General features: G+C 44.7%; 2 protein-coding genes, 1 long non-coding RNA gene and 1 pseudogene across 3 annotated transcripts; 2 read left to right on the forward strand and 2 right to left on the reverse strand.

Moving 5' to 3' along the window:
• Positions 1–968: 968 nt before the first annotated feature.
• On the forward strand, positions 969–31,213 carry LOC129173193 (uncharacterized). The gene is made up of 2 exons (XM_054763885.1): positions 969–4,756; positions 28,943–31,213. Exons 1-2 carry the CDS (start codon positions 4,730–4,732, stop codon positions 30,530–30,532), a joined length of 1,617 nt encoding a protein of 538 aa, XP_054619860.1. The 5' UTR covers positions 969–4,729; the 3' UTR covers positions 30,533–31,213.
• LOC129173198 (uncharacterized) lies at positions 15,157–28,893 on the forward strand. The gene is made up of 2 exons (XR_008567191.1): positions 15,157–25,232; positions 25,455–28,893. It is a non-coding gene; the product is annotated as an uncharacterized LOC129173198 (long non-coding RNA).
• Positions 31,214–51,144: 19,931 nt separating the features above from the next.
• On the reverse strand, positions 51,145–53,388 carry LOC129173603 (uncharacterized; annotated as a pseudogene).
• A 7,387-nt stretch (positions 53,389–60,775) lies between these two features.
• LOC129173195 (uncharacterized) lies at positions 60,776–66,587 on the reverse strand. The gene is made up of 9 exons (XM_054763887.1): positions 66,494–66,587; positions 65,906–65,986; positions 62,943–63,088; positions 62,802–62,864; positions 62,670–62,723; positions 62,546–62,587; positions 62,425–62,464; positions 62,239–62,352; positions 60,776–62,127 (listed from the first exon to the last, which is right to left on the reverse strand). Exons 1-9 carry the CDS (start codon positions 66,537–66,539, stop codon positions 61,841–61,843), a joined length of 873 nt encoding a protein of 290 aa, XP_054619862.1. The 5' UTR covers positions 66,540–66,587; the 3' UTR covers positions 60,776–61,840.
• Positions 66,588–72,089: the final 5,502 nt, after the last annotated feature.

The raw sequence follows: 72,089 nt of genomic DNA on the forward strand, positions 1-72,089 counted from the left end.
TCAACTGAAAGAGGCTGTTTATCATAGGGAATCCCGTAGAGAACATTTGGGATGGATGCAAGGGAAGGTTCTAAAAATGGCCATCAGTTCCAGACAGTTGATGCCCTTGGTGAAGCCATCTTCACCACTTGGAGCAATGTTCCCACTAGCCTCCTGGAAACACTGGCATCAAGCATGCCCAAAGCCATTTGGGAAGTGATGAACAAGAACGGTGGAGCTCCTCATTACTGAGTCCTACTGAGAACATGTTTGGTTCTGCTTTGGAGACTTTGTGCTTCTTTTGTCAGCCATGGTCTTAAACTTTTGATCAGCTGATAAACAGCCTCTACCCACCCAGACAAAGAGTCTCTACGGCTGACAAAAGGGCTCACTCCATTCATGCTGTTGTTCTTTGGAACAAAGGTGCTGATGCCCAGAGTGAACTCTCTTCTTGCCAGACACACATGCGCATGGCAACATATTGATCATTGTGTGATGATCTCTCTATGTTGTTTTAGGAGTACTTCCTGACTTTATTTTCATTGGCTGGTGGGGCAGGTTTGGTGGAGCCCTTGGAAGTCTGCCTAGCAACATGCTGGAGTGAAAACTGTGCATCATTGATGGCTTGTGTGTCATTTCACTCAATTAAACTCAATTTCTCCCTCTCATGACCCCCTTTCCCGGCCCTCCCCCTGCTCTTCCTCCTCCTTTCCCCTGCTCTTCCTCACCGCTGCCCGGGAAGGCCAGACCTTCCATGGAGTCGTCGGATGACGACACCCTCAGCGAGCGCTCGTGCGTCAGCGAGCCGTCCTTCTGCAGCAACCGCTCGTCGGGCTCGCTTTCGCCCTGCCCCTCGGTGCAAGTGGGCCCGCCCGGGGACACGCTGCCGTGGAACCTGTCCAAGCACGAGAGGCGCAAGAGGCGGAGCCAGGACTCGGTGCTGGACCCTGCGGAGAGGGCGGTGGTCCGGGTTGCAGGTAAGGGACGCCTGCTGGCACTGATTGGATGTTAGATTATCAACTCACATTAGGAGTACATCTTCTTACTCCCATTCTAGTGTGTAGTAGTACACGTAGAAGTACTGTACATGATGTGTGTTGATGATGTTAGTAGTACACCTTCTTACTCCCATTCTAGTGTGTAGTAGTACACGTAGAAGTACTGTACATGATGTGTGTTGATGATGTTAGTAGTACACCTTCTTACTCCCATTCTAGTGTGTAGTAGTACACGTAGAAGTACTGTACATGATGTGTGTTGATGATGTTAGTAGTACACCTTCTTACTCCCATTCTAGTATGTAGTAGTACACGTAGTAGTACTGTACATGATGTGTGTTGATGATGTTAGTAGTACACCTTCTTACTCCCATTCTAGTATGTAGTAGTACACGTAGTAGTACTGTACATGATGTGTGTTGATGATGTTAGTAGTACATCTTCTTACTCCCATTCTAGTGTGTAGTAGTACACGTAGTAGTACTGTACATGATGTGTGTTGATGGAGGAGAAAAGTAGGTTGGTTACTCCTCTGAGGTCAGTGTTGTGTTGGACTGCTCCTCATCCTCGTCCTCGTCCTCATCCTCGTCCTCATCCTCGTCCTCGTCCTCGTCCTGTGGTGGAATCGTGAGATGATGTGAAGGGAGGTTGTGGTGGTGCACACATTGATAGAACATCATTGTGTCCTCTCATGTGTGAAATATTAGGACACATGACAACTACAGAATGGGGAGGCTCTTATACGTTTCGTACATTAAAAATGGTACCGTGGTACCCTCCGGGCGTGACCCGCGCTCGCTGAGGCGTGAAGGCTATTGTGACGCCTCTCTCAGACGAGACGTATCACGGGCCGCCGCTTGGACGTGTTTGCGCTGTGAGGACAAAGGCTGGAATGTGGACAAGGAATACATTAGCGGTGACGCCGCTGCTTACACTGCAAGAAAGGCTGGCGTGTCATTTAGCTGTCCTCTCTCCCGCCTGCAGCATTGCTCCACAGGCAGCAGACAGCCCCTCTGTTATTCTATCCATTCCCCTGTTGCCATGGTGACATGGTGACTTTCCACACACCTCCTGTTGCCATGGTTATGCAGGATGAAGAAAAGCAATGGCAGAGGGTGACAGCGGGCATAAAAGTGGGCACAGCCAACTTTGTTTGATAAAAGTAAACCGGGGTGGGGGGGGAAGAACAGTCAAAGGTTCAAAGACCTTTTGAAGGAAAAAGAGGAGCAAAGAAAGATTGGGAGAAATAATTGCTGGGAGCTTGTTGAACCTGCATGGAAAAGAAGTCACATGACACGTCCTTGTCATTGTTAGTCATCATTAGTCATACTGATAGTCCAAGTCAGTGTCGCCTTTTTTGAGCTTTATGGTGCAGCTCTGAGCATACTGATGATGTGTGGAGGACTCTACGCCCTTTTTGGCACGTTCATTGTGCAGCTGGCCTCCCCATTACCACACACACACACTCAGCACAATAGAAGAAGAAGACAACTCTGGATGGAATTAACACAAGAGTGAGACAAAGACAGTATTTGACATCATTAATGTAGGACTCGAGACTGAATAGACCAATAGAATGTTGATTAGTTATTGAACTGTGGGCCGCACGGTGGCCAAGTGGCTAGCATGTTGGCCACACAGTCAGGAGATGTGGAAGACCTGGGTTCAAATCTCCGCTTGGGGTTTGCATGTTCTCCTGGTGCGTGTGTCCCACATTCCAAAAACATGCATGTTAGGTTCATTGGCTAGTCTAAGTTGTCCATAGGTATGAGTGTGAATGGTTATTTGTCTGTATGTGGCTGGCCACAAGTCCAGGGTGGGATAGGCTCCAGCATGCCCCCGCAACCCTAATGAGGACAAGCGGCATAGAAGAAATATGGATGGATTACACTGGAGTGTAATTTCCATTTCTACCGCTAGGGGGAGATATTACTCTCCTACGTAATGTGTGCATGTGTTTTGTGTTTATGGCTTCCAAACCTTTGCTTTGACGGGTAGTTTTAATGAGTGTGTGTACTGTTTGTAAACTAGCATTTAAGGAGTGTTTTTGTGTATATTTCACAATACAAGACACACATGTCAGTGCATAGTGATGACAATGTGCACTATGTTACAGGTTATCTTTATGTTTATCCCTATGGGATTAGTAACATAATCCCTGCGTGGTTGCCTCCAGGCTGCTTTATGGGTTTTGACCCCCACATGATGATGCAGAGATTATCCACTGATGGTGTTTCAATCAGGAAGACAAGGCGGACTCCTATATCATCATGCAGGATGCAGAGGTCAAAGAAAGCATGTGGTCCAGACATTATACACTGTAAAGCAGTCATTTTCAACCTTTTTTCAACATATCCGCTGTAGAATATTTGTTTCAGCCAAGCACCCCCAATTACAGATAAAAACACAGCACTGTAACATCACTATCTGCTTTATTACAAGTACAAATAAATAAATAATAAATAAATAAATGACCCTGCAAATCAGCACTGATCTTGTTTGCAACATTTAGAAATAAAATAACTCAACAAAGAAACAATTATGAAAAAGAAGCTTTGTGCACATGAAATAATCATCAACTCAAAGTGTCCCACTTTGGTATTATAATAAAGATAAATACATTTATGAACTTTATTTCAAGTCATTTGATTTACATTGTGTCTTTCAGTTACAATAAACATATACACTAATAATTTATGTACTGTTACAGCTTACAAAATGTCCCCCACTGTATTTGTATTACTTTTTCAAGTACACCCTGGAGTACCTTCAAGTACTCCATTTGACAGCCCATTTGACAACACATTGACATTGTATACTGTGTACTATACAGTACACAGTATGTACTGTGTACAATACAGTACATTACATCATATTATAGTATATCATCATCAGTTACAGCAGCTAGCCGTTAGATGGCAGTATGTACTTTATCCGGCGAGCTGGCGTCAGCACATGATGATGTAATGCCAGCATCCAGCAAAAGGGGGCGCTACAGCTCCGTTTTCCACGGGTCCTTGTTAGCTCGCCGGCTATCTTAGCGGGCTAGCAAACGTTTGGCCACCGGGTTTGAGATTCCTGCGGTAGCATAGCTTCCTGACGTGGCCGTCAGAGAGGGATGGAAGACAGCCACTGGAGGCTGGAGGAGGAGGGACAAAGCGGCAAAGAAAGACACCTATTCAAACGGTGGACGGCGTAGGATCGGTCATTGCGGCTGGGAAGCACCGGGAAGTTCTCGGATCCACGCTGACGTACGCAGCCGGGGAGAGGAAGCGCGGGTCCGGATACAATTTGGCTTGAACCCCTGCTCAGGGTGGGACGGAAACGTTCCCTACTTGGCGGTGTCTCATCTGGGGCGTGTGGGCCGAGCTCCGTCCCCCCAGCTCATGAAACAGCTGTCGCCGGTGGATGGTGGTATATTTAAGGAGGGAGACGCCGAGCTAAGTGACCGTGTGTCGGGGAGCACACGCACAGCCCGCCGCTTATGAATAGATAATATTTATATAACCCTCATCGTACATTTTCACCTCCGAAGGCGACTGTTGTGCGTTTAAGCTCCAATTTTGCCACGAGCTACTGGCCCTTACCGGGCCAATGCAGCGAACCCATCCGTGAATTGGACGCCGTGGAGGGAGAAAGACAGCCGGGCCACTGCGATAGTCCCACACGCCGTCTCCCAAACACCATGGCTGGATTCGTACCTGGTCTGCTGCCCACCAACCATTCCCAGGAGAAGCAGTTCGCACGAGCCTATGAGAATGTACTGGAAAGATATAAAGGTATGTTATGCACTTTATTAGGCACACCTGCCCAATGCCAAGCATCACAAGAGATGGAAAGATAATAATGATCGACGATGGCGAAGGCTGCACTTCTCTAATATTTAGCAAACACCGTTATTATCTTTTCATACAGATACATGTACAAGTGTACCTAATGTAGTGTCCATAGATCTGGGTTATTCAACTTGTGCCCTGCGGGCCAAATCCGACCCATGAATAACATCAGAGTGAGTCACGAGTTCACTTCAAAACTTGCAAGCGACTCATGTTTGTTTGTGCAGTCCAGTGCTTCAGTCAAATAGATGATCTTGGAGTCGGATGTTTGCAATTGGTCCCTAAAACCAGCAGTGTTGCTGTCATATAGTGGATCTTTGAGTGGTGTTTTGGCAGTAGATCCTTTTAAATGCATCAGATTGCTTCTGTCATGTAGTGTTATTTTTTTTTAAAACAGCAGATCACTTCTGCTATTTGAGGAGCTTTGGTATTTTTTTATATGTCCTTTTTAAACAGCGACATAGAGGATCTTTGATTGTTGTTAGAATTTCTGGTGTATTGATTTGCTGAGGTAAAAATGTTGCATGATGTGATATGTGGAGCGTTTGTGGTACATGGAGCGTGTCATGTGACGTGTGGTAGATGAAGTAGACAGGATAGGCTGACATGAAAGGTTGGGGATGTTTCTTCCCCCCTTTGGTGGGGGGCCGGTTGCCTTTAGTGCAATGACTTGTGTACTTTTGGACACGCCGGAGGAAATAGTTTTATGGAGTCTCCCCCGCCGGCCCTCGTCGGGGAATTTCCCCCCTGCCCAGCAGGCCTCATGCTTGGCCTAGTGTTTGTGCTGTCAACATCCAAGCTGCCGCTGTGAAGGCCGGGGCAAATGTCGGGCTTTCGGAAACATGTGGGGATGACAATTCAGCGCTGAGGACTTTGGTCTTTCCTTGTTTGTGCTGCGCTGCAGTGGTGTTTAAAAATGAATGCCTCCTCTCACATTGACTGTGTGTGTGTGTGTGGGGGGGTGGGTGCTGACAGCCAGTAGGCTCAGGTGACATGTGCGAGGATGCTGATGAAAAGGAGTTGGGGCTTTTTAATTATTGATCGTGCTAATGAAACCAAGCTTCTCTGGGTTTACGCGCGTGTGTGCATGTGTGTGTGCTCGTCTGACCTTTAGCTTGTGTACAGCTTCTTTGGCGATGCCATGGCAACACTTTCCTGACGTTTCCTGTCCAAGAAGCCTTCAGACTTGCAGGACGTTTGTGGCGAGAGTACAGGAATGTCAAATGAATGCATTAGTGATGCTTTGTGGCACCGGGCCACAGATGCATGGCCCAAGTCCTTCCTTTTGATGTGGAAAAGCACTTCATTGTAGTGATGAAGGCCTTCATGTTCCTCAGGAGGCAATCAGCAGGTCACTAGGGATGGAAATCCATACGCTTCAGAAAGCATCAAGAGTGAGTAGACTTGAATCGTACGCGTTAAAATGAAGAAGCCAATTGTATATTTTCAAATGTGTAAAAGATATATCCCCAAGCATGCTGGAAGGCTGTTCAGGCGTAATGATAAAAAAAAAACACACTTTAAAAACTCTCATGATTTGTGAATAACTACATCATCATAACTACATGAATCATTTTGGAAATACGGGCCATTTTCATTCAAAAAATAAATCCCACATTTTTTGCATGTCTACTGCCAACAGCGACTTGTCCCACTTTATCGGGTTGTCATTGAACGCACCATCTAACTTTGTGCCACGCTGCACACGACATGTAATTGATCGTGGCGGCCCACCACTACAAAATAAAAGCCGCCACACCTTTTAAAAATGATTTATTAAAACTTGAAAGCAATGTTACGGAATATGTCATGTGAATGGTTGTACTGCATTTGCTATAGAGATACATACGGCTTCATATGTATGCACATATTGACCACAGTTAGTTTGACAACAATGGAACGTGTTTCACTGCATGCATGGGAATCACCTGCCTGCCGTGTCAGCCCTTGCTCATGTGTTGACGTTCACTTTGTTCCTTATTATCGTGTAAAATTGACGGCAGTTTGTTACATGTAAAGCCTGTCTAGCACGTTTCAACCTCATTGCACTTTCTGGCGTCTTTTACCCATTTTACACTGCCTCCCTGGCGGCAGCTAGCTGGAGTGATTCCTGTTGAAAAACGTTCAAGAAAGAAGTTCATAAACAAATGAAAAAGTCATAAAAATTGTTGTTTGTCATAATTAAAAAAAAATGTACAATCCTTATGTGAGTGTATTTTTAGCCTTTTTCTTTCACCTCATATTTGCTCCCAAATGCTGATACTGTGTGGGAATGCATGGAGGTAAGATTGGATGGGCCTGTTGCGTACTAATGTGTACTGCTTATTGCCAGGCTGGTACTGGTGGATGATGGATACTGTAGTACAGTGGTCCCCAACTGTACCGGGCCATGGGCCATTTGGTACCGGGCCGCGGTACTTTTTGCACAGAAAGAAAACATAATTTCCATTATTTCTTTTTTTTTTTTTGTTTTATTTATAAAAGTGGCCGGATTCTCTCTGTTACATCCGCCTCACTTGACGCATGTCCATTGTGCGTGTGCGACCTTTCTCTCTACTGCTGCTGTATTCTTACCATTGTTCTTTCACCTCATATGTGGTATAAATGTGTATACTATGTGGGAATGCATGAAGGTAAGATGACTTATTGACCACACGTCAAACAGCCATGTAATCATCTCTCTGGAAACACTTGGCTGGAATTTGTGATGTTACTCATGTCTTTGTTTTACACAATACATAATAAATAAGATTAATTAGATCGCTATAATATACGACACCCCCCCCCCCCCCCCCCCACTCCTCCTACTGTGGCGCTTCCTCTTCCTCTTGGCTCTTTGGACATGAACTAGAGGTTGTGTGTGTGTGTGTGTGTGTGTGTGTGTCATGGCAGTTGTCAGGAAGAATAGTCTTGAGAAATGTGAACTTGGTGTCGTTCTCTCTTGTGGAATCACTTGACTGAAACAGTAGGAGGGACATGCGATACGTCTTAAATCATTCACAGGCGGGGGAAGGGGTGTTTGTGTGTTTGTGTGTGTGTGTGTGTGTGTGTGTGTGTGTGTGTTTTGTGTTGACGTGCATTGCTGACACACAACAATGACAGGATGTCTACAGTCATGGCGGCGGGGTGAATTGTGGAAAAGCAGCAGGTAGGACGTGAGGCAAGCACATACTGACTTAGTGGAAAAGCAGATTTACCCCAGTAGGACCCCCTCTCCTCTTTTTGTTTTTAAATTCTGCTGTGTAAAAGTGCAGATTTGTGCTGTGTGTGTCGTTTTTCCTTAAAGATCAAGCCCATGCACGAAAGCTGCTGCGTCAGCCTGCAGAAATCCACAGAGAACCAAAGGAAGTTTGGCAGGAAAGCCAACAATCAGAGACTAATATGACAAATAAATCCGCTGCAGTAGCTGTGCCCTTAACCAATATAGATTCCACAAGCGTGCATGTGTGTGTGTGTGTGTGTGTGTGTGCAATAGTGTCAGTTTGACTCTGAACTGCTAAATTGTTACCTTTTAAAAAGTGCTAACAAGGTAGTTGATGACATGTTAGGTTGCATGTACGCTGCACGTGGCTCAGTACAAGGTTTTGTATTTTCAAATGATCCATATACAATATGACTGTTTACATCCACTCAACACTTGAAAGAACCTCAACATGCCATGTGCCATGTGAACAATACAACAATGACCAGCGACAACATGGAAGTAAAGAAGAATCATGATGCCCTGGATAAATTGACATGTGCATGCGCGCATGTCTCTGTGGCAGGGCTTCCAGCTACTAACTAGCTACTAACTACTACCCTACTACCCTGACAGCAGTTAGCTGCGTGAGCCAGCATACGCTAGTTTTTAAGGCGAATTTTCTCAACTGGAAAAAAATACAGATGGAGGTGCTCGGACAGCGGAGCCTTCGTCCCGACATTCAACGCTTGCTGAGGCGTTTGGTCGGCAAATATCACAGACAGTGTTGCTCACTACATTGCATCGTCATCACATACACAAGAATGCAGAGGTGAAGAGTGCGCAGGGATGCAGCGGCAGACAAATATAACGCCCAGCGTTTTGTGAGGTGTCATTTTTTCGAAGGAGGGATTTTTGTGACGCAAATGTATGACTCTTTTGAACACATATTGTTTTGAGAAGCCAAACTCCTTACTTAAATGACCCAGCAATTAAGCGGAACTACGTTCTTCATCACGGATCTCCAACCAGAACTGTACTCGCGGGACCACGTGGGGGGTACGCCACTATCGATGGGGGTGTCATGCTGTTTAATGCAGCGCATTTCCATCCCATTTGATGCCAGATGCTTTTGCTGTAGTTTTCATTTATGGTGTTGTTTTGGTTGTGTGTGTGTGTGTGTGTGTGTGTGTGTGTGTGTGTGTGTGTGTGTGTGTAGTTTTACCATGACACATAATAGTGCCGCTTACAAGCCAAAAAAAGTATTAGTGTCATTTGGAGAATGCAAGTGAGAATCTATGAAGTGTAGAATGTCGGGTCTGATTTGCCGTTGGGCTCAACTTGTAAGGCGGGAAAGTGGGATGTGTCAGTCCTGCTTTGCTTCTTCTGTGTTTGGCTTGCAAATGTTTGCCCCAAGATGACATATTCACCATTCACGTCCACGCAACATTCCCTTTTTTGTTCATTTGTGGAACACCCAACCATTTGTGCTTTTTCTCTGTGAAAATAGGCAGAAAACACATCTCATGCATCCTAAATTGTCATCATGAAGCATACAAATGTACAGCATAATAGTCCAGTGTGTGCTGTATGTGTGAAAGTCAAAAGGAACCATCCTCAGTGGACTTTTTTCTGACCATATGTGCTGCATGCAACTGTTGATATCAGTTGGGTGATGTTCTCACACACACACACACACACACACACACACACACACACACACCAGTGCTGATGAGAAAGCGAGAGAGAGAGAGAGCGAGAGAGAGAATGAGAGCATTTCCTGGTTGATTGCTGATGAAAGATGGCGGCCAAAGAAAAGACGCCTGGCCACGGGAGGGAATGATGGCAGAAGAGATGTGAGTTGGAGGCGCTGGGATTTCTCCACGTGGCCTAGTTTTCGCCCCACCCATCCCTCACCGCCGCTCACGTCTCGCTGCGTCCGCATCTCAACCGCCCCACCTCCTCCTCCACCATCTCTCCATCAGTCACCCTCCATGTTGTGCCTCTCCCACCACCAAGGAGGTTATGTTTGTTTGTTTACAGGATTACATGACTTAAAAATTATGCAAAAAAACCCCAGAGGTGTGGAGTTGGTGAGGCAGGAAGAAGACTTGATTGAATGTTGATGCTGAGTCTTGAGGGTCCATGAAAGCGCTGATCTAAATTAGGTTTATGTTGGGCCTCGAATGAATTTGTAGTTCATTTTCATTATTTTTTGTACTGTATTATTTTATTATTATTGTTAAATACAATTATTATTGTATTTATTCTTTTCTTAAGAATTTATTTTAATTTAAATTAAATTAAAGATTAGATTTCATTTTGACATTTTTTTTTTTTTACAATTAAATGTTGTGATTTTATTTATTATTATAGCAAAAAAAATTGTATTATGCTAAATCAAATGCAAAACACTTAGTGATCTCTGCACCAATCACAGAGGAGGGAGTGGGTGGAGCCACCGTAGAACTAAATCCTGGGGTGCTCTTCCACCCTGCTGTGATTAATGGTGTGAAAATGAGGGTGCTCATGGTTTAAAAGACGTGGTGGGTGCTTTAAAGCCTAAACATGCCCCCCCACCCAGGCTTCTGACATAACCAGCACCCAGCTGATTTCTTTGGAACATAATCAATGAGGCTCATTGTGCGTGTCACACAGTTGAATGGTCGCGAGGGCCCCAGCCGGCCACTGACAAATATTTTCCCCAGCGTGCCAACGTGTGCGTTGGCTGGCCATTGTGTGTTACGGTGCGGCCCACATTGCGATGCATTCATCACGGACGTCCGCCCCGCCACCTCACCATGTCTCCACCCAGAGTTAGCACCAGGATGCCATGTTTTGTCCCGTCCCGGTCTGGGCTTGTGGATGTAGAACACATTCAACTGAAGGCTCTTTGGGTGCCAGCGCACACAAGAAGAAGGGCGGAAAGTAGGTCAAGTACATGTCAGGACCATCGACGTGTGTGTGTGTGTGATGAAGTGATGACCTTTATAAATGGCAGAAAAGTGCAAAACACACACGTATATTAGATAGTCTTACACTCATGCCTCTTTGAAAAGCATTCATATTTGATAAGTACTTTGTTAGTATGTCATTAGATTGCACAGACACAGTAAATACAGTACAATATGTTTGATCCTTCTGTAGTACTGTATATGGAGAAAAGACAATGCAGAGTCATTCTATTCTATTCTATTAGGACTGTCATGATAGCACATTTGGCTGGATGATCATTGTCCCACAAATGATTGCAGATAAATGATGATACTGTATTATTTTCATGAATGTAAAGATAATACAGTACATGGTATTAATGTGAGTACACCGTATCAAAAGCAATGAACTTGAATTTCTCAGCTATTTAACATTGGAATTGGAATGCCAAGAGCTTTTGAACAACAACAAAAACATAATTAAACAAACAAAAAACTCCAATGAAAATGAAATGGAAAAAAATAAAAAACTAAAAATCACAAGCAGTCACTATTTGTGATTTTGAATCAGTGTCACTTTGGTTATTGTGTGAATATTGTGTCCGTGCAGACGTCAGCTCGTTTGCACATACACTTCCTTGACTGACTTTTACGTGTTTGCCTTGAATGAAGTGTACAGTGTTCCCTCGTTTATTAGCCAACTGGTTCCAATGATTGTGTATCTTTGAAGGCTGTGAAAGCCCTCACCTTACACTTTTCAGACAGACATGAACATTTTCTCACATTTCTCTCGTTTAAACACTCTCCAATAAGCTCAAACCTTCCTTTGAATTGTAATAAACAACCTACGAGGTTGGACACAAGAAACGATGAAGTGACTTGCGTGTTTCACTCCTGTGATGGTGCCTGTTTGCCCAGCTGTAGCGTTTTTGTATCCTTGTTAAAACATATTGCTCCTGTTGTCGTATTTTCATTGAACCGAGGATTCATTTATTCCATAATGATGCCCTACAGCCACGTAACTTCTACCTCCCTTCAACATGTCCAGAATTCCCAACCTTTTGTGCGACCGTTGGCTTCTTCTGCCTGTGGCTGCAGTGGTGGCACAGCAGGAGACACGGCAGGGCAGCACAAAGGAGATTGATTGACAGTGGTCAACACCCAATCAGGACGCAGAAGACAATTGGCAGTGCAAACCTAAAAGAAAGAGATGCCACCTCGTGCGGAGCCTTCGCATTTCAGGCTACCTAGTTAGCTCACTAACTTGCGAGATACTGAAGCAGTTGCAATGTTATGCAAACAATGACTAATAGTGTGAAGGTGACCATAGGAGTGTTATTTCATGCCAACAAGGCTTTATTTAGAAAGTCAGAAATGGGTTTTCTGTGCTCTAACTACCAAAATATTCCATTTATAAATAAGGAATCCAGCAGGGCTACAATCACCCCAGATCTACCTCCTGCTGGATAGTATTTATGTACATTTTACACGTACTGTATATCAGCGTGCACACACTTTTTCAGTGTGCAAGCTGCAAGCCAACATGATCTATCTCTGACTGTGAAACATATAACATACAGTGTATATCAAATCTAACCGCCATACTAAATTCTAATGATTAGTATTTCACCTTCACACTTTGATATCATTCATAAATAATTGACAATTCCATTCCATATGGCAGTAAGATAATGACACATAATTCCTCAATAGTTGTGTACGCAAACTGACTAGTATGTCAGTGAAAATAGCTAGGTAACATTCATTAGCATTTGCTATCAAACATGACACACATACAAGAAATGGAAATGTGATACAAAAGACAATGCAGCCGAAGTCAAGGCAACATAAAACGCTTTCAGCAGCGGGCACATTTTCTAGTTCATCATGAAATAATAGTTTAACAGACGGAAGTGTAGAAAACATGACTTTCTATAGCGGAGTTCATCACACGATGCAAAGCCATCAAACAATTGACTTTTTTTCTGCATAACTAGCCTCCACAAGTCCACACTTATAGATACGTATCTGTGTGTCGTTTTAGACGCGATGTTCACCATTGCCGCAGGGGAGCAGAAGCGAATCAGAAGGGGAGCTTAATGTCAGCTGACTGATGTCATATGACTTCTATGAAGTGACGTTTACGCGATCGACCCAAAATACCTTAGTAGTAACTCGCAATTGACGTAATGGGCCCCCCTGCTCTAGAGGGCACAGGTGTCGATATGGTATGCCGTGGCGTATAGTCGTCCTGCAGCCAAGTTTGATGACACCGTATGTCAGTTTTTACGTTATGACGTGACGGCGGGGCCGCACGGTAGCTGAGTGGTTAGCACACTGTCACACAGTCTGGAGATGGGAAGACCTGGGTTGGATTCTCCCTTGGGCATTTCTGTGTGGAGTTTGCATGTTCTCCCCGTGCGTGTGTGGGTTTCCTTCCATGTTAGCTTCATTGGAGACTCTAAATTGTCCATAGGTATGAATGTGAGTGGTTGTCTATATGTGCCCTGCCATTGGCTGGACACCGATCCAGGGTGTACCCCGCCTATCGCCCAAAGTCAGCTGGGATAGGCTCCAGCATACCCCTGGCCCCCTAATTAGGATAAGCGGCATAGATGGATGGATGTGACGGCGATGGGACAAAAAGTGGAGATGAGCGGCCATGTTTGCTGGAGGCCGGGAGTCACGCTGAGTGCCGTGAGAGTGGCTCACTGACTTTTAATCTGCTCCAATTCCTTCGTGCTGACACTCGTACATGAATGAACACTCATGGCCAGGCAGACCAGACCAGACCAGACCAGACCAGACTGCCAGGTGTTCTTGTAGAAACATTTAATCACAGACTCTTTCAAATCTTGTTAGATCAAGCTATGACTATTTGGACTCACTTTAATTGTCTTCCAAGTGCACATCTTATCCTCACATCCTTCCTTTTCCACCCCGCTGCATTTCTTCATCCCCTCGCAGGTCTTTCCCCGCTCGGCTCCGTCTTTACTGGGTCGCTCCTTGTTAATCTTCTCCATCTCCAGCTACTTCTCGTAACAGGCTTTGCTGCTAATAGAGATGCACTATAATTACCCTGCTGTAGGCAGTGTGTGTGTGTGTGTGTGTTCCAGTTGGAGTGCAGTTATCTTACTGATGATGAAGCATACATGCTTGTCTGTCATGGGCGTGCAGTACAGGCTGATCTATTGATCTATTAGATATGTGATCATCGGGGATGGGGCCAATCAGGTCATTCCTGTGTCCTAAACTGCTGATAAATGTGTGTGCGGCGCTGCACGTGCGTAATTTGCTGATATTGTTCTAGCTGCACTACTATCAGAATAAAAACTTTATTCACAATTCACACACGTCTCTCTTTATGATCAGTCAAGGCTTCAACAGACAAACATCACCTCAAACCATCAAAGCATCCATATTTTGATTGGAGAATGGACTTGGGAAGTCCTTCTAGAGGCTTTGCTGCATACCATGTGACCACCTTATGATGGTCACATGACCACCGCCCCTCTCAAGTACGAAGGAGTAAATGTTCTGTAGTCACGGGACACAACGTTAGTCATGTACGACCTGCAAAACATCATCACAGTTTCTAATTCTTGATGTTCTTTCCAGCCAAGCTTCCTCTGTGGCTGACTGCTCATTGATGCTAATCAATGACAGCGGCGCCCCTAGTGGATGACGTGTGCGTGTGTGTGTGTGTGTGTGTGTGTGTGTGAGAGACAGATGAATGGTGGTCATGGACAACACACCTCCCCCTTGCTAACTAATCACCCCACCCTCTTGGCTTCTTTATTTCCATCTTCTAATGCCTTCCTCTCATCGTTATGTGCGTGTGTGTGTGGCTGCCCCCATCTGTCACCCTTTATCAGCACCGGCAGCTTCATGTGCTCCTTGATGAATGAGTATGTCATGTCTCATTAGCTGAAGATGCTTTCATGTTTTCTCATTCACGTGGACAAACATGACAGCATCCCGTATAGGAAGGGTTATTTCAAAAAAAGAAAGATTTGGGTGGGGTGGGGGGTGCTGGCCACATACTAGCAGGTCTCCCTTCTGTCCAACACCCCTCCTCCCCTTTTCCCGCTAATCCTGGTCCTTCCTCTGTCTCACTCTGACATTCCCGTACTTTTTTAAATTTGAGCAGGTAATCTCACAATAACGTTCCTGCAGGGTTGTCGGGGGGGGGGTCTTAAATGTGTAAAGTACACTTAATGAAGGGGAGGGTCAGGAAAAAGAGGAATGATTGCATTATGGGGGGGGGGGTCACATAATACCATGCAGTGATGGTTGCATATGAACTTTAAAGTTAGGAAAAAAAACAACAACAAGGACATGAAAGCACTCGCTTAATAAAACATTTGGAATGAAGTGCTGATTTTTGACACGCCCCCCAATTAGCTTTCTGAAGCAAGGCCATCTTGGCTGTGACGTCACTGCCAGACTATGTTCCGGTCCAGGAACCACATTTATTCCGTGTTGGTGTCGTTTATACAGGGAAAAAAGGTGGGAAAATGCCGGCATAAGTCAGCAGTGTGAAAGGGGCGGGAGTATGACATTGGTGTGTGTGTGTGTGTGTGTGTGTGTGTGTGTGTGTGTGTGTGTGTGTGTGTGTGTGTGTGTGTGTGTGTGTGTGTGTGTGTGCGCAGAACATTCCTGAAACAACAAAATGCTGGAGGGAGGAGTGTGGGCAGGACTCTGGTTGTGTTTGGTCTGCACTTCTTGAAGTCCTAGCTCTCACAAGGTCACGCCGCTTGAAAGCCATCAAGTGTCATTTGTGACCCAAACGTTAGTCCGGGTGGTCCTTAAGACCCAGGCTCTTGTCTCTAGATGTACAGTGAATAATTCAGCAGGACAACATTTAGGCCTTGAAAAAATGTGGGGATGTGCTCAGGCATAGCTGGTCTCTCCAGAGTTCTGGTTCTGCCTCTTATTGAGGCCCAGAGGTGTTAGAATGTAGCAGAACCTTCATTCCAGAACCTTCTGACGGCCATGATGTGTTAAATGGTGGCTGTCTTGGTGTGGAGAAAGTCCAGACTGGTTATTAGTTTTCATGATTGTTCTTTGCTGTATTTAGTCTTCAGCAACACATCCTTTGACCCACTTTCTGGACTTCCTGTGGGATGGTGCTTGTCCTCAGAAGGCCTGCACTTTTTGCACACAAGTGTTGGGACACGGCTCTTCATCAATCAGTGATTGAATGAAACTTACAACTCAGCGTCATTATTAGTTGTTGGTAAATCTTCATTCTTCATCTTAGCAAGACATTTTGGACAATTCAAGAAGGTTTTCTGTTCCCCCGAGTGCACAAAGCCAGCTCCATAAAGACATACTTGCTTTGTCCGCTGCCAAGTCTTCTCCATAAAAATCCATACATCCTTCTTCCTGTGTTGTGGACCCTGCAGCAAGGTCACAGGTCACGCGCTGCTCCACAACAGCTGCTAGTGATTCAGCTGATTCCTCGCCTGAGGAAGGATTGGCGGTCTTCTACAAGACGTACACGTTTCATATTTTCTGAACATTTCCACAGCTTGGAGCTTTTTATTTATTCAAAGTTATGCTATGCTAGATGTTAGCAAAACAGTATGAGGACACAGTCGGCACTGTTGCTTGAGAAATAAAAAAAAAAAGTCAAATATGAAATGATGGACGGATAAACACTGATGTTATTGCTGTGTCATACTGGTGGTGTTTCAAAGGGCAGCCAGAAGCCAATCAGACGGAGAAGTCTGGCTTCATTGCTGCTCTGAATGTGGAAGTGGCAGCGTACGTGAAGTCCAACCTACCTTGGTGGTCCCAGCGTCAGTGAGTGATGTGTGGATGTTTTATCCGTGGGAGTTAAGCAGGTGCTTGCTACTTGCTGATGTCCAAGCAGAAGCTGTGCTAATTCTACTTTTCACCAACTTTACCTAAAGATTGGTCAGATCAACCCACGTAGAGGTTGGGACTTCTATTGCATTTGGATCAGTACCGGCGATCACGGGTTCCGTTTCATAACACACCTCAGGTTAACATGGTTGATATGTTTAGCGAATAAGGGTGCGCATTTCAGTGTCGTGCATTCATTCAGTCATCAACAAAGGTGAAGAATCTGCCAAGCAGGTGAATAGGAGAGAGCTCCACATCGTACAATGCACATGTGAAAGCTGTAAAACCCCTCCACAATACAACCCAGCCCCTGACCAACAGAGCCAAGAAAGCAGAGCTTGGACGCCTCCCTGCATGGGTGTCCAAAGTGTGCCATGGGGCCATCTGTGGAACGTGGCTCATTGCAGAAATGAAATAAATAAAAATCCAGCAAAAGTGGAAAAATAGGCATTATGTAAGGAGAAAAAGCTAAAATGTTGATCCTAATAAACACAAAGATTTGTCTCTAATGTATGTACTTGTATATGTACTTGTTGTTGTCATGATGAGCCGGATTCTTCTTCTTCTTCTTCTACAGAATGTTATCACAACAGTGGTTTATTTGGTCTGAGGAACTTCCAATGTTCTTCTTTGTGGGAGGTCCTGGAAGGACAGGTGACAGGGGACTTTGTAAGATCAGAAAGGCTGAAAATAATCCATCCAGTCAAAAAATGTGGCAAGCTCACTCATTGGCCGGTACTTCATGCACGTAATGAAGACAAGAAAAGGAAATGAATGAATGAATGATAGCCAGCCAAGTAGAGGGTAGAACCAGGGCAGTGGCTGATGGGGAGAGGGAGGAGCAACAGGTCGTGAAGTAAAATGAAAAATATGATGGAAATGAGACGCACAGGATGTGATGTCATCCACATGCTGCTCACAGTCCCCTGGGGGCACGTTTACATGCTTTACATGGCATGTGCTGTGATGTTCTAGTCTTCCGTCAGCAGATGTTTGTGCTTTGAGGACATTTCTATTTTGGGAAAAGCTCCAAAAAAAAAGTCATGTTTAATTTTTTGATAATTTTTTTGCAAGCAGGTTCAGGAGGGTGGTCCCCACATGGGGCCATTTTTCTTGCACTTTGTCCTCATCAATAGGAAAGTGACCAAGGAGGGGGGCAGCAACAAAGGCCCCAGATGGGAGAATGGAGGAGGGCACCGAGTGGTGGTGTTTATCCGAGGCCAATGAAAGAAATCTTTACGCGACGTGGAGGAGACGGCACCGCATGCTCCAACTTGGTCACCTTTTTATCCTGTGTAACCCCGCTCTTGCTTTTTGCCTTGATTTGTCTCCATTTCTGCTGAATGAGTGGATGAGTGTGCCTTGCATTGCCTCCCTCCTCCCTTGTCATCCTGGGGGAACTCAGCCCCCTGGTGGAGGCCGCTAGATGCCTGCATTACATCTGTCTGACGTTGACTCCACGTTTCCACCACTTTCACACCAGCATGTGTCATTGTGGTGCATATGCAGGAGTATTTACTTCGTATTTAGAGATGGGGGATGTGCAGGAGGGGTGTGTGTCTGTTAGGGTGTCACAAGATCTCACCAGGTGAAAAAAAACCTCTTTATCTTGCCCCAGTTGGGTTCCTTTTTTGTGACTGAACAGTCATTTATCACTTTGATGCAGTGTATGAACACATTGGGTCTAAAATCACACCAAAAGCAGTAAAAATGTCTAACGTGTAATGAACCCTTGTTATAAGGTAGGATGCAAACACAACATGTCCCTCGTTTATCACGGTCAATTGGTTCCAGACCCCACCTTGATGAGTGAATTTCCACAAAGTCACATGGTAGTTAGCCCACATAAAACCTTCTAAATACACTTTTTTAACATGATTAGAGCCCTCTAGACATGAAATAACACCCCTATCGTCACCTTTACACCCCTATTACCCAATATAGTAGACATAATAAGAGAAAATAAGACATAGAAAACCTAATTACCAACTTCTAGATACGCTTTTTAACATGATTAGAGCCCTCTAGACATGAAATAACACCCCTATAGTCACCTTTACACCCCTATTACCCAATATAGTAGACATAATAAGAGAAAATAAGACATAGAAAACCTAATTACCAACTTCTAAATACGCTTTTTAACATGATTAGAGCCCTCTAGACACGAAATAACACCCCTATAGTCACCTTTACACCCCTATTGCCCAATATAGTAGACATAAGAGAAAACAATACATAGAAGACATAGAACACCTGTTTACCACCTTCTGAATACACTTTTTAACATGATTAGAGCCCTCTAGACATGAAATAACACCCCTATCGTCACCTTTACACCCCTATTACCCAATATAGTAGACATAATAAGAGAAAATAAGACAGACAACCTAATTACCAACTTCTAAATACGCTTTTTAACATGATTAGAGCCCTCTAGACATGAAATAACACCCCTATAGTCACCTTTACACTCCTAGTACCCAATATAGTAGACATAAGAGAAAACAATACATAGAAGACATAGAACACCTGTTTACCACCTTCTGAATACACTTTTTAGCATGGTTAGAGCCCTCTAGACATCATAAGAGAAAATAAGACAAACAAGATGTGACAAGATTAAAACGTGAGCTAGAGCTGGGACAGATAGATACGTTATTCGTCTGCAAGAGAATTAATGAATTCATCTCACAGTAAATGAAAATGACTGACTGCTTTCAGATGGGGGAGGGGCCTGTTGAGAAGAGCGATATGTGTTTTCATGTCAGACGCTCCAAAAGTGTCCACACCAGATTTGTCATGAGTTGTTTTTTTAAGAAGAGCATCTACAGCGGTCTGATGACTTGCTACCCAGTTGCTAAGTTGGCAACACCCATCCCTCCCTCCTACTACATGTTCTTCCTCTCTGGCAGAGCAGATGCTTTCTATGAAGTGTTTATCAGCATGAAGATGTCCTACCTCTTTAAGAAGTAGTCATTAATAAGTGCAAAGCAGCTTTGGGGGTGATTGGGAGTGTCCAAACAGGTGTGGACACATGCCGTGCCCCACCCTGTAGGGAAAAGTATTCATGGGACGTCCTGTAGGAGAGCCAACAAGAGATGGCTTCCAGCTGTTGGCGTCCTGGTAGCGCACCTGTCCGTCTCTGCGTGCCGTTCCCCAAATGACTGTGCTTCCAGGCATACTGAACGTACCTCAAGTGGACCCCCGTCCCGTCCAGCACTGGTATGTACGTACATGTCATGTGTCACGGGGGTTGACGGCGGGGCCTGTCGCAGGGTGTGGACGCATGTCTGTCATTGTGTCCTGTCATGTGATTGATTGGGAAGGAGACACGCATCAGCTGAAGAGAAGCCAAGGTGTGCACGCGGCTGCTGCTCATTCAGGCTGCTTTCTTCTGTTCTCCCGAACGGGACATCCCAAAACCTCTTGCCACGTTTGACAGGCGGCTTCCACAGGCGTCCCCTCCTGCATGAAGCACCGCTCCCGCCCCGTCCATGTCAAAATAGCAGCAAGCGGGTGCAGGTTCAATTGCCATTCTCAACACACACAACACATTTAGGCTCTCAAAGCTCTCAGAGCGCTCTTTGTCACATTTGTCTGATGGTGTAAAGAGAATAAAAATGTCTTACGTGAATCAGGTGATTGGAATGACACCTACATGGCCACATGTTCCTTCCTGTTGAAGATGTAGGAGCACTGCAGCCCGTTAGAAGAGTGAGCTACTTCTCAATGACGGGACTAAATGGGCCAATGATGGATTGCAGCAAGAAGCATTTTTAGTCAAATAAGTGGAAAAGGCACAAAAACGCAATTTGGGAAAAAATCAAAGGGACTTCATAGGGCCCTACGAGAGCTTAAAAGAAAAGTCTTATTGTAAATCACACCACAAATGGATCTATAACCATGTCACATGATTAGTCCTACCCGAAAAGTATTTGGAACACCCAGTTTTTTTCCAATTTGATCTCTTTGGGTTTTTTCCAAAAGCCCAACAGTATTGTTGGTCATGCTTCGGAACACTAAAGTACACTCAGCAACACTTGGCTTGCTTGGAAGAGCTGCTGTATTTCCATAACCTCATTCAATTCACAGATTCATGTTTGTAACAAAGATGATGATTATTATTATCAAAACAAATAAACAAACAAAACGATCGCTACCGGATCAGATTGGCAAGACTATGAAAAAATGGGATCAGATCGGAAGCCAAGAAGTGTGGATGGCGACATCTCTAGTAGAAAACACGACAAGCAAAAGGAATATGTTGACCTGCAAATGACCTTTCTTCTCTTGCTCCTTTTTCACATTTTCAAGAATGTCATAAACAAGACTGAGCCACCTGTGAGTGCTTTTAGAGGATGCAGCAGCTATTTTAGTCTCCAAAAATCCCGCAGAAAATAACGCAGAAAGAAACGAGATTAGCTTTGTCGCTAGTTGCTGTTTTGAAGGAGGCGCCTTCGAGGGCTCTGAATGCTCGCTAACAGGAAAAACGTGTGTGGTGGGCAGTGGGCCCGGCATGATCATAAATAAATAAAGATAATGAATCCACAGTACATGGAAATGAAGTGGATCATCACTATATTGGCATGTCTGGCAGGGAGGGTTCATGCTGGGCATTGCTTTCGTTTGTTCTGTAGAATGACGTGAACGGAGTGAGTCTTTGTCTCGGTGGGTGGCGGCGGGGCTTCTAGCATACACACAGAGTGCAGCAGAGCGTGATGATCGTATTTCATTGTTAAAATATGTTCAAATAGAAGACCTGGCCTCGTGTCTTGTCTTGCTAAGCATGGAGCTAAAGCTGCTAGCTTGGCAACACGGATCCCTGCTGTTCCTTGGATGATGCACGTATGACGTGCATGAAGAGTTATGATGCCATCTACTGGAGGAGGTTGTGATGACGACTCAAGGCACACACGGTCCCATTAGGATGCGTTTAGGAGTCAGCTGAACCCCACGCAATTGAACGCTGTCACATGAGCTTACTGTGACTTGGTAGCCAACATTTCCAGTCCTGTACGTGACCCCAAGCTAAGGTTGTTGGTCACATGACTGCACGTAGCGCAGGTAGCACGCATGAAGGAGGCCTTCCGTTCATCTGTGATGAATGTTCTTTCATGTTCGTGCTGAGTTACCACCTCAGGGTCAGTCAGCAGGCCGTGACGACATTGTACTTTAGAATCCTGAGCTGCTGTGTTGTTGTCATGGCGACCGGGCACGCCACCGGCCCGAGGAAAGGTTTGTGTGGTCTCGTTTTGTTTTTTGTTTTAGCTTTGATGGGTGGTGGGTGCGTGTGAACGAGGAGAGAGAGGGACGCTGTCAGGGGCACGTTCAGCATCAGCGAGCTGTTTGGTAGCTGTTGACTTGAACGCAGCGTGTTGCCTTCATGCATCTACGTCATCATCTGGTCTGCCGTGTGTTCCCAGCACAGTAATACTACAGTAGTACTTGTACTCACTGCACACTTCCTACACTGTACGTGCTTCGTGTTTGTTCAGTGAAAACCAAACACACATGATTGGAACGTGTGTGTGTATGAATCATACCGTGTGTACAACTTTGTGTCCATGAGATTGTCGCCTTTTTGCCATGGTGAGAAAAAAACACTTTTCATTTTGACGTATACTTTGGATTATTATTATTGTATTCTAATGTTCATACTCTTATTTTCCATAAGCAGTACTTTGGCAAGGTGGTAACCTCCACGAATACCTCATCATGTTCATAATACTCTACTTATTTACACAATAACTTCATATTACAATATTTACACTTGTTGCTGAACAAGAATAAGAAATGTTCCAAGTGCAATCATTGTTCACAATCATTCATAGGAAAGGTCAGCAAGAATGACCTTTATGAAGGCTGTCATCACGTCGTGTACCCATGAAGTGGCCAGCGTGTGCATGGGACGGGCGGGCAGGCTGCTCGTCAGTTATTGACACCATGGATCATATGTCCTATCATATGTATAAGGAGTGGAAGAGAGTGGTTGGGGGTGTCCCACACGGACATGGTGTGATTACGCTACGCTAGAGGACACATCACCCTGCTGGTCAAAGTCCAGGTGCTCTATCCGGCTTAGAGCTGCTAACACGCACGCACGCACGCACGCACGCACGCACGCACGCACGCACGCACGCACGCACGCACGCACACGCGTGGGGCTGAGACGTAAGAAAAGCCACGATGGATTATTCCTCTTTTCTTTGACAACGTGGATCTTCAGCGTCTGTCCTCTTCCTCGCTCACCTTGCCGCCTACGTACCTGCCACCGCCGCCGCCCCTCACCCCCCCACCACCACCCACACCACCCCCACGGTCACCTGGAGCGGCCTAAGCGTCTGGCCCCCGGCCGGCTGCTGACTGGGCTGTGAGGGGGAGGGATGAGCTCGGCGGCGTACAGACAGTTCCTCCAGGACTTGGAGGAGAAACGAGGTTGGTTCAAATCCCAGCTAAGGAGGGCAGGCGTGTTTGAAGCGTATGTTGTGAAATGAGGAAGTGTGTGCACGTTGTGTCAGCTTGAGGCTTGGCCGTGTGAAAAGACGTCATACCTGCTATTCAGGACTCTTCTTTGATGTCGGCGCACTGTTATTAGCCGCTGATGCTAACTCTTCATGTTTGTGTTTCTACACACACACACACACACACACACACACACTTACTTGTCTGATTGAGGTAGCGTTGGAGAACATTGCTAAGTTGTTTGTGTTTCTCAACAGGGAATAGAAATGGTCTGTTCCAGGGTCAACCTGTGGTCATCGTAAAACTTAAGAGTGCAAGCATCACATGTCGGGGTTTCCCACAGGGCTGCAATCTACTTGTGGTGTGGGGGTGGGCGTACTTGTGGAATGTGCATAACTGGCCAATGGCACGCTAGCAACAAGCGAGTAAAGCAGGTAGATATGTTCTTCATCTCCAAGGGAATGGTAACAAATGGGAACCTTGAGTGTGACGGCGAGTGGTCTCACGTGTCGTACTGTCATTGGACATGTGCTCCACTGATCCTTGAGGGCATGATGTCTGGGTGGAAAGACAAGGTGACAGTAGTTTGGTGCTTTGTGTGGTGGTTGACGCGGCATCCTGAGTATTCTAGCAGCGCATCTCCTCTCCTCAGTCACCTTTTTCTTCTTCTTCTTCGTGTGTGGAGTGCAAACACTTGATAGCAGTAGCGCAGCTGTTGGCTGCACATGCTAACAGCTGCGCTACTCACTCTTCTCATCACGGTGGTCTTCACCAAGTGCTTTTTGGGAGGCAAGTGAGAGCTTGACCTGCTGTACAACACAACAACTCATTCATAAGCTCTTCTTGGCTTTTTTGTGTGGGGAACAACTGCTACATTACCTTTTTTCTTTTGCTCCTTCTTCTTTCTTCTTCTTGTCCCTCTCCTCCTTCTACACCTTCTTCTCCTTCTGTCTTTTTTCTTCATCTTCTTTTCCTTCTCCTCCTCTTTTTTTCTTCTTCTTCTTTTTCTTCTCCTTCTTTGTCACCATGTGAGAGCATGACTGTGGTGTGTTTGTGTCCACGAGTGGCGTCTGTGCTCATGTTTGTCTTTTGGGTTCATGCACGGAAGGATTATGGAAAGGTTAAAAAAGCACAGGACTACAGTACACCGCATACACGATAGAAGGCTTACAATCAAGTTGTGTGGCTTTCAAAAGATGTCTTGACAGTGAGTCATCTCCATATTTACTTTGAGCTTTTTATTGTTGAAATTGCGTGGTTTCCTGTGGACATCAGCGTTTCCCTTTGTACCCTTGCCAAAACTGTGGTCCATGTAGCATGTTAGCATAAGGTACCTGTGTAGATGTGCGTAACATTCATGTTAGCATAGGTGTTTGCCATGTAGCATGTTAGCATAAGCTACCTGTGTAGGTGTGCGTGACATTCATGTTAGCATAGGTGTTTGCCGTGTGGTCCATGTGGCATGTTAGCATAAGGTACCTGTGTCGGTGTGCGTAACATTCATGTTAGCATCGGTGTTTGCCGTGTGGTCCATGTGGCATGTTAGCATAAGGTACCTGTGTCGGTGTGCGTAACATTCATGTTAGCATAGGTGTTTGCCATGTTGCATGTTAGCATAAGGTACCTGTGTAGGTGTGCGTAACATTCATGTTAGCATAGGTGTTTGCCGTGTGGTCCATGTGGCATGTTAGCATAAGGTACCTGTGTAGGTGTGCATAACATTCATGTTAGCATAGGTGTTTGCCATGTAGCATGTTAGCATAAGGTACCTGTGTAGGTGTGCATAACAGTCATGTTAGCATAGGTGTTTGCCGTGTTGCATGTTAGCATAAGGTACCTGTGTAGGTGTGCATAACAGTCATGTTAGCATTGGTGTTTGCCATGTTGCATGTTAGCATAAGGTACCTGTGTAGGTGTGCATAACAGTCATGTTAGCATAGGTGTTTGCCATGTTGCATGTTAGCATAAGGTACATGTGTAGGTGTGCGTAACATTCATGTTAGCATAGGTGTTTGCCGTGTGGTCCATGTGGCATGTTAGCATAAGGTACCTGTGTCGGTGTGCGTAACATTCATGTTAGCATAGGTGTTTGCCATGTAGCATGTTAGCATAAGGTACCTGTGTAAGTGTGTGTAACATTCATGTTAGCATAGGTGTTTGCCGTGTAGTCCATGTGGCATGTTAGCATAAGGTACCTGTGTAGGTGTGCATAACAGTCATGTTAGCATAGGTGTTTGCTATGTTGCATGTTAGCATAAGGTACATGTGTAGGTGTGCGTAACATTCATGTTAGCATAGGTGTTTGCTGTGTGGTCCATGTGGCATGTTAGCATAAGGTACCTGTGTCGGTGTGCGTAACATTCATGTTAGCATAGGTGTTTGCCATGTTGCATGTTAGCATAAGGTACCTGTGTAAGTGTGTGCAACATTCATGTTAGCATAGGTGTTTGCCGTGTAGTCCATGTGGCATGTTAGCATAAGGTACCTGTGTAGGTGTGCATAACAGTCATGTTAGCATAGGTGTTTGCCATGTTGCATGTTAGCATAAGGTACATGTGTAGGTGTGCGTAACATTCATATTAGCATAGGTGTTTGCTGTGTGGTCCATGTGGCATGTTAGCATAAGGTACCTGTGTATATGTGTGTGTAACATTCATGTTAGCATAGGTATTTGCCATGTAGCATGTTAGCATAAGCTACCTGTATAGGTGTGCGTAACATTCATGTTAGCATAGGTGTTTGCCATGTAGCATGTTAGCATAAGCTACCTGTGTAGGTGTGCGTAACATTCATGTTAGCATAGGTGTTTGCCGTGTGGTCCATGTGGCATGTTAGCATAAGGTACCTGTGTCGGTGTGCGTAACAGTCATCAGGTAACATTGATGAAGTTTTGCTGCATGTTAGTGCCGATGTGTGCCAAACAAATGAATGTATGGAAACGTGTGTGTAAGGATATCAGCGCGGGTGAGTCGTGTTGTTTGAGGTCCGAGTGGACCGCAGTGTCAGCCTGACACAAGAAGTCGGTGGCGTTGAGCGGCTCAAGCAAGTCATATGAGGGCTTTTTGGACTTTGTGGTTAAGCTAACATTAGCGCCATTGTCGCCTCCGCGTCATTAAGTTTGTTTTTTTTGGCAAAAGGCAGTCATGGGTTGAATGTTGCTGGATTAAGTCGGATTGTGGGGATAAAAGTAGAAGGCCGTGAACAGCGTGCATTGTGTTTGCTAGACGTCCGACGTGATTACGCCAACGGTGTCTGAGTGTACCCGTGGTGGGCGTGCGTGGCTCTGCTGCTCATCGTGATGGTTCCAGTGAGGTTGCAGGATGAAACGCGCTGACGGCCGTGCTGCATTGTTTGTTGTCACCTGGACTTTCCAAGCTGGCTGACCAGGTGACATAAACGTCTGCAGGTCACCCCGGATTACACTTCAGAAACCATCACTTTTCTTTTCTGCTTGCATCTTCAACTCAGCTTCATTCAAACACAAACCAAACGTCTCCCTAAAATAACCGCTGACACGGTCAGGAGTCATTCTGATCGCGCTTGAGGCTGCTTTTCCATCACATGCCCTCAAGTAAATCACTCATTCACAGGATGGTCTGTTTCCTGTAAACATCTTTTACTTTGCATAGCAACGCTGCACAAACACAATCTAGACGCCTGTGAAAGGGTGATGGGTTTGTGTTGTTCTGAACATTCATTTCCCAGGATACGAATGTGAGAAAGGGTTTGTGTTGTTCTGAATATTCACTTCCCACTGTATATCTGCTGACCTTGCCTACCAGGTGCTTGTTAAAAAATAGTAACTCTGCGTGCGAATGCCTGAGTTTCGGGGCCGGCCACCCCGTTCTCACGCTCGCACGAACAGACTGGCATAAAGAGGGGAGAGCGAAAACACCTAGACGGAGTCTGCTGCGGGTTGTGATCGAACGCCCAGCCGATTGACGCGAACTCTTCCACGGGTGTTGGCTCTCCACCCTGTTGGCGTAGGTAAGAGGCTTTTTCGCTGCAATCATATATCTTGTGTGTTGATGCTTAAATAAATACGCCCTTGTTTAGGCTAAAATACCTTGATGTGTCTGTGTCATTCTGTGTGCCGACTGAACACGATCCTCTAAAAAATATTCTAAAACATTTTTGGCGTTGTCGGCAGGATCACGTTCAGCTGCATGCAGAATGGCTTTGTGCTGTATAAGAAAAGTGAAGAATACAGATGTCCTCACCATGGAGGAAGTGTCGTCAGGGTGGGTAGCCCCTGACGAGGTGAAAGGGATAGGCGCCGTCTTACGACAACGCGGGGGACGCCCTGGGCCGTGGGCTGGCGATATCCCTGTAGCAAGCGCGGAGGCGCTGTTACGAATGTTGAACAAGGTTGAATATAACGAGGAGGCACCCTTGAGGGGAACACAGGAGAGTTTGTGGATCTGTGCAGAGGCATGGAAGGAGCATAATCTAGCGGTGGCGAAGGCCAACGCTCAGACGGCGCAACAGACCAAGCAGCTGCAGGATAAGGAAAAAGAGTTAAGGCGAATGCAGTGCATATTGGATAAGACCGTTATGTGCCTGTCGCAATTGATTCGTGCCGCCCGAAATTGTTCATCCCGTAAAGTTGATGCGAAGCAAGTTCGCTCCTTTGTGGCCGGGATGAGTGAAGATTGGGATCCCGGGGGTTGGGATGGGGACATATGGGGAGATGACCCAGACGAGAGGCTGGGACCTCTCCCCGATCCGCCCCCGGTTCGAAGTATTTATCCATCATTAAAGCAATTTAAGAAAATGCAACCTGTTACACGACGACATCAGGTGCAAGGCATAGCAGATATGAGGCAGATGGTGGACGCACAGGGGCAGCCTGTGATAGGAGAACACGGGCGGCCTGTGATGGAGCCTGTGCTTGAGGTGCAGGAACAGCGGTTGATTAAGGAGGACTTTACACAAGATGAGGTGACTCTGATTTTGTCGAGATATAAACAAAGGGAAGAAGAGGCGAGTTAAGTTTGAGGAGGAGGATGAATAGGATGAAGGCCAAGCCCAAGTCCTTAAGACTACCTGGTCCGCCACGGATATACGGCCTCATGTAGAATTAGAAATTTATTGGAAGAAATCTGTACAAAAGGTAACAGCGTTGGTGGACACGGGCTGAGGCCTCGTTGATTAGTGGAAATCCGGACAAAATTAAAGGAAAAATCGTGCCCCTAACGGGAATTGGGGGACAAGTAGTGTAAAAGTATAACACTACCACCAAAAATCGGACAAACGCCCATTAAAAAGTATACCGTTGTAGTCACTCCCATAAAGGAGTGGATAGTGGGAATGGACATTTTGACAGGAATGACTTTGCATTTAAGACACGGGAAGTTTATGTTTGGAGATCTTAGGAAAATAAAGTCTGTTTTGGTGGGAAAAGTGCACATGGCACCATTCCCCATACCTGAAGCGACAACGTTAATCTCCATGAAACAATATAGAATCCGTGGGGGTCAGGAGGAGATTACTAAAACAATAAAAGATAAGGAGAAATTGGGGTAATTTGTAGATTATGGGGGGAACAACCCGTGGTTGTACAAAAGGATGACAAAATTGCACAGTTAATAATTAAACCATGCAATATGACCCCAGTACAGGAGATTACTCCACCTGAGGTTGTTACTTTTAGAAGTACTAAAGGTTTTGGTTCAACAGATAAGGTGGCACTTTACTGGAGTGCCAAGGAGGGCTCGACATCGACAAGATGGCTGGGGACCGCGGACCTGGTGGTGCCGGCTCTTTGGTCAAGCGCCTCCTTGCTCTTGGTGTCATGGTGGCCCACTATTGGGGAACAACCCAAGAAACGACCTGGAACGAGTGCAGGACCACGTGAGCTGTCCGGCAGGTCAAGCATGTCTGATGGCCAACATCACCAGTGACTGTAACATCTACGTCTGTTACACATGCCTGGCACAAACTCTTCACGTCCGAATGGCCCAAGCTACTCAGAGGACTGTGGTGTCATGGACAATCAAGTTTCCAAATCTCCCAACATGTCATCGACGACGTCGAGAGTGGTATGACACGCTGCTTGGAGGGACTGGAACGGTGTTGGGGGTGTCCAACACCATCGACGGGGAGGTCACGCGTACAGTGCTGTCGACCACTGGACAGTATACATCACGGGCGTTACACCAAGTTGGGGAGTGGTTACCTAACGGGATAGGTACACAATTGAGTAATGTCAATTTATGGATGCATCAGTACAATTGGCAATTGACTATGTTTAACGAAACTTATCGCTCCTTAATGAATCTGACCCAAATTGCCAATTGGACTGCTTGTAATATGCAAATGTTACATGCACACATTCAGAAGGAAAGGTTTATAACTGGAGTTTATACAGGGAATTATCATCAGTGGAGAAATACTTGGAATATTAGTCAAAAACTATGGCTCCAACTATTTCCGGAACAAACTGTTTGCAATAGCACCCAATGCAAAGGTTATTGGTATCAATACAATGTAACTCAAGTGAAAACTGTATGCCGATATGAAGTACTTCCGGTAATATCAATACATGGATATCATTATCTGCATGTGAGTGGAGAGTGGTTTGAAGCCGCAACAAATACGACTTATGACACTGATTTATGTGATAAAACTGATCAAGGGATGGTATGTACTTTACAGATGGGTCACGCTAATCCATGTTTGAGTGATAGTCAGGTAACACTATGTGATTGGAGTGTTGAGACACCACGAGACATGCTATGGCAGGTAGGGCCACATTACCTATGCGTAGCTACCATGAGACAACACCCACAGTTACCTTCAGCTCCATTCGTTGGCTGTCTTAATGATGTACACCTGTGGCATTGGAATAATCAAACGTACTATCTCACCAATTACTCCCAGGAGTCCAGATTGTCAGCGGTGCAGTGGGAGGTTTTGCGCCACCCCTGGACTGTGTCTCTGGACTGGTTCAAATGCGCATTGGACCGGTCCACAGAATTGAAGGATCTGATACAAAGACATAGGTACAATGTCACGCGGTTGTGGGTGTCCACATTAATAGCCGGGGATGAAGTGAAACATGTAGCGAGGCTAGTGCAGCAGAGTTCCGCCCATCATTGGTGGGATATTTTATCTGGAATGTCTGTAACTGCCAGGAAAACCATACTGCCACCCTTGTTTATTTTGGCAGGATGCTTAATTATATTAACCTTATGTAACGTATTCACTTGCTTGTATGTTAGACGAGCTGAAAGACAGCTTGAGAGAATAATTTTTAATCAGTGGTAGTAGTATGCGAATTGCTGTGTGTGAAAGCGATGCCCCTTTTGGGCTTACCAAAATTGAGGTAATTGTGGAAAGCGGGGGACCGGATATTTATGTTTGGAATTTTCATGTTGCGGGGAATATGATGTGGGGTGAATTTGTCTGTGACACACGGGCGGATTTACTTGAGAGGGTGCAACACAATCTGGTAAATTGGAATAATTGGGAGGGGAACATGATGAATAATGAAGATTTTATGAATTGAGGAAAATGATGTTCAGAACATCAAGAGTGGAATGTGAAAGGGTGATGGGTTTGTGTTGTTCTGAACATTCATTTCCCAGGATACGAATGTGAGAAAGGGTTTGTGTTGTTCTGAATATTCACTTCCCACTGTATATCTGCTGACCTTGCCTACCAGGTGCTTGTTAAAAAATAGTAACTCTGCATGCGAATGCCTGAGTTTCGGGGCCGGCCACCCCGTTCTCACGCTCGCACGAACAGACTGGTATAAAGAGGGGAGAGCGAAAACACCTAGACGGAGTCTGCTGCGGGTTGTGATCGAACGCCCAGCCGATTGACGCGAACTCTTCCACGGGTGTTGGCTCTCCACCCTGTTGGCGTAGGTAAGAGGCTTTTTCGCTGCAATCATATATCTTGTGTGTTGATGCTTAAATAAATACGCCCTTGTTTAGGCTAAAATACCTTGATGTGTCTGTGTCATTCTGTGTGCCGACTGAACACGATCCTCTAAAAAATATTCTAAAACAACGCCATTCCCTACCATTTCCCACTAATCATCTGACTGGGAACTTGCTTCATTTTCACTTAAAAATATGCAAGTGATGGATGGATGAAGGATGGTTGGACGGGTGGATGGACGGACGGATAGACGGGTGGGTGGATGGACGGACGGACAAACGGATAGATGGATGGACGGGTGGATGGATGGGTGGATGGATGGACAAATGGATGGACGGACGGGTGGACAGACGGGTGGACGGACGGATGGATAGACAGACAGATAGATAGACGGATGGAAGGACGGACAGATGGATAGACAGATGGATGGACAGATAGATGGACGGACGAATGGACGGGTGGATGGACGGACGAATGGAAGGACGGATGGACGGACAGATAGATGGGTGGACGGATAGATGGATGGATAGACAGATAGATAGCCGTGCATTTGCTGCTACATTAAGTACATTCTAATGATTACAGTTCTATCCTATGTAGGCCTGTCACCATAACACATTTTGCTGGTTGATAATTGTGCTACATATTACCATTGATAATCGATATCATTTACAGCATTTTTTGAGACCATTTTGTCATGAACTGTGTTGCATAAAATGTTTGCCATATTGAATGGTTGCTTTCCTTTTACAATGTAGTGAGCGACACTGTCTGTGAGCACGCACAATTTTGTGCCATTTTGTTTATATTTCCATCAAACGCCTCAGTAAGCGTTGGCTGTCGGGACGAAGGCTCTGCTGCACCTCCAGCCATAGTTTTTATTTCCCAGTTGGGATGTTTGTGTTTCATGTGCCATTCACTACGCTCCAACAAATGTGATATCGGATCATCGGTGTTCATGCGTTCACCTTGTTCATTCCCACACTGGGGTGTCGGCTGTGGCATTCGCCTCACAAATCCTCGCTTCTGTGCCTTCATTCACGTTAGCCTATGCTGGCTCCCGAGGCTAACTGCTAGCACTCCCTAGTAGCCCCGCCTCCACAAAGAAACATGCACATGTCAATTTATCCAGGGCATCAGATCCATTGAACTGCTTTGGTGTCATTTTCATGCTTGAAAATGCTTCATTTAGGCAAAAAATGTACAATTCAGTTCAACATTTCTGTTTTTGGACGAATAATAGGCCGCAGGTCAGCACCAAATAGCGTGATTCATTCTTTCATACACGTTCCGTAACCGTGACACAGTGTGATTGTACACACGAACACGCCTCCGTTCATGTTGGTTTACTTGAACGTGCCGCCACGCACTCCAGGCTCCTGTAGCGGCGGGTGTGTGCACTTTGATAAGCGTGTTTTGCTGCTTATCAGCGCCACGCCACTTGGGGCGTTAGCTGCTAGCGCTCATCCTGTCACATTGGCCGCCAGCACTCACCGTGACTTCCTCATCGCACGCCGTTGTTTGATTTTGTTAACACACCTCCTTCTCCACATGCACACACACACTCTAATCACACACCACCAGGGTGCACGTGACGTGCACAGACGACACTTACCAGATGATAATGATTTAACAGATGCCCATCATCCACAGTCCTCATGTGAGACATGAACACTCGTGTCTTTGTCTTTTCGGTAAAAAGAGGCAGCTAATGAATGCAGGTAATGGGACACACCTATCCCGCCTATGAAAACAGGTCCAAAAAGCTCCAAGGAGGTTTAGTGGTTTTCTATCCATGCTGTGAGCGTGTAGTAACAGGTACATTCATGATAACATGTCATACTTGGACTATTCTGGCAGCTTTGATTTCACATAGCAACATAGAAAGGAACGCTACACCTAGCGTCAAAAACAACAACACAGCTCCAATATGTAGCGTTACCTTTGGCTAGCGTGTGCTGAAGCTAGCGGCTAGCCGGCTAGTAGCTAGCCGCTGTGGTGTGGTGAGGTGTCACTACGCCAGTAAGGTAGTTCTTGGGTGTAACAATGTTAATAACAATAATAATAACAATGTGCTTCATATGCAGCTCACATGATGGAAATGGAGGCTTTCTAGGTGGAATGGGTGCGTCCCATTACGTGCATTAATTAGCTGCCTCTTTTTATCTGTTTTTCTATCTTTAGAAGGCACAGAAAAGAGAAAGACGTGTGTGTTCATTCGGGGTGTCACATGAGCTTTCTCATTCAGGAAAAAGTGTGTGGTGGGCACCAGGGATGCTGAAAAATGAATGAATGAATCACATGATCAGTGAACATGAAGTGGATCATCAATATGTTGCCATGTGCATGCGTGGCTGGCAGGAAGAGAGTTCACTCTGTGCATTGCTTTCAGTACCTTGGCACGTTTGTTCCATACAACAACGGCATGAACAGAGTGAGCCCTTTTTTAGTCATACATTTTCTTAGTCTGGGTGGGTGGAGGCGGGGCTGCTAGCATACACACAGTGCAGAGGAGTGTAACCAATATATTGTAAATATGTTTTATTGTAATACTAAAATGTTGTGTTGTTGTTGTAAAGCCAGTCTGGTCTAGTGGTGACACCCCCTCGTGAAATCCCCCCCCCAAAAAGTGCACTTTGTGGTGAAGGGTTGCATGAAAGCAATAATGTCCCAAGTACACCATAGATGTGTTGAAGGTTGTGCTCTACCTTCTCAGAGAAGTTGAACTTGCACTCCTCCCACATCATCGCCTTTGGCTGGGCTTTCCTCCTCCCAGTCTCCACCCCCTCCCTTCCAAAAACAGCCTTGAACTCCCTGTGAGCTCGTTAGAGCGGGATTACCGTCCACAGACTTTCAACACAGCTGACCTGCGCAGTGAGATGCAGTTAGGCTGATCATCTCCTCCTCGTCCTGCTAGCATGGAAGCCATCCTCACCCGACACAACACAGCAGCATTCCACAAGGCCAAGCTCTGAGCCTTCATCACAGTCACGTGACCTGACGTCGTGGCCGCCGCTGGGGTCGGGTGGTGCAATCAACACACAAAAGGCTGAATGGGCGGTCCTAATTGAGGTGTGTCCATGGCAACCACAGCAGCCAGGGTTCAAATCCGGGGCCCAGTTGCTGGGGCTCTGTGTTCCATTCTTCCGTATTTGTGTACCCTCTTTACATTCTTTGCCCCCAGCCCTTTCACTGTGCCCCCCACACCCTTCTACCTCGCCTTTTCCCACACGCTGACCTCAACACTCCCTGCCTTTTACTTCCTCTTCACCTTCTGTTCTTTGCCAGGACAACAAACAAGACAAATAAAGTTGTTCAACATTTTTGGAACATTTGGTTGGGGAAAGTAAAAAAACAACAACAAATAAAGTCAAAATATAATTGAACAAAGTTGTAATATGAGAAGAACATTTGCAAAAAGAACGTTGAACGAGTTGGAAAATGTAAAAACAGCAGCAGCCATATCAATGGAGAAAACAGCTGGAACTTGATGGGAATCAAATCCCAAAAAGTTGGGTTCTAACAAAAAAAGCTGCAATTTTTACAAGAATAAACGTTTAATATCGTGAGGAAAAATAATCCTAACTTTAGTAGCATCGAGTGGAAATCCACTCCTGATCCAAATGTTGAAAAATGTCTAGAATGATCATGTTGCACTTTTGGATCTTAATGAGGTTTTAAGTAGAGCTACAATATGCAACAACAAGAAGGGGGGGTGAGACAAAAAGCACTTTGAAGAAGTCATTGATTGAAAACAACAATTCAACTGAAAGAGGCTGTTTATCAGCTGATCAAAAGTTTAAGACCATGGCTGACAAAAGAAGCACAAAGTCTCCAAAGCAGAACCAAAAATGTTCTCAGTAGGACTCAGTAAGGAGGAGCTCCACCGTTCTTGTTCATCACTTCCCAAATGGCTTTGGGCATGCTTGATGCCAGTGTTTCCAGGAGGCTAGTGGGAACATTGCTCCAAGTGGTGAAGATGGCTTCACCAAGGGCATCAACTGTCTGGAACTGATGGCCATTTTTAGAACCTTCCCTTGCATCCATCCCAAATGTTCTCTACGGGATTCCCTATGATAAACAGCCTCTTTCAGTTGAATTGTTGTTTTCAATCAATGACTTCTTCAAAGTGCTTTTTGTCTCACCCCCCCTTCTTGTTGTTGCATATTGTAGCTCTACTTAAAACCTCATTAAGATCCAAATGTGCAACATGATCATTCTAGACCAGGGGTCTCAAACTCGCGGCCCGCGGGCCATTTGCGGCCCGCCAAGTCACATTGTGCGGCCCGCGACTTGACAGGAAAGATGAGTGTAATACAGCGAGCGACAAGCCAGTGTTACTCGTAGGATGCACACGGAAGCCTACAAGGAACTAAGAGTGAGTGAGTCACTTAAAAAATGTGGTAAAAAAATTCCACCCATTTTCTATACCACTTGTCTTCATTAGGGTCACGGGCAAGCTGGAGCCTATCCCAGCTGAATGCAGCAAAATATAAACTGTGAAATGATTTATTTACTTATTTGATTCACCCTATTACCGTATCAAGATATCATTGTTATTGTGAGCCATGTATCACGTGTTGTATTGTGAGGTACCCCGAGATTCCCAGCCCTACTCCCAATACTTGATGCAGCCCAGCCTCACTCAGACTCCTCCAGCGGCCCCCCAGGTAAATTGTGTTTGAGACCACTGATCTAGACATTTTTCAACTGCTCTTAACATTTGGATCAGGAGTGTATACACACACACACACACATATATACGTATATATATATACATATACATATATATATATTCTAAATGTTATCCTTATTCTTTTGTGAGCTGCATCAAAACATGCAATGGAATGCATGAGGAAAATACTGCAAATGAAAAATGCTGTCATCACGTAGCCCAAAATAGCCGCAATAAGTGAAATCCGTCAAGTAGCCAAATGAATGTTTTTGCAATGATTGGATCGACAATCCCTCCATAGTGTCTGTTGCTCCCTGGTATGAGCATATGTAACTTACTGTATGAGAAATGAATATCATAGGATGTCCTATTCTGGATGTTTGTCATCCACAGAGACACAAGTGAGGAAGTGCAGGCATAAAAGCAGGAATATGAATAAAAACATCGATGGTGTGACGTGGCCAAAACAATGGAAAGTAATGATGTCACGGCGTGGCACGGTGGTATGCTGGCTATGACCTCAGGATGCAGAGTGCTGGTAAAAAGCCTTCATGCTTGTCAAAAGCGGAAAAGGCAGCAGCGAAGCTTGCAGAAGGCACGTAATGAGATGCAGCCAGGCAACGAGCCAAAAGGAACCACCGGCTAGCAGTCACCGCAAAAGATTTAGCACGTCAGCAACGTTTGGAACGTCTTTGGATTTTACAGGAAGGGTCAAAACATGACCGGCCGGACCAGCAGAGGCGAGCATGGTAACCTTTTTGCTTTTGAACTTGTTGACCCGGAGTATTGAAAACACTACGCTCAGTCTGAAATGTTGCAAGATGACTTTTGTTGTGTCATGTTGACCGTGACATTGTTTACTTTTCCAAACTAACATTTCCATGCCAGCCATGGGACCATGTGACCAATAGTCTTATTTACTTATCTGTGTCATGATGGGAGGGGTTGCCATCACCATCACATGGCCCTGTGGGAAAACATGATTGGAATGGAGATCTATCTGTGTGGAAAAGGTTACAAAGCCATTTCTAAAGCTTTGGGACTCCAGCCAGCCACAGTGAGAGCTATTTACCCACCAATGGCAAAAACACGGAACAGTGTTGAACCTTCCCAGGAGTGGCCGGCCGACCAAAATGACCCCGAGACCTTTGGGAAAATACTGTGTGGTGTGACGAGACCAAAGTAGAACTTTTTGGAGGGTGTGTGTCAGGGTTTGTACAAGGCCACACAGAAGCTAATGGGCTCATTGCAGAAAGAAACACAACTCAGCAAAAGTGGGAAAGTACAGCAACAAGTTGTCATGTCACTAGAAAAGGCTTCCACGTGTGTCGAAGCATGTTTGAAATGATTGTAAACATCCTGGGACACCCCCGACATAAACAGAGCGAGACAAGTACAGCTGGCACGGCTACACGCTGGAACTATGAAGGCTGCACTTCAGCCAATCAGGAGCTCACATACTACTTGGCACTCATGGATAACGTAAGGCTTGATTTGTTGAACGCCGTCAGCACTTGAATCCCAGTGAGGGTCCATGACAGCGTATGCCAATGTAGATTATTATCCTCATTGGTTCTCAAACAATACTGGCCCTCATCGTGTCTGCCAAGACCACGTGTGGCTGGTTCAGTCCTCGCTCACACCTTGTTCTCCAGCCGGCCTGCTGGCAGTCGCTGACCAGTCCTGCGTACTTGGAGAGCTTCCTCTCAAATACATTTCAGATAAAGTCATCATTATGAGGAGAAAAAAATTACAAGAACAAAGTTGAAATAGTTGGAAAATGTTATTTAATAAATCAAAAGAAGAAAGGGAAATGTTATGAAAATAAAGTCAAAATATTAAGAGGAAAGGAACAATTGTATTCTAACAAGAAACAAGCCTCAATTTTGACAGCAACAAACCTCTAATATTATGAGGAAAAACGGTCATTTTAGTAGCATAAAGCTCTCAGTGGGAATATTGATATATTGGTAATATATATTTTCTTTCATCCTTCCTTTCAAAAGTTTGGACACCCCTGGCGTAGAGACCGTTAAATATGCTATTATATGACGTCATTATTTGCAAGCATTCCGTTCATCTGCACCCAATTATACCACGTTCGGTTTTATTCATGAAAGTTGAGTGAAAAACAAGAAAACAACCTGTTTTAGTCGCTCCAAAATCCTGCAGACACCCTCGGTTGTTCCTCCCGGTAGTCTGGATGGTGTGCTGCGACAACATGACCGACAGAGGGCAGCAGAGCAGCACACAGAGCATGACATATAACTTCTTAGCATATCTTCTATCCTTTCATTTTTCACGTGATAAAAGCTTTGGACACCCCTGCTTTAGATTATTCTCAGAACTGTTTCAATGTGATAGATCTCTACGGACAACAGATGCTAAGTTGCAGTTGACTTATACTCCTTGTTTGTTATATCAGTCACACTGACAAACCTTTTAGTTCAATTAGGACTTTCCAGTCAAAAATCATTGAGCTGAGAGGCTAAAGTAGCAAGCAGCGGACACGATAGTGTGAATGATAGTGTTCTTACTATTCATTCCCTAACAACAAGTTATTAACTTACTAACTCCCTCAAAACTACTCGTAATTATAAGGAGAAATGGAGCATTTTCGAACAAAGTGATGGCTACCTGTTACTTTCGTAAATATGGCGTCACGTGACGCCCAGCCAGGATGTATTTTTCACGCCGCGGGGTCTAAAGAGTCAAGTGCGCAGGTGCGAAGGAGGACACAACCGGAATCGGGAAGACTAGCTTTCAAATAAAAGGGTGAGAGGAACGCCAAATAACTGGACCAAACATACAAATTATGTTTGGAAATACTTTTCAGAAGAAGAATATGTACATATATAGAGAGAACGTGGTTGTCCGAAGTCCCCGAGGGGACATGGAGAAAATATATTGCCGAATAAGGTACAGGAGACACTTCCGGTCACAGATTAAGTCCACATTGCGAAAGTCGGGTGGAAATGCGTCATTCATCTTCAACATTTTCCATCCATTCCTGTACAAATGTAGAGGTATAAAGGGATACTGTAACTATAGCAACACGTTTTCAATTACGTGATGGTTATTCTGTTTGTCTTTTGAAAATAAAATACGAACGTCCAGTCCCAGCTAGTGTTGCTGGAAACACGTCTCTTTGAGTACTGGTACTGGTACGTTAGTACACTGATTAGCCATACGTGGGATTCTTTCACTTGTGTGCACTGCTTGTCCTACAAGGAAACACTCGCAAACTTGAACAATGTGTTGCTCTTAATTTGAAGTCTCTACGCAAACATCCGCTGTAAAAACGGAAGTAGCGGCTGTGCAACGCTCTTAACGGAAACCAACACTTTTTCCAGATAACACAAAACAGTTTTGCCTTATCTCTCAAAAATCCGTCTTTTTAACCCGTCAGTTTTGTCGTGTGCTCCGAAGTGTTGTGTGTGTGTTTTCCGACTGCGTTTTCGGATAATTATTTTAAGTATGCCAACGGAAGTGCTCACGATGACCTGTAGTAAAAGTTGTTATTCCAGCACGTCTAAATCATGTCGGCGGTGGTGAAAGATTCTTCTGTCATGACAACAGAAATCCTGGCCAGAGTAAGTGCTTTCTTGTGCTTTTTAGAGGGCATACTTTGGTGGGCTTGAGTTCAAGTGTCATGTTTGCAACGCTAAAAAAGTACGTTTTGAAAATGTGCTTGGCGCCGCCTGACCTTCTCGTGCGGACTTGTTCACTGCCAGGTACAGTAGCACACGTGCTGGTATGTACATGTTTTGATTGAAAAAACCACGAGGCACACCACTAGCAGAAGATACCAACAAATGAACTCTGTAGCCTACATTGATAAGATAAAGTTGTCAGTCTAGGAATCATAAACAAAGATAAAAAGAATTTTAGAGTCATTCACATTTCTCCTCACTCAGTGTGAAACCTGGCCTGTTTGATGAAACAGAGCTAATATCCTGGCAGGAATCGAAGAAAGGCACACACGACGCTCTTCGTCAACAACTCTCAGGCTCTTGTGGAGATGGTGTTTAAGCTTACTTGGGACCAGAGCATTGTTGGATATCTTTCGCCACACACCAAGCACAACGTAGTCGTTTCCTTGCATCCCCAGTGAAAGTAAATCCAAATGAAAGACAGCTAGTGTTGCCTCGTGCAAGAGATTTTGCTTCAGCTAGCCGTCTTTGCTTTCTTTTGACCTCCACTCATACTTGAGCCTTCATCTGAGTCCGAATTTTTCCCAGGGTGCAGTTCAGAGTTAGCATCTTTCCTTTTCAAAAACTTGTCCATGACTGTTTGGCTCGCCACAATGCCGCTGTCATCGCCATCTGACATCCATGCATTGGTTCTTTAGCCTGTACAAAGGAGTTAGCTACCTGCTGCCACCTACTGATATGGAAGTGTATTACATGGCTACTCTGCCGATCACTACTCGACAGCACAGACACTCGGCAACGGCACAATATTTGCGAATAATAATTAGGTGAAATTGGATACTTTCCCACGGCACACTAGTGTGCCACGGCACAGTGATGAAAAACACTGCACTAGACCACCGTGCAGCCAACCTGAATATGCTTGTTTAACATGATTAGAGCCCTCCAGACATGAAATAACACCCCATAGTCACCTTTACACTCCTAGTACCCAATACAGTAGACATAATGAGAGAAAATAAGACATAGAACACCTGTTTACCAACTTCCAAACACACTTTTTACATGATTAGAGGCTTGTAGACATGAACTAGCACACCATAATCATGTTTCCTCTCCTATCACCGATACAGGAGACCCAATGAGGGAAAATAACACACAGAAAACCTGTTTACCACCTTCTAAGTATGCCTTTTTAACATTATTAGAGGAGTTTGAGGTGTGCACTTTGGATGTAGACATGACGTGTGTGTGTGTGTGTGTGTGTGTGTGTGTGTGTGTGTGTGTGTGTCCACACAGGGCGCCACCCTGGACGGTGCACTTTGTCAATTCCGATCAATATGCGGAGAGGATGGCGTGTCGGTGGGATCTGCTGTCAGAGGGCGACACGGCAAAGATGAATCCGTGCACAGGTGAGCGCCACACTCCCCATTCTAAGAAAAGCTACGACCTTTGATAAAATGCTGTCCAGATGCCGTCCGCCGGATGTGGTGGTTTTTCCACGTTGTGTGGAGGAAGTCAGCGGCCTGGTCCAAAGTCCGCCATAGCCGACGCCTTCCCATCATCCCGTTTGGTAGCGGAAGCGGCCTGGAGGGAGGGGTCGGAGCAGTGAAGGTGAGGCGTCTGCTTCAGTCTGAGGAAGATGGATCACATTGTGTACCTGCACCAGGAGGATTTTGATGTGACGGTGGAGCCCGGTGTGACCCGGAAGACTCTCAATGCCGACCTGCGGGACACAGGACTCTGGTTTCCTGTTGGTCAGTCCAACTCTTAGCAGGCTCATGACCACCCAATCACAGCCATTCTCTCCCAATACATGACATTGCTGGATTTATCTGATCACAACTTGACGTTTCCTAAACCAAGATGGCTGATTTCAGTAATGGCAGCCAGTTTTTAGCATACAATTAGCAAATAGACTCCTCCCTCGTTGATGGCGGTTCATTTGGACCACACCCCCCACCATATACTGGAGCATTCAATGTTAATAAATGGAATATTTTAATAGTTGCATCATAGAAAACCTGTTTAGGACTTTCTAAATATGCTTTTTAACATGATTAGAGCCCTCTAGACATGAAATAACACCCCTATAGTCACCTTTACACTCCTTTACCCAATGTAGTAGACATAATAAGAGAAAATGAGACCTAGAAAACCCGTTCCCCACCTTCTAAATACACTTTTGAACATGATGAGAGACCACTGCTGAAGTAAAACAACATGAAGGCCAGAAAACATGTTGATGACCCCAGGACCTTTGGGAAAACACTCTGGTCTGACCTGGAAGTATGAGAATGTCCAGCCATCCGTTGGTGACCTCGAGCTGAAAGCAACTGGGGTTCTGCAGCGGGACAATGACCCAAAACACACCAGCAAGTCCACCTCTGAACGGCAAATAACGAATGACAACAATCCTGCTAAATTCCTCCACAGCGCCGTAAGAGACTCATTGTTGCTGCTGAGGGGGGGCCAAGCAGGTATTATCTCGAGGGGGCCATCACTTTGTCACAGCCACCAGTGTCATGAGTAAACATGTGATCATCCAGGCAAAGCATCCATGTCCCGTAGCGTCCACAGTGTTGACATATTGATCTGATGCTTCACTCATCCAGCATTGAGATTTGACACTTTGTTCAGCAGTCATTCAACTGCTGCGTTCAGGTGCTCGGGTGCCGAGACGCTCCGAGGCTGCCACAGCTTCATATGAATGAAGTTTGGAGGGGGAGGGAGCGAGCCGTGTGCTAAAAATAGACATGTTCACGGGCATATCAACTACTCTCACATTTTGGCCATTTGCTGCCGCTGGTCTCGGCGTACACGCGCAGGAAGTTCAGTGGCCGAGCGGCACGGACTTGGTGAGCGCTGGTGAAATGAGAGAGAGAAATGAGTACCCACCTTTAGTCAAAATGTGATGACGTCATATAAATGTAATCGTTAAAAATAATAGCTGGAAACTAAGTGTCAAAAAGTGATTGATGATGTGTATATATGTAAGGGGCCGTTTTGCTCATATACGGTGATGTCATTTTGGGTTTGGTGTGGATGTGTGCGGGGTGTGCTGATGGTCTGGTAATTGTACCATTTATGTCGTGTGTATTTCTCATGGCATTAAATTGTGAGTAAGTTTAAACATGTAAGTGAAGTATGTGAAATACCGGGCCCAAATTGTCATATGGAAAAGGACTCAACTACTCCCTCTGCTGTTTAAGAAATGAATTGCTGGGCATTGTTGTTTGATCAAGTGACAGCTAGCATGATTGTTCAATAAACCGTATGGTAAAAGCATAGGTGTATGACACGTCTGTACAGGCATTCTCATGTTTCATTACAATATCAAATATATTTTTCTATTAGCATCCTGCTAATTCATAAAAATTCAAAAAAGTTGTCCACTCCTTCAGATGCATAAAATCTCAAATGTCTCATTCAACTCTCTTAAAGTTCCAGAGATCTTCTCCACACGTAGCAACGGTCTGAGCTGAGTTTGTTGTTTAAACTTAAACTTTGTCTAAATACGTTGTTTAAATAAAGTATATGATCCTCTCGTCGTGAACCTTCGCGGCGTTTACTCACAAGAAGCAGATAATGTTGGCCAGGGGATTTGTTTAAAAAAAGCATGCGTCTTGTTGTTTAAACATGTCTGGGACGTACATGACACTGTCATCTGAACCTTCGCGCCGTTTTCTCACAAGAACCAGATCACAGTTGACCACTGTATAAAAAACCATGCGTTGGCATGCTAGGATGGCATAACGGACACAGACTGAAATCAGCGATCAACGTGAAGACAGAAAAGCTTCAGGACGAGACGCCTGATCGACACAATGGGAAGCTGCATGTAATTTATTTATTTTAAGTCATTTATTTATTTTATGTAAGTTATCTCTGGAGTTTAGCTTGAAAACCAAATTAGTTTTTTCTACTAACAGGAGAGCTGCATCTTCACCAATTGAAGGTACTTTTCAAATCATGTAATTGCATCTTACTGCGTCTCTGTGCCTCTGTGTGTGTCTGTGTGTGTCTGTGTGTGTGTCTGTGTGTGTGTGTGTGTGTGTGAGGAAGAGACCAGGCTGAGAGAGAGAGAGAGAGAGGTATGAGAGGGAGGAGGGGGGGTGTTTGGATGGGAATAATGTAATATATAAGGTGAAAATAAAATCAATTGAGCATGTTTGATTTCCTGTACTTTACAACGCCACTGAACTCAAGTCATGGTAAGTTCAACAAAATGTGTGTATACACATTTATGTCAGGAATTATCTCTGTATGTAATGTGTAAATGCTGATGAATAACATTATTCATTCTGCGCTAGGGATTGCACCACTCACGCCCTCAACGCTTGACGACATAGAATTCGTGGAGAAAACAGCAGAGTTGGACGTGGGACAAGAAACAGGAGGGGCGGAGACGTCTGGCGGCGGAGTCTACAACCAGGAAAGATATCATTATTTACCAGATAGTGAAAGTGAATATGTTGACATGCAAGCTCTCAGAGGGATATAGTCTCAGACAGTGATGGAATTGAAACAGTGGATTTCAACACCTCTGTGCTAATTGTCCAGCAAGTGTTCAGAAGATACATGTATGATATAGCAGGTTTAAATCGGCACATGATTGAGAATTTATATAATCTATAACTCAGACAGAACATTAGACGCAGACATCCTGTCAATTCACATCAAGCTAACGCTAGGCGTGCCACTCGTGAACAAAGAACTCTGTCACAAAGATCGCAGGTTGCAATTTGAAGACTAGTGATGAAGTGCGTGTCACAATCCGTGAAAGATTTAATAATGTTGAGATTCGCTCTTTCCTTCGCTTTCCTCCACCATCTACAATTCCCAATTTTAGTGAATTATATTTGAATGTCACAAATGGTTTTCACGACAGGATTTAAAGCATGACTGAAAGAGCTGATGTCCAACCAAACGATGTTATCCAAGTTAATCTGCGTGCTGATCGTTTGCAAGACGACGTCTCAATGAGCGTGCATTATGGGGGGGGACAGTCTCACAATTACAGGAACTTTTAGACAGATTAGTGCAAAGTAATATGGCTGTTTTCAGTGATGGGTCGCTACAGCTAATTGTCAATTTTGTCAAGGCTCCACGAGGGGGTGGAAAGAGAGGAATTGAATCATGTCTTGCGAGCGAGATTGTAAAAAAAAAAGCACGACATTTATTTGTAATTCCCAATCCTGATCAAACATGTTTTGCTGTAAAGCTAGCATTACTGGCAAATCCTAAATTGACGATGATGGAAGCCATAAGTGCAGGCTGGGACATCCACACCAGAGCAGGTCTGACTGCTGATACAATGGTCGCATTCGATGATGTTGTCAGATTTGAAGAGCTGTTAGCGTGTAAAATTGTTATCTTTTACCAAACGTCTGACAGACAAAAAACAACAACCTGGTTACATTTCAAACAGAAACATCCGAACGAGACACAATACACTATTTCCTATTACACAATAATCATTTTTACGGGATAAATAATATTAAGGGGTTGCGAGGTGTCACGTTTTTCTGTAAACATTGTCACACAGGCTATCAGTGTCAATATAAGCATTTCTGTGAAAAAAGCTGCAGCATCTGTTGTACAGATTGTAAACAGGGTCCAATTGAAGAAACCTACTGTGCTGATTGCAACCAAATCTGTTCAAATAGACAATGCTATGAACGTCATGGCGAGAAAAAATGGCATCCGAACATCAAAAAGATGGCTAGCAAATGTCAGACCACTAAAAAATGTCAGAGATGTAAATCGGTGTACTACATATCTATCAGAGATCCTAAAGAGCATACTTGTGCTGTCAAGCTGTGCACAATTTGTAAGCATCCTAAAACGACAATGTCATCTCGGAACAATGTGTTAGCGCAAACATCAGCTAATCACTCTGTGGTTGAAAGCAGTGAAGATAAACATGTTTGTTACATGCGTACAAAACCAATCAAATCTGAAAAAGAAATACATGAAAAAAAGATTGTATTTTTGGATTTTGAAACCAGTCAATCCACTGGAACTCATCTTCTGGTTCTTGTAGTGACTCGCTTGATGGTGAGCACCGTGTCTGGAATGGACATTTATGAGCTTTAAAATTTCTTCTCCATTTCCGACACAAAAAACAAACAGACAACTTTCATTTCCCATTTTGGCAAAGGTTTTGATCATCATATCATCTTGAATGCTTATGTAACTCAAGGTTTGTCACCGTCTGTGATAGCCCAAGGGAGTAAAATAATCCTGATCCTGGATAATGACTTTCAACTTAAATTTATGGACTCGTTCTCATTTATTCCTATCCCACTTAGAGAATTTCCGAAAGCCTTGGGCTGTAAAACTCAGCTTGACAAAGGTTACTTCCTGCACAGATTTACCGATCTTTCAAAAAATGGCTACAGAGGAAGCTACCCACCGGCCGAGATGTACTCACCTGACGAAATGAGTCCAAAACAAAGAGAGGATTTCCTTAACTAGTATCAGACTGTCAAAGATCAAGAGTTTGACTATGATGCAGAGTTAGTATCTTACTGTGAAAATGATGTTGAAATCTTAGCCGAGGGTGCAAGCAATTTCCGTAATGAATTCATAAAAACAACCGACTGTGATCCTTTTGACAGTGTGACCATTGCTTCAGCAGCTTTGAATGTTTTTCAAACTAAATTTTTAAAACCCAATACAATCGCGATTCCCTGTCCTAACAATTACAAAACAAACAGCAAGGCTTTCTCACATGCGTCTATACAGTGGCTTGAGTATGAGGCCTTCTCACGGGGGATTTCAATAAGACATGCTTTGAACGGCGGTGAAGTTAAATTTGGGCGTTGTTCAGTTGATGGATATGGAGAGTTAAATGGAGGGAAAGTTGTCTTTGAATTTCTAGGTTGTTTTTTTCATGGATGTCCAAACTGTTTTGTGGGAAGCGATGTTTCTCCATTGTCAAAGACTTGTTTTAGCGAGCTGTACTCTGACACTATGAAAAGGCTGGATCGATTACAGAAAGACTACAAGGTGCAAACTGTGGTGATCAAGTGGGAACACGAATGGTGTGTACAGAAAAAAACGGATCCAAATGTTAAATCTTTCTTAGAGAGGTTGAAAGAACCAACCTCTAGATCCCAGAGCAGCCTTATATGGAGGTCGTACGGCCGCTATCCGTCTCCGCCATGTTGTCAGCCCAGGTGAGTGTATAAATTACGTTGATTTCACATCCTTGTACCCCTTTGTAAACGCACATTTTCACTACCCTTTAGGGCATCCGAAAATAACTCGAAGGGATTTCGACAGCGTTGAAAATTACTTTGGATTAATACACGCTAAAGTTTACCCTCCACGTCAACTGTTTTTCCCTGTACTACCTATAAGAAACGACAAAGGGAAATGAATTTTCACACTATGTCGATTATGTGCACTCATGAACAATCAAACTACTGACTGTAGACACAATGACGAAGAACGGGCCCTTCAAAGGGTGTGGGTAACAATAGAAGTAATTGAGGCACTGCGAAAGGGGTATTTTTTGGCTGAATTTATGAAATATGGAACTTTGAAGAGAAATGAGATGTGCTGTTTAAAGACTATATCTACACTTTCCTTAAACAGAAGCAAGAGGCGTCGGGGTACCCTGCCGGAGTTGAAACTCTTCAGAAACTCTTCAGACTAAACTCTTGATCTGGAGACAATTGTCTACAACCCCGCAAAAAGACAGATTGCCAAAGTCCTGCTAAATTCTCTCTGGGGAAAACTAGCACAAAGATCGAACCAGCTCCCAACCAGCCTGGTGAGCACACCACAAAGCTTTTTGGAATTTCTCTTTTCTAGCAAGTACGACATTTCACAGTTTCACTTCATAAATGACGATATTGCACTTGTTCAGTGGCGCCATAATTCTAGGTGTGTCTTACCCCCAGGCGACGCAAATATTTTTCTAGCGGCGTTCACAACTTCTTATGCACGACTTGAACTTTACAAGCAATTAGATTTGCTCCAAGATCGTGTTCTGTACTGTGACACTGATTCTATTGTTTACACAAGCACCCCCTCTGATCAATATAACCCTCCACTCGGTAATTATCTCGGAGATCTGACATCGGAATTAGATCCCGGAGACTACATATGCAACTGGAGCGCTGCCAGTCCCAAATCCTATGCGTATCTTACACAACAGGGTAAGGTGACTTTACGTGCTAAAGGGATTACACAAAATTATGAAAACTGTAAAAAAAAAATAACTTTGACAGCCTCACAGATCTGGTAGAGGATTATCTCAGAGAACCGGACAAGCGGCGTGAAATCTCTCTGTACATTACAATAAAATTACACGCAATATGAAAGCCTTTGAACTCACTAATAAGCAACGCATAATCAACTTTGCAGTTGTCTATGATAAAAGACAACTTCTTGCAGATGGAAAAACATTAGCATTTGGCGATTAGTCCCAGGATGAAACACTAGCAGTTTCTGAAAAGGAGTGGGTAGATTTATGATGGTATGACCTGATGACTTTTCTACACAGTTCTTTTGGAATTATATTCTTGTTTTGTATTTTATTTCATCATGTACTCTGTATTTTATTTCATCATGTATTCTGTATTTTATTTCATCATGTACTCTGTATTAAACCTTATATGCACATATGCTATATCAATAAATCCTTCTTCTTTTGTTTGCGTATACATCTTCATGTCTGTGAATAAAATCAGTGTTCTGGTTATTTAGCTTGTCAGTTTACAGAAACAGCAGATGCGTAACATGGAAGAAGTGTATTTCCATCTTCCATTCACAGCCCTCCTTGTTGGGGCAAGTGGTAGTGGTAAATCCTGCTTTGTAAAACATATACTCCAAAATATGAAGGATACTTTATCTAGAGCTCCTGATCAAATCATCTGGAGCTATTCATCCTACCAGACCATGTATGATGAATTGGCTAGAGATGTGAAGATTAAATTTATTGAAGGAATCCCTGACTCTTTGACGGATGAAAATATTTTTCCATCAAATCAGCACAATCTTTTAGTTGTTGATGATTGCATGGATGTTGGGGCCAATCATGATGAATGAATGAAGGCATTTACAATGTATAGACATCATCGAAAATGATCTGTAATCTTTCTAGTTCAAAACTTGTTTCATCAAGGAAAACATAGCAGAACTATCAGTTTAAACACTAATTACATGGTCCTTTTCAAATCCCCTCACGATAAACTGCAGATTAGAATTCTGGCTCAGCAAATGTTCCCCGGACGAAGAGAATATTCTTCTGAGTTTTAATGACGCGACTAAAGACCCCTACTCATATTTAATCGTAGACTTGAGACCCGACTGTCCAGAACATTTCCGACTGAGAAGCGGCATACTTCCAGACGAGTGGCCCGTCGTCTATCAGTATAAAAAGTGATTTAAAACATGTCAAAACGGATTAAAAGAAACCTTCCCATTTTAAAAGCCCTGCTCACTCTCAAACCAAAAGAGAGACGGGGTCTTCTAAGCCACGCCTCGGAAGATCTCATCCTGGCACTCTGTGAGATCGCATTGAATGTTTTGAAGGGGAACATCCCACTATCCTCTGAGCAGTACAGTAGGTTAAAAAAGCAGAAAAAAATCATCAAACTTTTTGCTAACCATAAAACTGGCATAAAACATCAGCGTAAGGTGCTGACACAGTCCGGTGGTTTCCTTGGGGCGTTATTAGGAGCAGCAATCCCACTCCTAACCAGTTTGTTTACTGGTGGGAGATAGACACAGACCGCTGACATGGCGTCATTTTGTAAAATGTACATGATTTCCCCCCATCAACTAGAGGCTTTAACACAGAAGAAGACTCCTGCAGAAAACATCAGCGAGAAAGCTCTGCACGTTTTGGAAGAGAAAATGGAACGTTTGCTAAAACAACCCGGACCCGCATACACCAAGTCACTACATTATAACGATCTACTATTATAAATATCTAGCCTTGCTCAGAAAGGAGGAGAGTCGAGGCCGTGAAATCCTTTTCAAACTACCAACTACATCCACAGAGAAAGCAACTGAAGATGCAGATGGCTATGCCAAGGTTGAAGAGGAAGAACATCCTGACAACATTGAAAAAGAGATTTTAGACAACATAGGACCACGCAATCGCAAAAAAGCGGCATATATTCTGCAGAAGCTTCGTAATTTGGACCTTCTAAGATGGAACCGTTCAAGCGAGATAATTGTGGGGAACAACCTCATTAAAGGTTCTCATATTTTTGATTTAATGAAAACTCTAACAAGCCATCGGTTCCATGCACGGACTGTACCTCGCGGCTGGGATATATTTTTAAAAACAATTTCTGAATTAAATATTCCAATCACAACTGTTATGAACGCTCACGCACGTGAGCAATTACCGCTTAAACCCTCCAAAACCACGAGTGAACCCCAACCTCAGATACGACGGAGTAAGAGAAAACGTGGGGGGAAAGAATCAGGGATGACATCATCGTTAGACACAGATTATGACAGCCCGAATCTCGTTAATCAACTGTATACTCCTACAGCATCTGAATGGCGGTTGCCTACACCGATCCCCTCCAACTGGCTAGATTTCACTTGATACAAATGAATTCATGCAGACTGTATGCTTTTTTACCAATAAAACTTCCAGAGGAAAACATCCCACTTCACACCGGTGAACATCCAGGGAGCGGACATAGAGTTGGTAGACAGCTACAAATTCCTGGGTGTTCACCTTAACAACAAACTGGACTGGTCCGTCAACACCCACGCCCTCTACAAGAAGGGCCAGAGTCGCCTCCACCTGCTGAGGAGACTGAGGTCCTTTGGTGTGTGCAGGACTCTTTTACGGACCTTTTATGACTCTGTGGTGGCCTCAGCCATCTTCTATGCTGTGGGCTGCTGGAGAGGGGGCAGCACGGACAGGGACAGGAGCAGGATCAATAGACTGATCAGGAGAGCGAGCTCTGTCCTGGACGGTTCTCTGGACTCCGTGGAGGAAGTGGGGGAGAGAAGGATGTTGGCTAAGCTGACATCCATCATGGACAACACCTCTCACCCGCTACATGACACTGTGGGTTCCCTTAGCAGCTCCTTCAGCAGCAGACTGTTACACCCACGGTGTAAGAAGGAGAGGTTCCGCAGGTCCTTCATACCGACCGCTATCAGGCTCTACAACACCTGCACCATTTTGTATTCACTATGTCTATGCATTGCATGCATTGTCTATGACTATGCATTCTTGACTTGTGTACATACTTGTGTATCTTGCTTGCTGCTGTAACAGATGAATTTCCCTGCTGTGGGATTAATAAAGTACTACTACTACTACTAAAAATGTATTGAAAATGGTACATTGGAGTAAGAGCATTTATTCAGAACAGATATAACACTCATTAAATAGTTTTAAAGAGCATGCTTTCTGATTACAGGTTTTAGCGGTCTTCACATGTGAAATACATTTCACATTTTTCTTGACAAACTTGGTGACAAGAGCATCATTCTTTTTTAAATTATCAGAATACAACCTGTAGCTGTATACATACAAATACTGATGCCCGGTCTGGACACATCTTCAGTGATTTTCCTGGGATCTTAAGGCGTTTCGGGTCTTTCAACATCATACGCCCTCCTCCAGGTGACCCAGCCGGGGCTGATCAGACCCCAGCTTGTGTCCACACGGCTAGCTAGCTTCCATGACTCCATGGCTCCCCTCTTTTGAGCCAAAGCCATCTTGAGGCTCTTTCTGCCGCATCGGTGGAACTGCGGATGGCTCTCCTCTTTCTCTCTCCCTCGATGCCTAACCTGCGGAAGGCTCTGGCCAAGGATCGGGCTGCAAAACCCCAACATCCAACCTCCACAGGGAGACACCTTGTTCTCCAGCCGGCCTGCTGGCAGTCGCTGACCAGTCCTGCGTACTTGGGGAGCTTCCTCTCAAAGGCTTCATCCAGTCGATCTTCCCACGGGACTGTCAGCTCCAGCAGCACTATTTGCCTGGTGGACTCTGACACAAGGACAATGTCTGGCCGCAGGGTGGTGACAGCAATGTGGCTGGGGAACTTCAGCTGATGATCAAGATCCACCAACAACTGCCAATCTCTTGCAGACATCAATATGCCTGCAGATGTTGTTCTTCTGACAGGAGTTGGCTTGTCCCCAGCTCTGACAAAGGCGATGGTTTTCTTGGAGGGACGGAACTGCTTTGCCCACTCCAGTCCTGAGCTGATGGATTCAGCGAAGGTTTTAAGGACTTGGTATTGCCTCCACCTGTACCGTCCATCTCCAAGTACCCTTGTACAGCAGCTGAGGATGTGTTCCAGGGTTCCTCGCTTTGAACACAGTGGGCATGCTGGTGACTCTACTATGCTCCATGTGTGCAGGTTTGACGGGCTTGGAAGCACATCGTACACTGCCTGGATGAGGAATTTAATGCGGTGAGGCTCAGATTTCCAAAGCTCTGCCCAGGTGACTTTCCTCTCGACCGCATTCTCCCATCTCATCCAAGCTCCCTGATGTTTCATTCCCACTGCCTTGCAGGTTCTGGTCTCCTCCACTGCTGCTCGCACCTCCTCCTGAACAAGGCATCGCCTTTCCTTCCCCCTGGTGTTCAACTGGGGACACGGAAAGGAACCTAGCCCTGCTCGGCTTCGTGTGACCACTCCCACCAGGCTCCTGTGGTGCAGCCTAGCATCAGCTTCTTGAACTGCTTCCTCTGCCCTCCATTTCCTGCCCGTCCTTACTTGGATCGCTGCTTTAGCCACCTTTGGATCACATGAGTCCCTGTACTGAACCACTTGCCTGGCTCTGGTTACCTTGTATTCCTCCTCCAGGGATTGAGAGTCAGTTGCAATTTGTTGGTGTTTCCATAAAGTGCAATGCTACTCAGGCTCCTTGCCATCTCCGGAGGTGGTTGCTGACCCTCCACTCCATGGTTTCAACTGTCGAGATGGGGACTGCGTAAACAAGGAGGGGCCACAGGATCCTGGGAAGAATGCCATGTTGGTAGACCCAGGCTTTAAACTTCCCAGGCAGGCCTGAGTTGTCCACAGATTTCAGCCAGCCATCCAACATAGATGTTGTGTCTCTCAGAGAGCAGTCCAAAACCTTTCCCAGGCTCTTGACTGGTTTCTCTGAGATAGTTGGGATGGCTGTGCCTGTGATGTTAAACCGGAACTTGTCCTCTACCTTTCCTTTCCTCAGCACCATTGATCTGGATTTGTCAGGTTTGAAACGCATCCGGGCCCACCCCACCAGCTTCTCAAGCCCCTTCAGAATCCACCGGCAGCCTGGGACTGATTCTGTCATGACTGTGAGGTCATCCATGAATGCCCGGATTGGTGGTTGCCGTTATCCAGATTTCGTGCGGGGCCCTCTGCACTCTGGTTCAGCAGACTTGGTGAGCATGTTCATGGCTAGGGAGAACAACGTCACAGAGATAGTGCATCCTGTGACGATACCGATGTCCACCTTGTGCCAACTGGATGTTATTGCTCCTGAAGAGACCCTCATCCTGAAATTGTTGTAATAATCAGCGATGAGGTCTCTGCACCTGCTGGATACGTGATGTTTCGTCAGAGTGAGCTGAATCAGCTTGTGTGGAATGGAACCGAAAGCATTTGCCAGATCAAGCCACAACACTGACAAGTTGCCCTTGTTCTCTCTGGCCTCCCGAATGAGCTGTGTCACCACACCCGTATGCTCCAGACAACCTGACATTCCTGAAATGCCTCCTTTCTGGACTGATGTATCGATGTAGGTGTTCTTTGCCAGGTAGGTTGTTGGAGAAATGTATATAAATGTTATCATATATTTGTCTTAAAGAATGTATCTTCCTTTGTTTGAACCACTATAACCTCTGTATGTGTGTGTGTCTGAGCAGTAAAGTTTTATGGGGCTACGGAGAAGAAGATGAAGGAACTCCTCTTGACCGCATGAGCGCTCAGCTGATTTTGTTCCTTCCTTCGTCATGATTACTTGTTATCTTTTCTATGTACTCATCCACAGAGACTCTTTGTAGATCAACAAGAACAAACAGGAACTGCTAAACAACAGATGCTTGGAATGTTCTGGTGTAACTGTTGGATTTACGATGTGCTTTCTTTTATACACCGGACCTTTTGAACCTCCTCTTTCTAAGCCTGCTGCATGTTTACAGATTCACACTCTTGATTGTTGTTGATGTGAACACCCCCACACACCCCCACATACACAGTTAGATACAGGTTGTATTGGCACGTTGCAGCTGTTGTGCTCCCCCTCCCCTTAGAGCTGCAACGTGCTCTGTGTAACTAGGGAATCCCCAACAGAATAAAAGGGAGGAGAACGCAGAGTTTACTCAGAACGGATCGAGGTTGTAAACTGAGTACATCTCTGTCTGTTCTCCTTGGAAGTAAAAGCAGTCTTCGAGGGAAAGGCTTCTTGAGACGTCATCTGTACTTCTGTGAAGAACAGCTTCGAAGAGCGAAACGTCCGACACTTTCTTCACAGAAGTACAGATGACGTCTCAAGAAGCCTTTCCCTCGATGGACAACTCCTGTACGACTGAGAGAGCCTACACAAACGTAAAAGCAATCTTGTTGTCTTCTTTCTTCTTTCTTAGTGTGTTTAGAATGTTTTAGGTTGCTTAAACCTGACATTAATTTGGTCCTTCGAGCCGGATACCAAGACACCTGAGGATTCCAGCTGAGCGGACGACAACCAGAAAGACCGTGGCCACGGCAAACAGACCCTTTCCAGGACTGGCTCTCGTTTCACTGGCTGGAGTCGGATGGTTGACGGTATACCTTGGAGAGGGAAGACAACTTGGTGAGTTATATTTCCTCAGGGGGGAATAAGAAGAATGAGTGAAACGTGTTAAGAAAAGACAAGCGGAGTCAATAAAAGCCCACTAGGCCTGCTTAGAGTAAAACCTTGTGAATACTAGTCAATGGCAAGTAATTGAAGGACACCGAATTCCTACAAAATCCGTGGTAAAGATGGATTTTGATACGATAGATTCTGATAAATTCCGTGGTAAAAAGGGACGCCGGATTCCCATAAATTTCGTGGTAAAGAGGGATGCCGGATTCCGACAAATTCCGTGGTAATAACAGGACGGAGGAGTCCTATGCGCATTTAAATTCCGTGTTGTGTGCTTGTGAGTGTGAGTGGAGACTAAGTTTCACTAGAAACTTATCTCATACCAAAGCGGTGAGATTGTAAGTGGTGACTTGTTGTGGAAGCAGAGGCAAGAATTCTCCGCCCCCACCGGGGTAGAAGCTTGAGAATTACCACAATAAGATTATTTTTCACCACCTCACTGACAGAAAGAAAACCCAGTTATTAGAATTCCCTAAGAATTCACATCATAACTGGGACCAAATTGAATTAAAATGGGAAATGGAAAAAGTAAAACAAACTATAAAGATAACTTACAGAGTAAAGACTGGCGATTCGTTGAAAAACAAGATTCAACAAAGTTAAAATACCTGGATAAATGGGTGTCTAAATACGGGTATGATGGCCAATTAAATTCCCCAAAAATAGTGTCGTTACAGGACTAGATACTTTAGTGGATGAAAAATAATGATAAAAAGAAAATAATTATAAAAAGATGAAAAAAGAAGGATATGAAGAGACAGTTTTGGCTTAATACAGCTCAAAAAAGAGAAGAAGGAGAAAAAGAAGAGAAAAACAAAAAAGAAACGTGTGTGTAAAAAGAAAAGAAAAAAGGAACAGCAAAGGTGGAAACAGAAGGTTGAGAAGTTAAAAATAAGAGAGAAGGGACTGAGGAAGTGAAAGTTAAAGATAGAGAAGAGGATAATAAGATAGTAAATGTTCAAAGGACTGAGTAAAGTAGGGAAGAAAGACAGCAAGGCAGACCCTCACTGGATCCTCTCTTGCTGGTGTCTCCACCACGATATGAGGAGCAGTGTAGTGATATTCCACAGCAGAGAACTGGAACACCGAGTGCAAGGCCTGATCAACCGAACCACTCGACGTTTCCTAAAAAGAACAGATGACACCGCCATGGGTAGAACTAAACAACAACTAGATGAAACATTTGATGATTACAGAGCCACAATGATAACGGTATTTAAAACAAAGTGGCTAACGGGATAATGATGACCCACAGGGTCGTTATAACAACAGCTGAAAAATGCGTTACACGCTAATTCAAAAGACGCTATAAGAAATTGGTTCTTCAAATATTACATACATTTTGCAACAGGCATGCAAGAAGAATATGTTAAACATGCCATACGTGGGGAAAGAAAATGACAAAGGAAAAATCTTAGGCTTAAAAAATGAAGATACCTTCATAAATGAAGAAGGTCAAATATACTTTCAAAGTAACGCACTAAACAGGAGGATTTGGAAGAGGACAATTTAGACAAAATGCGTCAGGCTGTTGGCGTTGTGGAAAAGAAGGGCATATTGGACGCAACTGTTAAAAAATAAATAAATAAAATTAAAAGTAAATAAACACCAAGAAATCCTACACTGTGTGACTAGGCCAGCCTGCTCCCACAGCAGAAGAAAGGGACACTTCTGAGTCAATGAACAAAAACTTAGTGGAGCTCAATTTACAAGAGCTGTAAATCCTGCTGTGGTAGTACTTGTAGTACCACAAACAGTATGGAAAGGCATGTCAGTTGCCCATTTTATTGGTACCAAAATGTCCTGTCAATCTGCTGTGGAGAGATGGCTTGTCAGCCCTGGGACTGGCTTTAGTTCCAACTAGTGATGGAAACATGTCAGGTTCAAGCAACCTAAAACATTCTAAACACACTAAGAAAGAAGAAAGAAGACAACAAGACTGCTTTTACTTCCAAGGAGAACAGACAGAGATGTACTCAGTTTACAACCTCGATCCGTTCTGAGTAAACTCTGCGTTCTCCTCCCTTTTATTCTGTTGGGGATTCCCTAGTTACACAGAGCACGTTGCAGCTCTAAGGGGAGGGGGAGCACAACAGCTGCAACGTGCCAATACAATCTGTATCTAACTGTGTATGTGGGGGTGTGTGGGGGTGTTCACATCAACAACAATCAAGAGTGTGAATCTGTAAACATGCAGCAGGCTTAGAAAGAGGAGGTTCAAAAGGTCTGGTGCATAAGATGAAAGCACATCGTAAATCCAACAGTTACACCAGAACATTCCAAGCATCTGTTGTTTAGCAGTTCCTGTTTGTTCTTCTTGATCTACAAAGAGTCTCTGTGGATGAGTACATAGAAAAGATAACAAGTAAACATGACTAAGGAAGGAACAAAATCAGCTGAGCGCTGATGCGGTCAAGAGGAGTTCCTTCATCTTCTTCTCCGTAGCCCCATAAAACTTTACTGCTCAGACACACACACATACAGAGGTTATAGTGGTTCAAACAAAGGAATACATTCTTTAAGACAAATATATGATAACATTTATATACATTTCTCCAACATTTCCCTCCTGTTTATCATGTATTTGCTCAAATTCTCATATCATTCTATAACCGCTTCCTTTCAGATTTTCAGTCAAGAAATCATTTTTATGAACACAAACACATCTACACTAAGAGTCAAATGTGACTTTTACTCATAGTCACCTGGTCTGGAAACAGATCAGGCAAATGGAGATCATCCTCCATGTCTATAGCTGTCTCCATCTCTCTCTCGTTCCCTTCCAGATCCAACAACAAATACATTTGTGCCATTTTAGTTTCCATGGGTGAAATAGCTGCATTTATCATTTTGTTAAATAGACCCCGCAAACAGGGAATAACACAACATCCACACAAGGTTACGATTGCTGCAAAAACAGCACTTGACATCAATAGAGATGACACCAAGGATTTGTACTTGCCAAACATATCAAGCCAACTGTCCCACCATGAGGTTTCCACTCCAGAGTGTTCCTTCATCTTACCATTCAGGGTGCGGAGGCCTTCAATGGCCTGTGTCAGGCTGCCATCAGCAGCAGTGTTGTTAGGAATGAAGGTACAGCATTGTTCTCCAAACATTGCACACACACCTCCTTCCTTTGTTAACAACATGTCCACCGCAATCCCATTTTGGTAAGCCATCAGGGACGTGGCTTTAAGTTGTTCTTTGACCGCTTTAAATCCGACTTGTGTCCAATTTCCGAACATTGTAGTGGACGTAGTTAATCCTGTCTACGTTTTTATTGACGGTAATCTATGGAAATATGGATTCCCATCCAGCCGCAATCTAATTTACTAATTTCTATTCGTCAGGCACCCCACGGAGAACATCAATGGCATCAATGTATATAGGATCCTTGTCTCCTAACCACTGTGGTTGTGTTCGGACCTATAGTCATATGGATAGAATTTCTATACGCCCAACTAACAATCCATGGTGCATGTACTGTCTTTGATGTGCTTCACTTTGGCCTATCTGTTAGTGTTGTTACATTAGTGGCAACTGTGTCTGCATTTTTGAAGTTATTAGTCTGATCCCATACAAGCAGCCCTATGTCCATTATGAACATAATAGTTATCTATCACTTACAAAATACTTTGCTCTTATTACCGTCATTTCACAGAGAACCTTAGGAGTTCCGCCTCTACTAGGAGGTGTTGCTCCCTGTTTAGTCCAGAAGTCAATTTCTGTGTTTGAACTCTGTTGTTGCATATCCCTCAGTATATCGTCATCTAGCTGCTGTTGTTGTTCCACTAATAAAACTGTAATTTGTTGTTCAGCTGCAGCTTTAGCCATTTTATCTGCAAAAGCATTTCCTTTAGCAATATTATCAGTGCCATTGGTATGAGCTGCACATTTGCAAATAGCCACTTTTTGTGGTAATTGAAGTGCTTCTATAAGGTTTTGCAATAATTGTGCGTTACTGGTTTTCCTGTCGATGTGATCATGCCTCTATTTTTCCAATATTGTGCAAATGTATGTACCGTTGCATATGCATATTGACTATCAGTGTAAATAGTTACTTGTTTATTTTTCATTATTGTGCATGCTTCAGTAAGAGCAATTAATTCAGCTGCTTGTGCAGAATAATGGCTATGCAATTGATTAGCTTTTAACACTGTTGTTGCTGTTACTACTGCATATCCTGTTAATGTTTTACCTTTTTCCATTTCCCATTTTAATTCAATTTGGTCCCAGTTAGGATTACAGAAAATACCCTAACCAAAAACAGTGGATGAACTGTGATGTAAGGGCTAAGCTACGTGCTTGTTCGACTGCATTTGTCATGGGCACCGCTGAGGACTACAAAAAGGCCAGATATGACCTGAGGAGGTCCATACGAGAGGCCAAAAGACAGTACAGACAGAAGCTGGAGGGCTACTATTCCACCTCAGACCCTCAGCGCATGTGGGCGGGGCTCCAGCACATCACAGACTATCGACAGCAGAGTAGCGTAGCCACGTCCAGCCAAACCACACTTCCAGATGAGCTGAATGAGTTCTATGCCCGCTTTGACACCCAAACTCCTGATGAGCAGAGAGGGTGGCTGAACCTGGGGAGCACACAGGACTCACCTCTCATGGTGACATCAGCTGATGTGCGCAGGGTTCTGAACAAAACAAACCCACGAAAAGCAGCAGGCCCGGACAACATCTCAGGACGTGCACTTCGGGTTTGCTCATCAGAGCTAGCTGATGTGCTTGCTGACATATTTAACCTGTCGCTTGCACAAGCATCTGTACCGACCTGCTTTAAGTCCACCACCATAGTGCCCGTACCCAAGAAGAGCAACGTGACCTGCTTGAATGACTATCGCCCTATAGCACTCACTCCTATTGTTATGAAGTGCTTTGAAAGAATAGTCATGACCCACATCAAAAAGAGCATCCCGGCCACTGTGGACCCTCTACAGTTTGCATATCGCCAGAATCGGTCCACGGATGATGCAGTCAACACTGCCATCCACACAGCCCTTTCTCACCTACAGGGCCAGGACACATATGTCAGAATGCTATTTATAGACTATAGCTCTGCTTTTAATACAGTCTGCCCCCACAAACTCACAAATAAGCTCCTCACACTTGGCCTGTCACCCTCCCTCTGTAACTGGGTGTTTAACTTTCTAACAGGCAGGCCCCAGTCAGTCAGAGTCCACAACCGCACATCCAGCTCAAGAATTGTGAGCACTGGGACCCCACAGGGGTGTGTGCTGAGTCCACTCCTCTACACGCTCTTCACCTACGATTGCGTGGCCTCCCAGAACAACACCAGCATCATTAAATTTGCGGGTGACACTACAGTCATCGGCCTGATCACTGGTGGTGTTGAAACATCATACAGAAGAGAGGTGGCGGACCTCATAGCTTGGTGTCGTGATAACAATCTCCTTCTCAATACAGATAAGACTAAAGAGATGATCATCGACCCAAGAACAAGGGAAAAGGAGCCGCATAGACCCCTGTTTATTGATGAGACTGAGGTGGAGAGGGTGAAAACCTTCAAGTTCCTTGGCACACACATCAGCGAGGACCTCACCTGGTCTCACAACACCCAACAAATTCTGAAGAAGTCCCAAAGGAGACTGTACTTCCTGAGAAGACTGAGGAAATTTGGCATGTCCACCACAATCCTGAGTTGCTTCTACAGATGCACTATGGAAAGTGTCCTTACCGCCTCCATCACTGTTTGGTACGGTAACTGTACAACACGTGATAGGAAGGCACTCCAGCGGGTGATCAAGACCTCACAGAACATTGTTGGGGCAGCCCTCCCCTCACTGCAAGACATTTATAAAACTAGAGTCCTACGCAGAACACACAACCTCATCAAGGACAGCACACATCCACAACACTCATTATTCACACTCCTACCGTCAGGCAGACGCTACAGGAGTTTGAAGTCCAGGACCACAAGGCTGGCAAACAGCTTTTACCCACAGGCCATCAGGCTTCTCAACGAAGCACTCACACACGCCGCACGCAACACACGCACACACTCATAGCACTTAATTTATTTGTATTAATGTCTCTTCTGTTGTTGTTGCTTAATTTATTGGTATTTATGTTTCTTATGTTCTTATTCTTTCTTGTGTTTTCTTTCTTTTCTTGGGAGAATGAACAGAATAAGATTTTCATTGCATAGCAGAACTGCTGTTTTACTGTGCACATGACAATAAAACTCTCTTGAATCTTGAACCTCTAAACTCACTAACCACCAGGCGTCCCCCGTCAAGATGCAGACTCTTTTTCCTGAACACCGCCATTTTCCAGCAGTCACTCATAGTCTGACTCAAACACTCCTCGCTATATAAGACATCTCACACATTTCCACACCCCTCACCACGCCCACACAATCTAAAGAAAATAAAGTCACAGCCCCTTTCCTTTTCCCCTCCCACATCCACACCACGCCCTCCAAAATGACATCACCGTATATGAGCAAAACGGTCCTTCCATATATACACATCATCATCACCTTTTGACAGTTTCCAGCTAATATTTTTATCGATTACATTTATATGACGTCATTACATTTTGACTAAAGGTGGGTAGTCCTTTCTCTAATGAGAGTCGGCATCAAGTACCCGTGAATCGGTAAACTCGAGTTCCCCCCGTGCTGTGGCAGTCCCGGGTCACACGGTCAGCCCGCCGTGACCTCCAGCTGCACATTTCCAGACCCCACCGTGATCACAGTCCATTAGAGCCCTCCAGACATGATAGCACCCCTATATCACCTTTCCACTCCAATGGAACATGATGAATGAGACTGGTGCTGCTGTGTGTCACAGTAAATGTGTTCCCCAGCAACAGTAGCCTGTGTTCTGATGGGGATTGTAATTAGCGACACCTGGTGGCCAATGTAGACATGTACATTCCCAACGTGCACGTGTCTTCTGCCTTGGATTTCACTTCCATTTGTACACTTAAACCAAAGCATCAGCATGAAAGATGCACTTGTTTTCCTAACAGGATTTATTCATGTGATCATTCATGAAACATGTCATCAATACGCTATAGGACATTAGCATGGGCGTAGACCACCACCATGTATCCATGGGTGTGGCCAACTTCAACACAACTTTATTGATGACACAGAAAGGACACGTCCGCTGGCATCCAGTATGTTGGCATCACATCCAGAATGATCCATTAGCAGGGCACATGGTTGGCAAATCATGACAACATTTCAAGGGAACAAATAGAAGCTAGCATGTTAGCAATAGCCTTACGTGCCAGCACAGGAAGAGGGCGGGATGTTGGCAAACAGTCCCTTTAGGAAAACAATACAGAGCAGAATACGAGTAAATATGACAAGCGTTACCAGTAGGTGGCATCAGCCACACGCCAACTGTACGCCCTCAATACCCATAAACACACGTGGAACGTTAGCCACACGATATCATGGAATACACATCAAAGCATCCATCCCATAGCGATACTGCCCTGATATCTGATATCATGGATGGATGCGCCCGCCCCCACTTTACATGGGATACACCAGGAAGCCACTGAACACGTTAGCACAACATGTAAGTACATGGTAACTACTAGCATAGACATACACCTTGTCTCCATCCTCCAGGTCAACCATCTTGCTGTTGGAGGCCATGTAGTAATTCCCTTTGGGTTGGTTGATAACACGAACGTCCATCAGATTCTCTGTCTTCTTATACTTGTTCTCCCAAAACAGATATAAAGCAATATCCACACCATCTGATCTGTAGGTCACAGTGAAGAAGTAGGCGCCCTTGTAGGGGGCTGTGAAAATGCCTGCAGGGGGACAATCACACCTTCATTAGTGCCCCCCCCCAGTGGTGCTGTCAGAGAGGTAAGGAGCTATGAAGAAATGCTATGCTAGTTAGCAGTCAGGTGGCATCCTACCTGTAGTGGCATCATAGTGGCTACCCACGTTGGTGTGCACGTTTTGAAAGATCACCTTGCTGTCATTTGTCTTTTTGTCGCCCCCTGTTGCTGCAAACCACACCTTACGTTTGTCTGCAGGACACATCAGGTGTCAGGTCATAGGTCAACTACACACTCCTATGACCTTTACCCTTTCTGACCCACCTGACATGCCATCCAGCTTGCCCACACGTGCCTTTAGATCCTGTGAGAGTCCATGAGTATAAGTACTACTGCAGTACATGGTGTATATACATGGTAATTCAGCATCCAGGTGTGTTCTTACCCATTTGTCATCTTTAAGAGTTTTCATACGTGCCTTCAGATCCTGCAGGTGAACATGTTGTGGGTCACTCGCCTCAAGCAGTGTCTCTACATGCTAATCAAGTACCCAGGTGTGTTTTTTCTACCTGAATGGTATTCTTGTTTTTGGCCTTAAGGTAGTCCACCTTTCCAGTCAGATCCTAGAAGTACATGAGTATAAGTACTACTGCAGTACATCCTGTACATGCTAATGAAGTACCCAGGTGTGTTTTAACTACCTGAATGGTTCTGTTGTTTGTGATCTCTGCAGTCTTCAGGTTGTCCATCTTTCCAGTCATAGCCTAGAAGTACATGAGTGTCAGTACTACTGCAGTACATCCTGTACATGCTAATGAGGTACCCAGGTGTGTTTTTTCCACCTGCTCCAGGCGGTCCATGCGTGTAGTCCACAGCCAGGAAGGCAAAGGAATCCATCCCACTTCGATGGCTATGAAGAGGAACATCACGATGAAGAGGATCTGGAGGCCTTTTCCCTTCAACCACTTGACTCCAGTCTTTCTGTGATCTGAATGAGAGAAGATGGAAGAACATGCTGCTTCTAAACAAACACTATGGGGCTTCATGGCTGGGGGGGTGTGAGAGCAGACCCCAGTCAGGGCCAGCAAGTGAAATAAAAGTGTGTAGTCGGCTTTAAAGAGATTGTGTCAGGATTCTTACGCACAATGACATGGTGAATGAATGAATGCATGACGACTATAATCGTTCATTATTGTCGTAATGAATGATCGTGAAAGCACCCGCTCCCTGAAATGCTGTAGCTAGCATGCTGACTCCTAGCCCTGACGAGCTAACATGCCAGCATGCTAACAGCACACAGATGAAAATGGCCTAAATGCTAACATTAGCATCCTAAGAAGGCTAAAATGCTATTTGTTAGCATGTTAATGAACATTCAAACACTGTCTATTTAAGTTTATACATTTAAAAATAGCAAAAATGCTAACATTACAGATTAAAAATGGCGCAAGTGCTAAGATGCTAGCTAGCATATTAACAATGTTAATGTGTTAATGTTTAGCATGCTAATGATACTAACATGCTAATGATACTAACATGCTAGCATGCTAGTGCTGAGTGTTTATGCGAGTTTATGGCAATAAAAATGTCTTAACGCTTCTGACTCATTAGTACCCACAAGGTTAAAAAAAAGGATAAAAAATTGGACTTTGTCGTGCAATTTTGAGCACAGATTGCTAAATGTAAATGCTAGCGGCATAAACTAAGCCAGTGAGCTTTGGAGACGTCATAGGCTCATATGACCTTTTCCTCGGGGTTTGTTTGGAATCCGAATCCGAAATACACGCACGGTAAGTTTGAATAGTGCCCCCTTTCGGCCAATATACTCCCATTATAAACACCTATTTTTCATGTTCAATAATCCTGATATTTTTATTTTTTCCTGTAAAAAACACATCAATCCTATGCTCGGGAGTTGAGCTTTCGGTGAAATGGTGAATGGAGCGGTTTTTTATTTTTCACCACTAGATGGCGCCAGAGACCAACGGTTTCTTTGGAGAAAACATTGTTTGCTATGACGATGCTCTTCCGGAGTTTAAGTTCATACAGGTGAATCGTGTGCGTGCATCTGTGTTCGTGCGTGCACGGGCGCGCGCATCATCTGCTGACACGTGCAGATAAATGATTATTGCGCGAGGTATTCACAAAATCGGAGATGCTTTTGCAAAATGCATGTCAGCATTGATGAAATGCATTTCAATCGTGTTTTCATGACATTACCGTCGCGTTTGTCGCATAAACATGACGTCAAATGTACGCGCTCGGATGCAATCACACGACTCCAACAGAAGAGGCCATATTCCACGTGAGAAGCGCTCAAGGCCACCCTGGAGTCCGATGATTCAAAAGTTGCTATCAACGACACATCTGAAGCTGATCTAGGGATTTTAAATATCAATATGTGACTTACAGTACCAGAAAGTGGCCCAAACAGCGTCTATTCGACGTTGGCGCGAGAGACTTTAAAGCAAGCATGAAGGCTTAAATGCTAAGATGCTAAGCTAAACGCTAGCTAGAGACACGCCCAAGCGTTCCTGAGTGGATCGGTATGTAGGTCACGTGTTCCATCTTGTGCCAATCAAGGGTGCAGGCATGATGAGGGCACATCAAAGGCCAATGAAAAGGAGCCGTCTGACTTCTATTGATCTCGAGGAGCGCAGGGACCGTGTACAAATGTGGTCTTGTTCTGCCTGATCACGTGTGTAGCATGTACTTCCAATAGCATCGCTTCTGCCAAGAGACGACGTGTGCTTTTCAGTCATTCTGCTTCTTCAATTCATGTGTCACGTGTCCGTGTGTCCAATAGCTTCACTCCCGTGAAGAAGAGGAGGACCTCACAAATCAAATCAATGGCCAGTGAAGCTATTGAACGGATGCATTTATGAAACAATAAAAATTCCCCAGAATGATTTCAAAGCACATTTTCCCAAAGTCTTTGCTGTCGTGTGAACAGGAGAAGCCGCTGATGTGGGATTTGAGTTTTGTGGTCCTCCTCCTCACAGAAGTCCATTTTCACTAACTTGTTGCTTCGTAGATCAAACTATTTCCACTAAGGGCCGCGTAGGAAAAATCTAAAGATGGGGGGGCAGCTTTTACATGTTTTTTAAACCAGCTCAAATAAAATATATAATATAATGTGTTTATATATTTATATATATACATATACAATATATGTATTCATTTTATCAGGGACAAAGCATATTATTATTATGATGATTATGGACGGTTTCTCCTTACATTACTTTTTGGTTGTGTTTTTTTACAAACACTAACGTTCTACTCGTACGTTTTCTTCTCATACTAACATGACTTATTCTCATATTTTAACTTTATGATCATAACATGATAGCATTTACTCAACCTAATTTTACTAAAATGTCTCATTAATTCTTTTCGTATATTACAACTTGATTAAAATGACTGCTTTTTTCCCCATACCTGTATTTGTTGTTTTTTAAATGTTATTGTTTCATCGTATTTTTAGAACGTGCCGAGGGCCAATAAGAAAAAGCAGTCGCGGGCCGCACTTTGGACACCCCTGGTATATATGTGACGTCATATATGGCCTATGAGAACAGCCAATAGCTACTCGTCTGACTGAGGGGTTGGCAACATTGATGCCAACCGCCAGAATACAGAAGACGACATTTGCAGACGGTCCCTGCGCTCCGGTCTCGCTGCCGGCTTCTCCTGGAGATCAATAGAAGTCAGACTGCACGGAAGATGGCTCGTTTTGATCAAAAGTGGCTTGTAGCTGTTTGTGTGTGTTGCACGTGGGAAAGAGGTATGTTTGCTGTCTTTGAACCATTCAGTCGCCTCGGAGCTCCTCTCCGCTCCTGTACGGCTTCTTCTGGCGTCCACTCGCCCGGTCGTCTTGTTCCAGGGCCTGCAAGGAGAGATTCTTTCATCATAAACGTCATTTAAAGCCATGGCATACAGTGTACACTATATATAAACATACAGGCGGCACGTGCATCACTCCTATACAGTAAGGCAGTCAAAACGTCATTTCAATCCGGGATACGTGCACGTGCAGCCAGCATCACTTCTACAAGGAGTGACATGCAGCTATTAACAAGATCGATACTTCGCATTCATGTCACGTGCCCACCGACCAGAAGGGCTCCGTGATGCTGGAGTCTACTACACACATTCAACACATATTGACAGAGAAAGTGGTTTTCCACTACCTGTGATAGTTGAAGCACAGATCATATCGTACTGTGTCCCATACATCTAGTCATGCCCCCCACCCCTCCCAACACACACACACACACATCCCAGCCCTCCCTTTACCAAAGTTGCTCTAACAGTGATGAAAGCTGGACACCTCACTTTAGACGGAGTCCTCAAGTCAACTCAACTCAACAGAAGAACAACTCAGGACACTTACAAGAGTTGGAAGCTTTGCCCACATCTACAGAGAGGTCTTTGTCCATTGGAGCACGTGGCTGGATGCGTGAGGCTGGATGGTGAGGCTGGATGGTGAGGCTGGGAGCGTGTGGCTGGATGCGCGTGGGGGGCTGCTTTTATAGCAGCCACTGACATCATGGTCACATGTCAAAAATGTCTTTTTGCCTTTCATACGTCATGCTGCTAGAAAGCCATCATTCTTCCTCAAACTTTTCTTTGAATATTCGTACTTTATTCTTGTAAAATGACTGCTGTTGTTTCCCATTTTGCTGCTCTTTTCTTGTTCAATGGTATTTTAGAATGTGCTGTGGGCCAACAAAGAACAGCCCTGATGCTGTATTTATGAAACGCTGTTTCCAAAGTGCAGCACAGACGAGTAAATACAGAAATAAGAAGTCAAAGTACAAACTACTACAGTAAACAAAACACTTGCTGTAGAATTACTGTAGATATTTGAAACAAGTACAAACAATCAAAGCAATGAATACCAGAAGCAGGTGACAAATCAATCGATCAAATCAAATGAAAGCTCATTGAAAACTACGCAGAAGGCCCGGTCTCCCCCGGTCTTCAGTCTGGTCTCGGGCCCACCGGTCGGACCCGGCCTTCGGACCTCAATGTGCGCGCTGGAGGGGCCGGTCCATTTGATGCCTTCAGAGAAAAGCGTGCACGGCTTGTTGGAAATGTGGCAAAGATAACATGAAGATGATAACAGGATTTTACAACGCCGTTTAAAATGGCTGCCTATGATGACGCCAAGGTCGGTGGCCGCGGGACTGACATGGTTCTTGCGGGGGATGACTTCTGTCTCCCCCTCGTTGAGCTGGAAAACATTTGGAGCCGACCGGGCCTTGACGTGGCTTAAGCACTCGAGAATTCACGTATTTGAAAGGATACCCCTTTAAGTGAAAATAAATGACATCTTTCCACGTGAACGTTAAAATCACCCGCAATGAAAATGTTGTCATGCTTGATCAACATGGCAGCCATAAAGTCAGAAAAGCCCCCAATCAAATGTTTATTGTGTTTGGGTGGTCTGTAGATGACCTCACACAACACCGGCTCAGTTTGTCGCAGCTCACCTCAAACGAGGAGAAAGCCACCATGGACAATGGCTTCTGGTGTGAAATAGTAGCAACACCTCCTCCACGGCACGGCCGGTACTTCTTGGCGCGTTGGTGGAGGTCCAGTCGGGAGGCAACAGCTCAGAGAAGGCATCCACTGACCTGGCATTCACTGGTGCACAATCGCCTGCCACTTTAAGAGGTCCCAGGAGGAACGACGCTCGTCGTGCCGCCCGACGACGGGCACCGGCCAGGCCGCCCGTTTGTCACGCCGTATGTTGGCACGTGTTATCAAAAATAGTTGGAGTGATGGGTGCTCTACACCAAACTTTACACCAAACGTCCTTTCTGCTCTGTCGCCAATAACGGAATGCAATGAAATATTTCAACTCGTTCCATCGCAGCCATTTTTCAAAAGCTTCGGTAGCGGCCATTTTACACCGTTCTGACTGATCACACGGAATATTGTGTTCCTTGGCTTTATAAACATGGAACCTACCAAAGGAAACATTAGACTCCCTCTTTCATCAGGAAAACAAGTTGGTTTCTACTTTTTCCCTTCTTTAGTCATCAGCAGTAGAACGCAGGGAAGTTTCAGGGAAATATCAGTTCCTGACTAAAACAGGGCGAAAAGCAACTTTTTGTGAAAGGATACATTTCAAGCACAACTTTCATTTTGACACAAATATTTGCTTCAATAGTTCCGATATCTAAACTACACCGACATAAACAACACACCATACATGTTGCTTGACATCAAAATAACCATTTATGTACAAATACAAGTGAAAAACCATTTACCAAGGCAAGTTCTAGTAAAAACATGGAGAACACCAGGCGTCTGTTAACCTCAGGTGAATACTGTAGGTGGGATGTTCACGTAACATTAACACTTATTCAGATATCTACAGCCTAAACAACATCACATGACTAGTTTACTTGCAGCCTGTCTGTCATCTGCAGAATATGGTTTCCTTTTTGGGGGCCTTTGTGTTCCGTCTTCATAAGTTGATGTTTGCATTGTACATGTTCAGTGGTACAGGAGTGATGGGTGTCAAGTTCTTGAGGACTTTCACCAGCCTTAACTTGAGAAGGCCGAGAAGGTTGCAGAGGACACTTTTACAAGTCACCTCCAGTAGAGTTTCTTGCGTTTATTTGACACCTCAACTATTTACAGGAGCACAGGTTAGGTTGATAACCTTAGAATCAGAGAGGAATAGCATCAAATGATTACTCATTACTCTGCAGTTTGTAACTCAGGAACAACAATAGCTGTCACAGGCCAGTGGTCTCTCCGCTCTTCTCTTGTTACAATCATTAGCATAGTTGGGACAAACATACTGGAATGATACTTTAAGAGTCTTTGTGCTTTCCCATTTGTTTACTCTGTACAACCCCCAAGTATTCATAATGTGTGTCATTGTTCTGTCACAAAAAAGTACATCGCAATTGCCACATCAGTTCTATCAGGGGTTTAAACGACCAGCATCATAGTTGTCATAAGAATTGTCATGTTCTTTGATGAATACACGTGCAGTCATGTGACACTTACTACCAATAACTAACAATATTCTCAAATAAGCCCAATTTGACAGAACACTTGACCTACTTGACTTCCTGGTCCTTGAACCCGATGAGGTCACACCAGCTTCCCTGACACTCGCTCCTCCACGGGTATCAAGATGACGAGGTGTCTCACATCTCTGTGAAGGATTGTGGTTGGAGGTTGACTCTTGGGCTGACCAGGTTTCCTTTGGGATGTAACGTACTTTATGGTTGTTGCTGGAAACGTTGACCTCGACGTCCCTTACGATACCTCTGCTATTAGCATTGGTACTGACAACTCGGGCTAGTTTAGACTGGCCCCTGAGCGCATTTTGATCAGCGATCCAAACGATATCTCCAGCTGAGACGTTCCGTTCCTTTGTGTGCCATTTGCTCCTCACAAAAAGGTTTGGACCAGCGAGCACCACTTTTTCCAAAACTTGTGGAACTCTGCTTGAATGAAGCTGACCCTTTTGTATGGGTACACCTCGAACAGGAAGTTACCAGGATCTCTCAGTGGACTTGCTCGGCCTAGCAGAAGAGAGTTGGGACTACGTACTCCACGCAGTCCTCGATGCTCTGTATTGTCGCGTCGATGGGTCTTTCATTTGCAAGATTGGCTGCCATGAAGAGCAATGTCTGGAATTCTCCCCATGTCAGGACTAGATCTCCTCCGAGATTAATAGGTGCCCGTTCAACTATTTTCACGGCCACCTCTGCTGCTTCATTCCTGTGGGGTGAATTTGCCGGGTGAATTTTCCAGGACCATTCTGTCCCACTCTTTGCTGCTTCTTCAATGTTTAATGCTTCGAGGACGGCCCGAAACTTAGAGTTCCTCAAGAGCAGGTTTTGTCTCCACAAAATTTGATCCAGGGTCTAACCACTCTAAGTCAGTGGTCCCCAACCTTTTTTGACCCACAGACCGGCTTGTGTTCCCACAAATCTTCCGCGGACCGAGGGGGGGTACACAAATTATAGCGATCTAATTTAGCTTATTTAGTATGTAGTGTGTAAAACTAAGACATGAATAACATCAAATTAAAAGCACAAATTGAATGCCGACCCACCATCCAGCAGTTCAAGTTACAGCCAAGTTTTTCCAGAGAGATGATGACATGGCTGTTTGACGTGTGCACTGTAAAAGGCAGTGTGCTAGCATGAATTAACTTCAAACAAACGTGCACATTAGCACTCAATAAGTCATCAAAACTCAAAACTTACCTATGCATTCCCACATAGGATCAGCATTTGACACCAAATATGAGGTGAAAGAAAAAGGGTAAAAATACAGCAGCAGTAGAGAGAAAGTTCCGACACGCACAATGGACATGCGTCAAGTGAGACGGATGTAACAGAGAGAATCCGGCCACTTTTCAAAATAAAACAAACAAAAAATGAAATAATGGAAATTATTTTTTCTTTCTGTGCGGCCCGGTACCAAATGACCCACGGCCTGGGGGTTGGGGACCACTGCTCTAAGTGATGTGAATCTGTGGTAGGTTAAGAGGAGAGCTTGGGATGACTGGTTGGTTTCAAGATCAGCGTGGCTAGCTCTTGAGGCCATACAACAGAATACGATTCCCCACACCGTGAGTTTGACTCTCCTATTAACCTCATCCCTTACTTCGTAAGGCCCAAACAGGTCAGCAGATGTAAAGTGGAAGGGAGAAGCGGGATTAGAGCGTTCTGGAGGGCGATCACCCAAGATTTGTTGGCACAATCTTGCTCCGTTTCCCACAGGAAATGCAGTTATCTGCCACCTTCTTTGCAAGTCTCCGGCCTTTTATAATCCACGCCTTTTTCCTCATCCTGAGGAGGGTTCCAGCAATCTCTTCGTGGTTTACATTGTGGGCTTCACGAGCAATCAATGTTGAGATCCAACTCTCATATGGCAAGATTAGGACTGCGGTTAAATGCTTGAGTCCTGCCCCCACACATCAAGAGACCAGTGCTTTTGTCCTTGAAAACTACTAGTCTATGGAGTGTGGTGGTTGGAACCTCTTCGCCATTTTGGACTGAAAGAAAGATGTCTCTCGGTGCATTTTCCCGTTCTTGTACTGCTGATACGATCTTTTTGGCTCTTCCCTCTGTGTGATCAGCCACCTCCCACTTTGGCCTCGCACTTGTCCCTTTCCATAACTTGAGCCACGTTTTTGCGACTCGCCTCAAGGCTACCACTTTTACTAACTTGGAAAGGCTGCTGAATCTCCCTACATCGATAAGGGCTTTGTCCCCTTCACCTCCGAGAGTTCAATTTGTCGATGTTGTCTCTTGACACAGCAGTGAGGCTAAAAATGCTCTTCTCTGGAGTTTGTCCACTCGTTCTCTGACTTGAGATACAACTTCCATTGCAGATTGTTTAGGCCGTGTCTCAACTGGCCATTTCAGGAATTCGGGTCCATTTTGCCACAGAGAATTTTCCGTCAGGTCATCAGGAGTGCATCTTCTTGTGATGATGTTGGCAATGTTGAGGTTCCCGGGAATCCACCACCAGTCACTAACCGGTCCAACTTTCTGTATTTCTCCTATCCAGTTGGCAAAGAAGGTTTGGTATCTGTAGCTGTCTCTCTGAATAGCTCCTAGGACGGTTTGGCTGTCGACGAAGTGGAACCAGTGGTCAACTTCCAGTCTGCCCTGTCTTCCCATGAATTTCCTGAGTCGAGCTGCAAAGACAGCTCCACAAACTTCTGCCTTGACAGCATCCCCCTTCTGATCTAGCGGAGTCAATTTGGCTTTTGACTCAACAAGCCGTACTTGAACCCCTTTGTCCGTTTCCCACCTTAAGTACATTAAGTTAAGTACATTTGTTGTCATCATCCTTAAGCTGGTTAGGGAGGACAAAAGTTTCTGCTGGCTTGGGGTTGTCGTTGTCCAGCTTCCTCCCACTTTGACCCGATCGCACCCAATGCTTGAGGAAAAAAAAAACAGTCTGCAGGCCCCTCTCAACTCCTTGGGTGATTTTGTTGA

The sequence above is a fragment of the Dunckerocampus dactyliophorus genome, chromosome 20, assembly GCF_027744805.1.
Source record: "Dunckerocampus dactyliophorus isolate RoL2022-P2 chromosome 20, RoL_Ddac_1.1, whole genome shotgun sequence".
NCBI lineage: Eukaryota > Metazoa > Chordata > Actinopteri > Syngnathiformes > Syngnathidae > Dunckerocampus > Dunckerocampus dactyliophorus.

Bases quoted from the DNA above. Each gene is read 5' to 3' on its own strand.
- LOC129173193 (XM_054763885.1), top strand. From the start codon at position 4,730: ATGAGAATGTACTGGAAAGATATAAAG. The intron at 4,757-28,942 runs GTATGTTATGCA...TTGGTTCAACAG, and splicing joins TGTACTGGAAAGATATAAAG to ATAAGGTGGCACTTTACTGG.
- LOC129173195 (XM_054763887.1), bottom strand. From the start codon at position 66,539: ATGGACAAAGACCTCTCTGTAGATGTGGGCAAAGCTTCCAACTCTT. The intron at 62,588-62,669 runs GTAGAAAAAACA...GTTCACCTGCAG, and splicing joins AAAACAAGAATACCATTCAG to GATCTGAAGGCACGTATGAA. The intron at 62,465-62,545 runs GTAAGAACACAC...GGACTCTCACAG, and splicing joins CTCTTAAAGATGACAAATGG to GATCTAAAGGCACGTGTGGG.